General features: G+C 53.5%; 4 protein-coding genes across 4 annotated transcripts in view; all 4 read right to left on the bottom strand.

The window, feature by feature from the left end:
- The window catches only part of LOC149994371 (speedy protein E4-like), a 4,687-nt gene extending 3,831 nt beyond the window's left edge, over window positions 1-856 (bottom strand). Inside the window, exons 1-2 of the mRNA XM_090259057.1 lie at window positions 748-856; window positions 1-212 (exon numbers count right to left, since the gene is read on the bottom strand). The exon at window positions 1-212 is cut by the window's left edge and continues 1 nt beyond it. Of these exons, the coding sequence (XP_090115183.1) occupies window positions 1-212; window positions 748-856 (321 nt within the window). The remainder of the gene's footprint in view (window positions 213-747) is intronic.
- A 16,286-nt stretch (window positions 857-17,142) lies between these two features.
- LOC149994370 (speedy protein E4-like) lies at window positions 17,143-21,829 on the bottom strand. Its single transcript, XM_090259056.1, has 7 exons — window positions 21,721-21,829; window positions 20,973-21,185; window positions 20,264-20,322; window positions 19,813-19,898; window positions 18,084-18,255; window positions 17,826-17,900; window positions 17,143-17,172 (listed from the first exon to the last, which is right to left on the bottom strand). Exons 1-7 carry the CDS (start codon window positions 21,827-21,829, stop codon window positions 17,143-17,145), a joined length of 744 nt encoding a protein of 247 aa, XP_090115182.1.
- Window positions 21,830-38,110: 16,281 nt separating this feature from the next.
- LOC149994369 (speedy protein E4-like) lies at window positions 38,111-42,797 on the bottom strand. The gene is made up of 7 exons (XM_090259054.1): window positions 42,689-42,797; window positions 41,941-42,153; window positions 41,232-41,290; window positions 40,781-40,866; window positions 39,052-39,223; window positions 38,794-38,868; window positions 38,111-38,140 (listed from the first exon to the last, which is right to left on the bottom strand). The coding sequence occupies exons 1-7, from the start codon at window positions 42,795-42,797 to the stop codon at window positions 38,111-38,113; spliced, it is 744 nt and encodes a 247-aa protein (XP_090115180.1).
- A 16,286-nt stretch (window positions 42,798-59,083) lies between these two features.
- Window positions 59,084-63,770, bottom strand: LOC149994368 (speedy protein E4-like). Its single transcript, XM_090259053.1, has 7 exons — window positions 63,662-63,770; window positions 62,914-63,126; window positions 62,205-62,263; window positions 61,754-61,839; window positions 60,025-60,196; window positions 59,767-59,841; window positions 59,084-59,113 (listed from the first exon to the last, which is right to left on the bottom strand). The coding sequence occupies exons 1-7, from the start codon at window positions 63,768-63,770 to the stop codon at window positions 59,084-59,086; spliced, it is 744 nt and encodes a 247-aa protein (XP_090115179.1).
- Between the last annotated feature and the right edge of the window lie 4,365 nt (window positions 63,771-68,135).

Below are 68,135 nucleotides of genomic sequence, written 5' to 3'. Positions count from 1 at the left end.
GAGAAGCCTGGCAAAGGCCTCCTGGTGTTCTCTCTGGACCGTTGTACCGCGCTTCCTTTTCAGGGTCATTTTGAGACCGTCCCGGTCCTCCACGAGCCAGGTGTTGTTAGGCGTGGGGACGGTCTCCTCCTGTGCCTCCCGCCTCTCTGCTCGCCCCCTCTTCCGCTTTGCTGCGGTTGTCCGAGCAGCGGTGGTGGATTCCACACAGGCGCCTGAGTTAAGAACCCAGGGTACGTTATAAGGCTTTTGCCTTTGAAATTCAGCTATTGGTCACCAAAACCCGACCTCGTTTCCACCCCACCTCTCCCCCCGTCCCTAGAAACCAACCCCTCCATTCTTTCTTGTCTCATAGGCTACCGGCCTTCTCCCCTGCCATCTTTTCATCTTCCTCCTTTGGTGAATCCAATACTCCGCCCCTCCACCGCCCCCCATGTTCACCTTGCCGTTATTCTTCTGTGTCCTCAAAGGTCTTCCTCGTTTGAGAGGATTTCTCCCATTGAAGGGGGACAAAAGGACCGTCCTTGTTTCTTCCCTTCCCTTCTCTCATCTTTGAATCTCATCTCCTATCCCTCCTTGCTTGCCTCCCAGGCTGTCCTTTCATGGGGATCTCCTGGTCCCCAGCTCCTGTCATCTCCTGTAATCCGGTGGTGCTCTGAATCTCTCCTTTCTTTCACACACAGCCTGCTCAGGGCCCCCTTCCTCCTTAATGTCAACCGTGCCAAATCCCGCCGCCCCCCGTTTCCTCACCTGATTGTCCTGCGTTCCCCCGAGTAACTCTGAGCTCCATCGGGCTCCCTGAGGTGCTCGGCTCTGGGCCAAGGTGGTCACAGTTGGCACTTGAGTCAGTGTCAGCCATGGCTCCTTGTTCTCCTTCCGTAAATGTGGGCGATCACAGAAGTAGTTGCCCACCTGGGCTGCCTAGCGCCACGGAATGGATCCTCCCAATCAGGAGGTTCGGAAGCCTCTGATGTCATCGGTTATTCCCACCCGGCCACCAGTTTGAAAGACTCAAACACACATATGTACTTGCCATACATAGAATCCATGTAAGTGCCACGCATGCACTTACTTCTCCTGACGGTCAGGGTAAACAGTGTCTCCTGCTGCTGACCCTACAAGCTCAGACCAGCCTCCAGAGCTGTCCTCCAGTGTCAGCATCGCTCTTTACCTCGTCCCCAGCCAGTGCGCTGTTGTCTCCATTCTGAGCCTGAACTGGGTTGGCAGGTCTTCTCTCCCATTTCCATTTCAGAGTGTTGCCTGGCGGGAGAGGGAGGTAAAGCAGAAATACTAAGACCTTTCAAGAGCAGGGTAAAAGTGTAAAAAAGTTCCTGGGTCCGTGGCCCTGCCAAGTGACAATTTAGTTTCAAACGGCGAATTTGGTGCGCTGACCTGCGTGGCTCGTTGCACTGAGCATTGATCCTGCAAGCGACAGTTTCACCCGTGTGATTCCCGGTCAGGGCACCTGCCTGGGTCGCAGGCTGGTCCCCGTCTGGGGCCCTGTGCAAGCGGTCTTTGCCTCTCTCACACATCGGTTTCTCTCCCTGTCTTCCTCTCTTTCTCTCTTCCCAGCTCTTCCCTTGTACAATATTGAATGAGTTGATCTTATTAAAATAATCAGTTGAGCGCGGTACAGGCACTTTGGAAAACGACAAGCACAGCACCAGCAAGCACAGGTTTTGGCGACGCTCGATGTCTCAGGAAACGATGTTCAGGATTTGGAAGCAGGGGAAACGCATCCTCAACCCTCAGGCAGCTTTCATTCCAAGAGACGTTGTGAGAACCTAAAATCCTAGAAAGCCGCACATGCGCTCACATGCTTCAGACGGTGTCTGCGATTTGAGGGAGTCCATGAAGCACCCAAAGCCTGCCCCTCAAGTCCAGGGAAGGAACTCTCGTCCACATATCCACGTTTTCAGCCTGTGTTTCACTCTTGAGTCAGACATTTCACTACCGCTCAGGTACCCTATGAATGAAATGTCACCCACACAGGAAGACTTAAGTGGAAAGGTCTCCAGTTGAAGACAGAACAGAATGTTCCCTGTGCAGGTGGGGAGGGCAGATGCAGAAAAGGTACCGACCAACCCGTTACGCCGCAGGGTCAGCGGATGCTGTTTCTGAACCACCTGCCAGCCTCACAGCTCTCCTGTTTTCCTGGGCACGGAACCCTTTACTTCCTTTTGTTTATCCTCCCTCCCTCCCTCCCTTGCTTTCTTATTGTGGTGAAATAACATACTCAGTTTACCGTTTTAACCACAACAGAGGTTAAATTCGCGGGTATCGAACGCATGCACCTTGTGCTACAGTCACCGCCGTCCGTCCGCAGAACTTTGTCGTCTTCCCAAACTGAGACTCTGCACCCAACAAAGATGAACTTTTATCCGTCTCCCCCTGGTCCTGGTAGCCAGCCACCCTTGCGCCTCCTGTCCGTAGGAGCTTGACTACTGTAGGGAACCCGTATCGGTGGAATCCTATAGTGTCTGTACATTTATTTCAGGCTTATTTTGTCAGCGTAAGGTTTCAAGGTTCATGCATGTTGTTGCATGCGCCAGAATTTCCTTCTTTTTATAGGATGGATGATATCGATTATAGAAACCGTATCTTGTTGCTGCATCCATGGGCTGATGGACACTCGGGTTGTTTCCACCCTTGGGCCGTGAGTCGTGCTTCTGATCCATCATTTGAACACTTGGATGAGACAGTCAGGATGTACCCGAAGTTGTATTTTTTATTTGTTCACGTCCATGTTTCTAATCTGCTTGTACCAACCCTGAGTGAAGTCCCATCAGTTCTTCCAGAAAACGGTATGGCAGCTCCTCAACATTCTATGACGTAGCAATTCCAGGTCTGGGAATTTCTTGGAAGGAAATGAAAGGAGAACTTGGAAGAGCTATGTGCACCTCCCGGTTTGTTGCAGCATTATTCAGCAGAGCCGAGGTGTGGAAAGAACCTGGGTCCGTCAGTGGATGAGCGGGTACAGAAGACGTGAGATGTCCTTTTCAAGTGGCACGTTACTCAAGTAGGAGAAGGAACGGAATGCAGCCATCTGGGACAGTGGGGATAGAGGCCTCGAGGGGGTTACGTGAAGTGAAAGAAACCAGACAGAGGAAGCAAATTCTCTGCCTTCTAGCAGTTTGTTTCCTTTTCGTTCTGATTTCTTTGCTGTGTTGCTTAGCAAATGTTTCTTTTTCCAGAGCGTGGTTTTTGTGAAAAGTTGTAGAAGCTGGAGATCATTGGTCTGTCTTGTCAAGACATCTTTGCAAAGCCTAAATTAATATGATCCATGATTAACTTTGTTCTAAGTCCAGACAGCATGAGCATCAACGATGGATAATGAAGTAATTTGTCCCCAAATTCAGTGTAATTTTTAGACACCTTAATCTTAATGTTATGATTGATGTTTTAAAGCCAGCACTGGTAGTTACAGTGCCCAAACTGGGTGGGTGGCTCTCTTCTCGCTTTTCTAGGCGTGTCTGTACCCTTACTTTTCATCCCGTCAGAGGATATTAGGTATCCACTTCTTTAGATGTGAGAAACTTGTCTGCCCTAAGAAGAAGCTCTGGGGTGCTTGCAGGGGTCCGTTCTTTTGGTTTCTGGGCCGACAGCCTGACTGGATGCGCGGATGGCGGATAGGAAGTGAGAAATGCATCCGTGAGCCTCCCGCTGAGGCCCTCAGCTAACGGGGCTGCCTGTGGGCCCGCTCCCCACTCCAGCCCAGCATCCGGCTCCAGCCCTGTGGTGGTCTTTCCTTCAGTTTTCTCTCCATGTGTTGCCCCTCTCCCAGCCTCCCAGTCCCCCAGCCCGCCATTTCTGTCCTTTGCTCTGTTACTTTGTAGAGTCGTGAGCAACGCTCCGTGAGTGCACCAAGTGTCCCGAGCCCCAAATGCCTCCCCAGCCAGCCTTTCCTCTGTGCCCCTTTGGAGGGGGCTGCGAAGGCTCCTGTTAAGGCTGATGTCGCCCAGGAGCAGCGGGGTCACAGGGAGCAGCCTGCTCACTCACCCCCTTGTTGGGTGTGGCGTGCATCATTAGCACCCAGGACTGGGGATGAAAGAACAGAGTAAGAAAGTCGTGGCGACCCCGTTCTCTTGGGCCCGAAGTTGACCTGTTCACCTCTCTGAAAAGGACCATCGTTCCCCTTAAGCCCGTCTCGGAAGATTGTGGTTATTACTTGCTTTAGCGCTTCCTACCCTGTTGTCAATTGAAAGCGGAGCAGGTGATGTCCTCTTACCAAGTACCTCCCCCAGGAACTGAGGGCCGCGCTCCTCCATGGAAACATGTGTGGTTGGGGACGGAGAAGTAGGCAGGCAGGGCGGTGGGGCTTCGCTGTGGGCCAGGCTGGTGACTGGGCGCTGAAGCACTCCGGCTTTCTTCCCGGTCTGGGGGCTAGTTGGTGCCTTTATGTATTCAGTCATTTCCGTGGGTCTGTTCCTCTGAGACTCCCCTTGTGAGGTGCCCCTCCTTCACGTGGCTGCGCCACCAGCACAGGTAGAGCGTGGCGTTCCTGCAGAGCAGCTGACTGTGTGGGGAGATACGTTCAGTCCCTATAGCTGGGCCGATTTCATTGTCTTGTTGCCTCCGCATCGCACCAGAGACTCTCCACGCTGTGATCACATGGCCATTTTGGAGTGCTGTATTGGCTAGTGTTTCTGGGTTGGGATTTGGTGACATTTGGGGCGATTTCCTGTCAAACGACTGTAAGTTCTTCATGGGCCTTCCACGTCCATGCGCCATTCTGGGTGGCTCAGCTGTGCGCTCCAAGCTCTTGCCCCCTCCTGTCTGCCTCAGGGAACCTCAGGCTGTTGTCGGGACCCGTCTGCCCTGCCACATTTCCTCTGCAGTTCTTCCAGCTCCTAGCATCCCCTCCCCCTGCTCCTGTGGTCCTTGGGCTTCACCCTTGCCCTCAGAATGATTCTCATGCTGGCTGCTGCCTCCGGCGCGGCTGTCCCCCCTGACTGCGGGTCCCACCGCAAGGCCGATCTGCTCAGGATCTTCCGATCCTCCTGCCTTGTGCACGTCCAGACTTTAGTTTCTTGTCTTGCCCCTGCTTCACATCTCACCAACCCAGGAGACGTGTGTCCCTCCAGAGGAAGTGTGTTGGGGAGGCCCGAGTGGTCATCTCTCCTGGAAATGTAACCCTTGCTGTCCTCTCGTCTCATGGGCGAGAACAACGCTTCTGTGATTCCTCTAAAGCCCAGAATTTCAGGGGCAGGAAGCTGGTGCTCCGCCGGTGCCCTCCCCGCCTTTATCCTGTGGGAGCCCGCGTGGTCCTGGCTGTACCCTCAGTTCCTCTGTTATTTGTCCATAGCTCAGTGTGTTAAATCTCTTTAGAGTTAGAACCAAGCTCGCTACACCAGTCCCTGTGTACACACACTCAAGAAAAGTTGTGTGACTCTTAGGGACGACCAGCTGGCTTTTATGAGTAATATGACCAGTTCTTCTCTTTGATAACTGCTTTTTGAGTGTTGTGAGGCTATTTGATGATGTCATCTTAGAGCAGCATGGAGATGGTTGTCATCCGTGGCCGGTGTGGCTCAATGGATTGAACATCGGCCTGCAAACTGAAGGGTCGCCAGTGCGATTCCCAGCCAGAGCACATGCGTGTGTTGCAGGCCAGGTCCCCAGTTGGGGGCATGTGAGAGGCAACCAATCAATGTTTCTCTCTCACATCCCTGTCTCCCTCCTTCCCCTCCCTCTGAAAGTAAATAAATAAAATCTTCAAAAAGGCAAAAAGAGTGCGAGCACTCCAAATAGCATCGTAGAGGGAGGCAGGTGCTCACGTGTCCCAGGCATTACAGGCTGTGACCCCCAGAGGACAGCATACGTGGTCAATAAGGCCCCTGCAGAGCACGTCTTGGCTGTGAGTGTAGGGGGTCGGGCAGGTAGCTGGTGTTTGTGCACGCAGACCCAGGGAAAAGCCGTGAGATAGGAAAATCTACCTCTGTAAGGGAGAGCAGGGAGCAGACTGAAGCAGAGGCTGGCCAAACTTACATATGAGGTACGTCTGGGGCAGCTGAAGAATGAAATGGATCCCCACACCACTTGGCAAGCACCAAAGAATGACATAGGAAAGAGGGGTGAAAGTCACAGGTACTAGTACATGAGTGCAGCCAGGTATAGGTAATTACATGTTTGGCCCGGGTGGGACAAGCACCTGTTCTGGGAACCAGTACACAGCAGGAGACTATGGAGGATGCCGATTTAAATCTAAATGAAGATCATTTCTGATCAACCAGTCTCTGAGAGGTGTTTGCAGAAATGAGCCTCCATTCTGGCTCAGGTCCAACCTGTGGGACAGACACAGTCACGTCAAAGAACAATCTTCTCCGTAGGTGGGTAGGGACTTCTGGGGAGCAGGAACTGGTGTGGTCAGGGGTAGGTCAGGATGTGAGCAACAGACTGGGGACAAGGGCCATGACGAGGTGAACACACACACGTGCGTGCGGGGATGTGGGCAGACAAAGGAGGCTATCTGGAGGTTTCTTTTGACTGGTTATTCTTGACCCCTTGAAAACGGTTGGGAAATTCAGAGAATAATTTATATTATCTTCATTTGGTATCCTAAAGTGTTTAATCTGCCCCCAACGAAAGCAGGTTTCACAATGCAGGAGCATATTTTTGTGAGTTTGCTTTTGAAGGCAACTCACCCTTATTCCCTGGCATAGGTGGGAGCGTGAGCCAGCCTTGATTCAGAAGCGAAGGGTCTGAGTTAGGAGCTGGCAGACATCCTCCATACTCAACAGCAGAACGAGCACAAGCAGAGGAAAACACTAGGCATACATTATACAAGCTGGATATCTTAGTCGGGGCACAAGGGTTCCCAAAAGAGCCACTCTAAATGCCCACAGGCTGCGCCCTCTGCTGTGAGCTCCATGGATCCATGACAGGGACAGGAAGAGAGTGTCCCAAGATTGCCCTCCCTCATGAGTTTCTGGTGTGAATCTGTTGATTAAAATGAAGATCTAGCACATTTTCTTCCCAGCCAGGCCTCTCATTTTTGACAAGTGCTTGCCTCCCAAGGTACCAGGGATTGAGTGCGATGGCAGAGAGGGAAAGGGTGTTGAGTCATATGAAAACTATTTATACCATCGTGAAAGTGGAACCATCCTTAGCCCTTTCCCTGCTGTGTCTGTTCAGGTGTAAACCCTCGCGTGAGGTCAGGACGTTTCGTGAAAATTCCTCCCGGTTACGAGCACATGAGGTACAGAGATGCGTACACCTGCCGTATGTACCTCCTGCTGCTTTGGCTTTGGCAGGGCAGCATGGTGAGAAGCTGCATGGGGAGGGACCTCTGACTCACGGCACGCGGACGCTTTGGTCCTAAGAGCCAGCTGCCCTTGGCTTGTGCTGTCTTTTCACCTTTCCGCTCTGTTCCCTGTGGGGTGGCCGTAACCAGCGTCGTACCTGAGCGGTGGGCTGGGCCGGGCCAGGTTTCTGCAGCATCTTTTGTGTTTTGGGGTAGTACCAGCACGATCGCTCTGATGCATACCTTAGCACCTATTATTTATTAAGGCCGAGCGGAGAGAGCAGGGTCGAAGCCCTAAAGCCCTTGTATTCCAAAAGGTAGTGTAAGTGGTTTGTCCTAGGCTTCAGTAGTCACTTGCGTTTAGACAGCATATGTGAATCTGAAGAAATTGCGTACCTGTACCCACATGCACGTGAGACAAAACGCCGTAGAAAGAGTTAATTATTTAGAACCGGATTCCTCTTGATGGACATTACTTGGGCTCTGGAACTTTTCCTAAGCCATATTCCATGGTGATTAAGGCTATCTCCAGTTTTTATTAGGTTGAGCTGAGATGCAGAGTGTGAATTTCAGTTGTCAAGAAAGATGTTAAAAATATCTGCTTGCAGGGACCCGCTGCTGCTTATTACCTCAGCCCCGCTGAGTGGGCCCCGTGTCGGCATCGCCTGTGTGGACGAGACCCACTTCTGAGTCTTATAAGGGCACGGTTTCTAATAAAACCTACTCGGAACACAAGGAATAGAGTCATCTGTGGCGTTTCTCCTAAGCCCTGCCAGGCTCTGGACGTGCGGCTGACGAGCTCGCTTGTCCCATTTTACTTACAGCGGGGAACCCCCCAGGAGTCAGTGTGGAGACGCCAGGACTGGTGGGCGTGCTGGGGGCAGTGTCTGAGCGCTGTGCACAGCCCACAGTGCTTGTGTCGTCGGGCCCAGAGCTGAGCTGCCTGAGTGAAGACCAGTGGCGAGGGGGCTCGTCAGGAGTGTGTATAAGCGGTCAGGAGGAGCCGGGCCACAAGGGGGTGAGGTGGGCCAAATCTGAAGGCATGAATTGTGTTCTCCTCCAAAACCTGTTGGAAGCAGCCTCTCTAGAACATTCTGTCTTAGACGGCCCCGCTCTCGCTCTGCTTGGCAGTCAGTGAGCCACGGTGCCTTCTCCAGGCCCGTGGCAGAGAATATGACGTAGCACTTCTTAATGAGAGTTGTCGATCAATCGCCATGGCTGTGCTGACGGGAACAGCCTGGCACGGGCTTTTAAATGCAGTGGACAAGCACTTAGAGGGTCATTATGTCATACATTTGCCACGGGATTCTTCTAGAACAACAGTGTCTCTGGAACTGATAGCCAAGACCGAGAATGGAATTGTGACCCACGTGTGGGAGGGAGGCTCGGGGGCTGGGAGCTAGGAAGTGCCTGGAGTTGTGTTGGGCGTGTGTTGTGGTCGGACGTTTTCTGTAGCTTGTAAGAATGTATCGTGAGTCCAGACTTTTCACCACGCCTTCCAGGGCCTCTGGACTTTAGCCACGTGTTATGATGTCCCCCAGCTGCTGATAGCCAACAGCTTAGAAGGCACCGTTCTAACTGGAGATTGCTGTCCTCTCTAAGCTTTGGGTGTAGTTATAAAAATGGAGTAGTCATTGTGTTGTAGGAAATTAGGAAGATCCAGAAAACATAATGAAAATACGATGTGGGTAAGCATTGGCTGCATTTCTCTGTGGACATATTTAAACTGAGTGGTCTCTTGCCTCCATGAGTATGAGGAAAAAATATATAATGTGTGAAAAGAGAGCCATGGCTGGCACGGCTCAGTGGATTGAGCGCTGGCCTGTGGACCAGAGGGTGGCCCGTTCAATTTCCAGTGAGGGCACAGGCCTGGGTTGCGAGGCAGGTCCCCATCGGGCGTGCATGAGAGGCAAGCACAGATGGATGTTTCTCTCCCTCTCTTTCTCCCTCCCTTCCCCTCTCTCTAAAAATAAATAAATAAAGTATTTGAGGGGAAAAAACAGTCATTTCAATCCTAATTTCAAACCTCTCTACGCCCCAGTATCCCAGTGCTCCTAAAATGTTCTGATGCAGTGCAGCTTCGAATTTCTTCTCTGTTGTTACCCAGACGTTCCAGAGAAGCGCTGTGACGATTGGTTTGCGAGGTGCCTGGGACCTTGCACTGTTTCCTCCTCCTCCGTTCGCTCCGTCCCTGGAGCTACTGAGGGCCCGTGTCCCCCTGGTCTTCTAGAAGCCTCTAGGCCGTGTTCTGCTGGACCAGAAAGGATCCACAGTCTTGACCGAGTGCACGACGCTGTCCTAGAGAGAAGCAAGTCAGCATCACCTGAGGCTGCAGATTGGGACTGTCAGGAGCTTTGTGGCCTCAGATTAGTGGCTTTTGCAGTATCACTTGTGTTTCTTTTTCTCCATATCAGGCCATGTGTTATCTTACTAATCTGTGTGTGTAAGAAGGTGGAAGCATCATGGGGCGATGTGCTGTCCTTATGACATACCTACCACGTGTCCCTGTGTGCAAATTGATGGTGACTGTTGAAGTGCATTTTGAACTTGAAAATAACGACCTGTAGGGCTCTGGCTTTGAGGTTCTAACCTAGAATCCTGGCAGTGCTCCAAATTGCTCTAGTAGATAGAAGGAGTTTGGTATACAGTGAGGCTGGACAGGCCACTTTCAGCCAGTGTGCACCTCAAGGCTGTCAGGCAGGAGGAGGAAATCCCCCCTCATTCACAGGAGGGTTATTATCTTGTTGTAGTTAGAGAAGCCATGTCTCAGCTCTTGCAGCCAGGCAGGAGGGGTTCCCTCTTACTGGTGGGAGATCAGCCTTGCACTCAGGTCTCCACCTGACTGGACGAGGCCCACCCCAGTGGGGAGAGCGGTCGGCTTTACTCAGTCCGCCGGTATAAGTGTTAACCTCAGCCAGAAGCACCTTCCCAGGCGCATGTGCAATCATGTTTGGCCAAGTGTCTAGGCACCCTGTGGTCCAGTCCAGTTGGTACACGACGTTACCTACCACACAGTGCCTGCACAGAGACCCCAGACCCTACGCCTGGCAGTCAGGGCTTTACGTGAGTTGGTTGCCCATTAATTCAGTCAGCTTTCACCGAACAAGTACGTGTGCAAAGGCAGAGGAAAACTGAAGTGAAGGACATTTTCCAAAAGGTTTACTGCAGCTGGTCCTCTCTCTAGTGAGATTTCAGGTTGGCACTGGGTTTCCTTCTCTCCAGTCGTCTTCAGTGAATACGGTTGCCTTGCTTTTGAAATCAGGTGGGGAAGTGCGATGTTTTTAAAAAAAGAGAGAAGACCCAACTTAATTCTTAATGTACAGTCCCATGACATTGTGGGCTCTGCCGCCACCTCTTAAGGACTCCCGTGCCCCCTCAGCTGTGTAAACGGACGCGAGGCTCGTCATTTCACAAAGGCGCTCAGCTCAGTCCATGTCTTGCAAGACAGCAGTTCCCTGTCATTGGAGCTGCTCACACTGAGGCTGGGTTTCCAAAGGACTCCGTTGTCTGTTTTACTATGCTTTTCAAAGACGTTTTCATTCTTAGAATTCTTTAGGAAGTTTTGTAGGTAAGCTTTGCTGAATTCCTTGTGTGCAAGGCTGTTACAAGCCTTTGTAATTTCTTCATAGTCCTGTCTTCCCCCTCCTGCCCTGTCCCCTGATGCACTGTCAAGTGAAGACTGGCTGGCTCTAAAATGAAGACCCGCTTTGTCTCTTCCTGTAGTGCTCCACCGATACAGACACATCTCGGGGTTGTGGCAGCCGGATATCGGGCCCTGTGGAGGACTGCTGAATGTGGTGGTGAGTCCGAGAGCCTCGCGTGTGAATTCTTTTCTTTTCTTTTCTTTTCTTTTCTTTTCTTTTCTCTTCATGTGTGGTTTCTTGTGAAGTCAGGACTGCTGCCCCATGTGGATGGAACTTAGTGCCTTTTCTACCCGAGGGGCAAGTCAGCTGCTTGCTATATGTCATTGGAGCAATCACAAGGAACCTCTCATCAGTTATTTTTCGCGGCCCTAGGTGGTTCTCTGTAGAGCAGCTTCTCCCCCACCGTGAGGTGTGCATGTGCCCTGAACAGGGCCTCCTGAACAGAAATCCTAGGGCCAGGCATGTGCGGTTAATACTTTGCCAACTCCGGGCAGGCGCCTGGGCCCAGGTGTTGCTGTAGCTGATGTCCCAGTGGAAACAGTCGGGTGCCCCGGGGAGCGCTGGTGTTCTGCCCCTGCTTCCCTTCTCGCTGGCTCAGGCCAGAAGCCCGGTCCGGGAGACCGGCTGCTCGCCATGTAACAGTGGTGGGTCTGCCTCTCAGCGGCCCCGGACAGCCTCAGTGTGGCTCTTCCGAGCGTGGTCCAGACGGGCCACCTGGGGACTCTGGTTGCTCACCGAGTGGGGTTTGCACGGGGATAAGTATGGCTTTATATTCTTTGGTGGGAGCGTTCGTTAAGAAACACACTTTACATATGTTACGTTTGATATCACTGGGCAAAAGCCTTGCTATTAAAGCATTTTCTCAGGGACAACCCAACAGCTCCCAGCGTGGGCGTATGTTTTTCTTTTTAGTCGTGGGGTGGGTGGGGGGTGGGGGTGAGAATTGTTTTTCATACTGGCAGTGAGTCATAAAAATGAATAAAAAGAAGCTTCTCAAAGCAGGGGAAATGGATGCCATGACTGAATAACAGCAACTGGCTCTCGTCTCAGACAGGCAGCCACAGGAGTGAGTAAGTTCTCTCCTCCCGTGGCTAGAGCTAGAAGCTGTAGATCTGGGCTCTTCCTGGGCAGGCAGGAGCGACTACGGGGTCCTCCCGACCGGGCTGTCCGTGTCCCTGCACTGAGAATGTGGGTGCATTTGTGCTGAGCGTGTGTGTGGGGACTGCGTGTCCTTTGATCTGAGTTCTGTCCCTTTCTATCTGTCACTGGTTCAAACACACAAGAATAGCGGGAATGGTAGCATGAACTGCCAATGCCTGCCACCGGGATTCAGCAGTTACTGGTAGTGCGCCAAGTTTGTGGCCTCTGTCTCTGCCCCTTGCCGTTCTGTTCTTAGGAGGTTTCAAGCAAATCCCAGGCCTGTGTTGCTTCATGTGTTCATCCTTCAATGTGGATCTCTACAAATGTGGGTATTTCCCTACATATGCACCACGTTCTTATCACATCTTGCAAAAGTAGCGGTAATTCCTTGACATTACCTGAGACCCTGTGCATATGTAAGGTTCCCCGATAGTCTCAAAACTGCCTTTGACAGCGGGTTCGTTCCAATCGGGACCCAAAGCAGGCCCGCACGCTGTAGTTGTGTGTTTTGCTCGTGATGTCCTGTTGAAATCAGCACCCCGTTTTTTTCTCAGGTCAGTTGCCCTATTTATTGGGCATCACTTAGGAGATTATTCCGCTTCTTCCTCGTGTCGTTTAGCTGCCTCCCCTTTCTAAAAGGCTTTCTTGGATTCAGGTCTAACTGCTTTTTTTGCATTTAAAGAGTTCATTTTTCAGCTGTATTGAGATATAATTGACAAAAATGTAAGATTTCTAAGGCACACTGCATGGTCCCACCATCTAGCTACCGGTAGTTAACGTATCCATCATCTCACGTTGAAGTTGTCTTCTCAGTAAATTTCAGTGATCAAATACACTGTTATTAAGTATAGTCTCATTGACTTTTAGAAATATTTATTTATTTTTAGAGAGAAGGGAAGGGAGGGAGAAGGAGAGGGAGAGAAACATCAATGTGTGGTTGCCTTTCACACGCTCCCACCTGAGGACCTGTCCCCCAACCCAGGCCTATGCCCTGACTGCGAATGGAACCGGTGACCCTTTGGTTTGCAGTCGGGCACTCAATCCACTGAGCCACAGTAGCCAGGGCTCACGTTGTTTTTCATTAGATAACGACTCTGTCATGAACAAGCACTTGATGGGCAGGGCCATGCTTGTCCCATTGTGATAGATCAGGGGTATCTTGATGTGTGTTGGCCCTGAGGTGCTCCGTGGGCCTGGAGCATGCAGACGTGGGTGGTCACTGTGAAGAGCTGCGGGTGAGGAACCTCTGCCTTGGTGCCTCAGGTAACCCTCCTGTGGACGTGCGCCCTTGTCCTTCCTACAGGTGGGACGGCTCGTTCATTATCGGTTGGATGTACCTGCCTCCCCATGGCCCTGATGTGGATGACCCCATGCGATTCAAGCCCTGGTTTAGAATTCACCTGACGGAGAAGAAATCGACCCACGGCGGAGTGCATGTATGGCCACAGCGGGCCGCACAACGGCCACATCCAGGTGAGTGTGTGCTCGGGCTCCCTTAGGTACGGCAGCCGTGTGCGGGCAAGGGGCCAGGCCTCCTCTCTCTTCCCGGTCTTGGTGCCAGCGAGTTTGCCATGGTGTCTGTAGCTACAAGCCCGTGTCCGTACAGAGCAGGAGAAATGGGAGGAAACAGGGCTCTACCCCCACTACTTCTGTGTGTTGTTTAGGCTGTGGTGCTGTATGTCACTCCCCAAAGAGTCACTAGTTGGACCTCTCCACTGGTTCTGCATCCAATTAAAAGCATTTGTTCTTTCCAACCACACCATTCCTCACTGTTGTTTTTTCAATACCCCTGAGACTACTAAATGATAGCCCCTTTTTCCTGCTCTAAGAATCGCCTTGGACAAGTGCTTGTTATCATTGTAGCGCAGTGTTTCTTCAGATTGTAATCATCGGTTTTATATTATGCCACATATTATACTTCAAAAGCCATATTGAAGGAAAGAGTTTTTTTTCTAAAATAATTGTTGTCACAAAATAATTTTAATGCAGTAAACTTTTTGCTAAATGGTGTCAAAGGACACGGCTTACAAAAGAAGGGGGTATTTACTACATGTCGTGAAATTTTCAGCCCATGAATAATGCTCTTATAGACATTTTCCATCAACTGCATTTCTGAGCAAAATAACATGGCATTTCTCCTACAAACTTTAACAGTGACGCATGGCGCTCAAAGGGTTAAGCCTCATTGGAATCAGAGAAGGTGTGAGGGTGCTGTGCACCTGTGGGTGGGGTGAGCATGGCTCGGGAACATGGGGTGCCCCTGCTCCCTACGGATGTGGCATCCTAGGTCAGCCACACGGCCTGGGCCCCGCGGTGGGGCGGGGAGGTGCGGGCTCTGCACCGCTGCAGCCCCGTGCGGCTCTGCCACGCTCTCCCGTCACCCTCCCCGCAGCAACGGCCTGACCTGCCGCCGCATCTACCTCCCGCCCAGCCACCCGGAGGACCTCATCAGGCCGGGCCTCTTCAAAGGCACCTACGGCAGCCACGGCCTGGAGAGTGTCGTGCTCAGCTTCCATGGGAAGCATGCCAGGGCCACGAAGATCACGGTAAGTCCTCGGGCCACCGGGCGGGTTCAGCCCTGCGCGGATTTGTCAGGCGGGCCTTGGAGTTGCACGACTTGGGCGGCAGGCACCCTGGCTCCTTGGTAGGGCCCAGACCACAGCACCGCTTCCCCAGGATGTGTTTGGGAATCCAGGTCCTCAGGCCTGACCCAGACGCACCCAAGCTGGGTCTCAGGAGATTGTAAGCAGTTCGTCTTTCCCACACAGAGAAAACACTGATGCCCTTGCTCCACCCTGCGGATTCTCACGTAATGGGTAGCGGGCTGGGTACGGCTTCCGCAGGCTCCCCGGGTGACCCCAAGGGCTGTGACATTGGAGATCCCTGCGGTGGCGCCAGGAAATGTCCCCCTCCAAAGTCCCCCTCTGGAAATGTCCTTTATCCTGGCTCCTTTCCTTCCCTGTCTCACTTCCGCCCTCCCTTACCAGCCCGCCTGGATTACTCCCACTAAAACCCTGGTCCTCGGCCCTTGCCTCAGGCTCTGGGATGAGGAACCATCGATAAGATAAGGCACGCTGACTGGGTCTTGAGGGTGAGGGAATGTTCCGAGGGGCAGGGCCATCTGAGCTGAGACTTGAAGATGAGTCTCATTTTCCACCAGTGAAGGGTGAGAACAGAATGTCTGGGCAGAGGCACACCGTGTGGAGGCCGCCAGGTGACAGTGCGGGGTGTGCAAGCCACGTAGGAGACTCATGCTTGGGAGGGGACGGCGATAGAAGATGGAGCTGGGGCGAGACAGTGGGGGGTTTTTAGAAGATCACAAGTGCGTCACACTTGTGTTTGGGAAAAGGCATTATGGCCGAATCGATGGCCTGGGATGCAAGGTGCGAGTGGACAAGGGAGACCCCCTCAGAGGCTACGGCAGACAACGTGGCAGGGGAGGTGCTGTGGAGAACGTGGCGCTTGGGCCTCAGTGGCGGCAGTGGTGATTTTGTTCCAGGTATGGGGGAGGGTTTGGTCCCATCGTTCAGAAATCGGTCCAGATGTGCTCCAGGGCAGTGACAGCCACCTGTCCTTAATGCAGTGGCAGCTTTGCTGCAGTGACCCCACCCATCAGGGTGCTGTGTAGTTTATGAGACCTGAGCCCCAGCATTCCCTGCCTGTGTGTGTTTTCTTGAAGCTGGCGCGAGGAGCCACAAGAGGGCGCTGTCTGCAAGCCTTTGGTCTGGCACTTCCTCAGAGGCCAGGACTGGAAGCTGCTGCTCCATGGCCCAGCTTGGCCTCGACTTTACCTGCTGTCTGCTGTGGCTGCGGACTGCTGTCTCCAGGTAACGCCCTGACCTCTGAGACCTTCTGGGCAGAATGTGTTCCAAACAGTTGTGAAGGGGTTTTGGGAAAGTTGTTCCCGTGATCCGTGGCACCTCGGTCTCCAGTCTGGTAGCACAAAGCAACATCTACCCCCCTCTTCTCTTTTTTCCTGCTACTCTCTTTATCCCTTCTCTGTGCCTTACTATTTACTGAGCGAGTACCGTGTAATACAGCTCCATCCGGGAAAACTTTCTACAGTGGCATATTCTAGATCAGTACCTTTCAGTAGAGGAGCCAAAAGGCACATGTGGCTATTGAGCACATGAAATGTGGTCACTGCACTTGAGGTTCTGAATTTTGATATTTGTACCCTTGATTTTAACTGTGAACGGCCATGTGCGTGCCCTGGCTGAGAGGCTCAGTTGCTTAGAGTGGCGTTCCTGTGTGCCTAAGTTGTGGGTCCGATCCCCCATCAGGGCGCATCCAAGAAGCAGCCGGTGAATACATAAATAGGTGGAACAACGATCCACGTTGATATCACTCATTCTCTCCCCAAGGTTAATAAAAAGAAAACTTTATTTTAATGAAATAAACAGATACCCAGCCGTGTGCGCTGAGCCGCTAACACACCGGGCAGCGAAACCACAGCCCTGTGGCTGCTGCTCTTGACCCGCCCTCCCTGCTGGCTCACATGACAGCACCATGGGACCCAAGCGAGGCCTCAGGACCCTGGTCACAGTAGTAGCTCGAGACATGCTCATCAGCTTCTTGCCTTTGAAGGCTTTTTAGTGTGAGCGCGCGGACAATGGCTTCCGTGTCTGCCTCATCTTCAGCTTGAGCTCTCAGTAGGTGCCAGGTACCCTGCAGGCTCACAAGTGCTCCCCAGGTGGGGTGGCCACTCATGCGAGTGCAGGGTGGAGACCCAGGCCCCAGGAGTGTGGCAACCTGTCCGCCTCCCTTCCCACAGAGCCAGGCCAGCTCCCAGGGAGCACAGTGAGCTCGAGGCCACTCCCTGCAGGCCTTGCCTCTCCTCTGGGAAACAACGTGTCTGGTTTCCTGAGAAGAGGAGGCTGTCTGGTGGCTGTTCAGGGACCGGAGACAAGACATCATTGGAGGAAAACCATCCTTTGGAAAGATCATGCTGGAGAACGTGAGCCGAGCTGCTGCCGCGGGTGAAAGCAGCCTCAGTGAATGAACCGCGAATGTGACTGAGAAGCACCCGGAGGAATGCCTGCTGCACCGAGCCGGAGACTCTGCTGTGAGAGAATGTCAAAGAGACCGTCCAATGCACCGAGGACTGCGTGAGCCACCTCACCGAGAAGTGGTAGTGGCGTGGCGCCCCTTAGGGGATGTTGGGAGAAGGCCGGTGAAATGAGATAGGCTCCCAAGAGGCCGCCCACTTCTCAGATGGGAAGAATCCCAGCTCTGCCCAGCAGAGGGTCGGTGCATTCTGAACCAAGGCCAGGGATGGGCAGTGCTGGCCCAGAGGGGCTGGTTCCCGTGGTTTCTCCCCAGCCTGGGGTCTGAGACACCAACCTGGTGCCGAGGACAGTGTGCTCGAAGGATGTCCCAGTCAGGCCAGCGCAGGCCAGGGGCAGGCGGCCTTCCTGCTCTCCAGGCTGTCGCCTTCCTGCCACAGCAGCGGAAAGTTTGAAGACAAGAGAAAGAGAGTGGAGCCGGGAGTGGGGAGCGGCCCTGCCACACCAGGAGTGCGTTTCATGCCCTGTTTCATAAAGAACTCTATTCCGCAAAGCTATCGTTTAGAATGGAAGGGCAGGGGAAGTGCTTTTGGGACAAGGTAAAGCTAAAGGAGTTCCGGCACATGCCTGGCTGTGTGCCTGGTGGGTGTGCTTCAGACGTGTGGCAGGGTGACGGAGAGGGATGGGGTCGACGATCATGGGCGGTGCAGTTAAATGTGTCGGGTTTCCTCCAGGGTCCACAGATGATTCCGTCTGCACCCGTGGGGACACAGCCCTCCCTCCGTTCACACCTACCTTAGCCTTCGGGGTCTGAGAAAGGAGGGCACGGTCTCGCCGCCACACCCAGAGCTGGGGATCGAAGGCCTGGATCTGGAAAGACAAAGAGTCCCTGAAAAGGTGAGGGCTCTCCAGGTGGACCCACGACCCTCCCCTTGTCCGCCCCTTCCCCCCACCCCCGTCTCTCTCACCCCCCCAGTCCCAGCTGTGAGGCCCAGGACCCTTTCCCTCCGCAGCCCGGCACCGCCCTCCACCAGAGCCCCGCCGCCCACCTACCTCTTCACACTCCTCCTTGGTGACCCATGCCCTGTAGCCCATGGAGCGGAAGAATTCAAACCGCTGCTTCTGGAACATGGGACGCCAGGCGCGGTTGTTGTTCCCGTAGAGGAAGAAAATGATGGCCTCTTTAGGGGCGCAGCGGTCCTCTTCCATGTCAATGGCGAGGTAGCTGAGGAAAGCCATCAGGGTGTCAGCTGAGAGCAGACGGAGAGGGGCCCTGCCTGCAGTCAGCTTCCCAGAGAGGACGCAGGCAGGACGGCCTTCACACAGGACCCGCAGGAGCCCCATGCAGGGTCGCAGAGCGCCTCCCAGGCACAAGAAGCCCCTGCTGAGCAGGCAGCTGAAGGGCCCCTCTCCTACCTTGACGATGCAGATACAGTGAACTGAGTGGGGAAGCCCACCCCCTTCGTTGACCCTGCCGTGCGCGCGCACACCCGTCTCCCTGTCGTGTGAGCCCCTGGACAGCTCCTGCGGGCAGGAGCCGACTGGCCCATCTCAGTCCTCACGGTTTCCTACCAAGTGACTGAGGCAGGACTGGGTTCCTTGGCGCATTCCCTCAGGGGCCCTTCTGAATGCTCCCATCCTCACACTCCCTGGCCCTGGAGGTGCACTTTGTAAGGTTTCATAGGACGAATGACCGAACGCTTTGTGTCCTCGTCAAGTGCAAAACTGATGCCCTCAGAGACTCAATGTCATACAGATTGTGCGACATGAAGAGGAGGGTGCCGAGTGTTTTAAGAACCCGTTGATATATATGTGCTTTTTGTTTGTTTGTTTATTTAAATTAGCAATGCTTTTCCTTGGCTACCGGGGTGCAGAAGTGAGGAGGTCCGAAGGTTTTGGCGTTTGAGTTAGTTTCAGAGGAGATTGTGTCTTTCAGTTACATGCGTGTAAAAGTACCGCGACAGAAAGCACAATATACAGTCAGGGAAGGGTGTTGGGAAGAGCAGCGAAACGAAGAGGGGAGTGTCCGGGTGGTCACCGGGTTTGATGGAGGGTGCAGAGAGAGCTGATTTCACAGCGAGAACTCTGGCCTCGGTTGAGAACAACATGAGCCAGTGGACTTGTTGGGTGGGGGGGTGGGGAAGTGGTTAGAGCTGTGTTTCGAAGTCCATTCAGGGAGATTGGTAAGAAAGAGCCCTGGGTCTTACTGTTTGTTCTCCTCCCCCGAGGAGATGTGCATTGATTCAGAGAGAGGGAGAGACATTGACGTGAGCGAGAAACCCGGATCGGTCGCCTCCTTCAGGAGCCCTGACCGCGACCGAACCCGCAACACTTCGGTGGACCGCACGGCACTCGAAACAGCCGAACAGGCCGGCCCGGGACCCGGGGCGAGTATTCACAATCGATCTGTGGTATGTGACGGGGGCCTGCACTGAGGAGAAGGACCGTGACATGTGGTGTCGTCGAGAGGTGTGGCGGGATGTGGGGGAGAAGACTTAGGAACGGTTCGTCTCAAGCCTGTTTACTCAGGGGAAGGGTGGTGTGAAATGTTTGTGAGGACCTGATGTTTTCTTGTGGTTTCTTCAGTCTTGTAACGGACATTGGTGTTGTTGGGTCTTCCTAAGAACAGTGTAAGACACGCTGTAGTCCAGTCCTATCAAGTTCATCCCCAGTGTACACGGTAGAAATGGGGTGGAAAGCAGGTGAGAGGTCGGAGACCCGCTCGTGTCCCCGCGCTCCCCAGAGGATGAAAGTGACTGATGGGGTTCAGCACGGTACTCACAGGGCCAGGAAGAAGTGGATGCGCCGGTACTGCCAGGAGAACAGGACGGCGCGGCTCAAATAGGCCAGGACCATTGAGAGCAGGTACTGGTGGGAAGAGGAGGAAGACACACACGAGGACTCACATTGTGAAAGAGGAAGAAGAGCGGGACAAGGGAAAGGCTGATGCTCCCGGCATGGCAGGCGCCTAGGGTCTCAGAGATGCTCTGTGTTTGGGCCGGCCGGCATCGGGAGGGTCTCTGAGAAGCTGCAGCGAGGGGGAGTCCCCAAGAGCTGAGAGAAGAGGGACAAGCCTTGGGCTCAGGTCCCAGAAGAGCCGGGGCAGAGGCAGGGTTGCCGTCCGCACTGCGAGACACGCCTAGGTCCCCGAAGGCAGGTTGGGGGGGGGACTGCGGGCTCAGGAAACTGCCGCCTGATCCGAGGGTCGATGGTAGAGCAGGAACCCCTCTCACCTTATCTGAGATTCTCAGCTGCGCGTCCCACTCAAGGAAACGTTTGATGACAGGGTCCTCTGTGAAGAGAGGGCAAGTGTGAGCCTGATGACAGCAACGGAGTTTCCGTGGGAGCGTACCGGGCTCAAGAGGGGAAGCGTGCCGCTCTGGGGGAAGGTTGAGGAGCGGGGCGAAGGGTGAGGCTGCCAGGAAGAGGGATAGAGGAGATCGTTCCCTGGGAAAGGAGGCAGGTGTGTCACCACCCTCACCCACCCAGTCCCGGGGGACCGAGCGACACGTAGGGTGGCAGCAGCTTATCTGCGTGACTGAGATCTTAGCGACTCAGTGCTGCTCCCCCATCACGCATGAATGCAGCCCTGCTCATTCATGCCAGAGCCATTCCGTCCTTTGTCTTGTTGACAGTCACATCAAGGCGTGAAGTTGGCCTCCTTCTCTCCCCTTACACACGTGAAGGTATTTAGATTCAAAAGGCCAGTGAGAGCTCAGAAGTCTCCGAGGGTGCAATACTCACAGGCCACGTGATTCCCAGTGCAAACCCTCCTCAAGTCTAGCCTAATCTAAGGGTCCCCACTGAGACTCGATAGGGAGCCCACCTAGGAAGGAGAGCCCACCAACCAGCAGGGAGTTCTTTTCTGTTGGAAAAGTATAGTTGTTCAAAGTTGTGACTTAAGAGTAGGCTAGGAGGGGGCTCTCCAGGGTATCTGCTTACTGAGAAGCCTGGCAAAGGCCTCCTGGTGTTCTCTCTGGACCGTTGTACCGCGCTTCCTTTTCAGGGTCATTTTGAGACCGTCCCGGTCCTCCACGAGCCAGGTGTTGTTAGGCGTGGGGACGGTCTCCTCCTGTGCCTCCCGCCTCTCTGCTCGCCCCCTCTTCCGCTTTGCTGCGGTTGTCCGAGCAGCGGTGGTGGATTCCACACAGGCGCCTGAGTTAAGAACCCAGGGTACGTTATAAGGCTTTTGCCTTTGAAATTCAGCTATTGGTCACCAAAACCCGACCTCGTTTCCACCCCACCTCTCCCCCCGTCCCTAGAAACCAACCCCTCCATTCTTTCTTGTCTCATAGGCTACCGGCCTTCTCCCCTGCCATCTTTTCATCTTCCTCCTTTGGTGAATCCAATACTCCGCCCCTCCACCGCCCCCCATGTTCACCTTGCCGTTATTCTTCTGTGTCCTCAAAGGTCTTCCTCGTTTGAGAGGATTTCTCCCATTGAAGGGGGACAAAAGGACCGTCCTTGTTTCTTCCCTTCCCTTCTCTCATCTTTGAATCTCATCTCCTATCCCTCCTTGCTTGCCTCCCAGGCTGTCCTTTCATGGGGATCTCCTGGTCCCCAGCTCCTGTCATCTCCTGTAATCCGGTGGTGCTCTGAATCTCTCCTTTCTTTCACACACAGCCTGCTCAGGGCCCCCTTCCTCCTTAATGTCAACCGTGCCAAATCCCGCCGCCCCCCGTTTCCTCACCTGATTGTCCTGCGTTCCCCCGAGTAACTCTGAGCTCCATCGGGCTCCCTGAGGTGCTCGGCTCTGGGCCAAGGTGGTCACAGTTGGCACTTGAGTCAGTGTCAGCCATGGCTCCTTGTTCTCCTTCCGTAAATGTGGGCGATCACAGAAGTAGTTGCCCACCTGGGCTGCCTAGCGCCACGGAATGGATCCTCCCAATCAGGAGGTTCGGAAGCCTCTGATGTCATCGGTTATTCCCACCCGGCCACCAGTTTGAAAGACTCAAACACACATATGTACTTGCCATACATAGAATCCATGTAAGTGCCACGCATGCACTTACTTCTCCTGACGGTCAGGGTAAACAGTGTCTCCTGCTGCTGACCCTACAAGCTCAGACCAGCCTCCAGAGCTGTCCTCCAGTGTCAGCATCGCTCTTTACCTCGTCCCCAGCCAGTGCGCTGTTGTCTCCATTCTGAGCCTGAACTGGGTTGGCAGGTCTTCTCTCCCATTTCCATTTCAGAGTGTTGCCTGGCGGGAGAGGGAGGTAAAGCAGAAATACTAAGACCTTTCAAGAGCAGGGTAAAAGTGTAAAAAAGTTCCTGGGTCCGTGGCCCTGCCAAGTGACAATTTAGTTTCAAACGGCGAATTTGGTGCGCTGACCTGCGTGGCTCGTTGCACTGAGCATTGATCCTGCAAGCGACAGTTTCACCCGTGTGATTCCCGGTCAGGGCACCTGCCTGGGTCGCAGGCTGGTCCCCGTCTGGGGCCCTGTGCAAGCGGTCTTTGCCTCTCTCACACATCGGTTTCTCTCCCTGTCTTCCTCTCTTTCTCTCTTCCCAGCTCTTCCCTTGTACAATATTGAATGAGTTGATCTTATTAAAATAATCAGTTGAGCGCGGTACAGGCACTTTGGAAAACGACAAGCACAGCACCAGCAAGCACAGGTTTTGGCGACGCTCGATGTCTCAGGAAACGATGTTCAGGATTTGGAAGCAGGGGAAACGCATCCTCAACCCTCAGGCAGCTTTCATTCCAAGAGACGTTGTGAGAACCTAAAATCCTAGAAAGCCGCACATGCGCTCACATGCTTCAGACGGTGTCTGCGATTTGAGGGAGTCCATGAAGCACCCAAAGCCTGCCCCTCAAGTCCAGGGAAGGAACTCTCATCCACATATCCACGTTTTCAGCCTGTGTTTCACTCTTGAGTCAGACATTTCACTACCGCTCAGGTACCCTATGAATGAAATGTCACCCACACAGGAAGACTTAAGTGGAAAGGTCTCCAGTTGAAGACAGAACAGAATGTTCCCTGTGCAGGTGGGGAGGGCAGATGCAGAAAAGGTACCGACCAACCCGTTACGCCGCAGGGTCAGCGGATGCTGTTTCTGAACCACCTGCCAGCCTCACAGCTCTCCTGTTTTCCTGGGCACGGAACCCTTTACTTCCTTTTGTTTATCCTCCCTCCCTCCCTCCCTTGCTTTCTTATTGTGGTGAAATAACATACTCAGTTTACCGTTTTAACCACAACAGAGGTTAAATTCGCGGGTATCGAACGCATGCACCTTGTGCTACAGTCACCGCCGTCCGTCCGCAGAACTTTGTCGTCTTCCCAAACTGAGACTCTGCACCCAACAAAGATGAACTTTTATCCGTCTCCCCCTGGTCCTGGTAGCCAGCCACCCTTGCGCCTCCTGTCCGTAGGAGCTTGACTACTGTAGGGAACCCGTATCGGTGGAATCCTATAGTGTCTGTACATTTATTTCAGGCTTATTTTGTCAGCGTAAGGTTTCAAGGTTCATGCATGTTGTTGCATGCGCCAGAATTTCCTTCTTTTTATAGGATGGATGATATCGATTATAGAAACCGTATCTTGTTGCTGCATCCATGGGCTGATGGACACTCGGGTTGTTTCCACCCTTGGGCCGTGAGTCATGCTTCTGATCCATCATTTGAACACTTGGATGAGACAGTCAGGATGTACCCGAAGTTGTATTTTTTATTTGTTCACGTCCATGTTTCTAATCTGCTTGTACCAACCCTGAGTGAAGTCCCATCAGTTCTTCCAGAAAACGGTATGGCAGCTCCTCAACATTCTATGACGTAGCAATTCCAGGTCTGGGAATTTCTTGGAAGGAAATGAAAGGAGAACTTGGAAGAGCTATGTGCACCTCCCGGTTTGTTGCAGCATTATTCAGCAGAGCCGAGGTGTGGAAAGAACCTGGGTCCGTCAGTGGATGAGCGGGTACAGAAGACGTGAGATGTCCTTTTCAAGTGGCACGTTACTCAAGTAGGAGAAGGAACGGAATGCAGCCATCTGGGACAGTGGGGATAGAGGCCTCGAGGGGGTTACGTGAAGTGAAAGAAACCAGACAGAGGAAGCAAATTCTCTGCCTTCTAGCAGTTTGTTTCCTTTTCGTTCTGATTTCTTTGCTGTGTTGCTTAGCAGATGTTTCTTTTTCCAGAACGTGGTTTTTGTGAAAAGTTGTAGAAGCTGGAGATCATTGGTCTGTCTTGTCAAGACATCTTTGCAAAGCCTAAATTAATATGATCCATGATTAACTTTGTTCTAAGTCCAGACAGCATGAGCATCAACGATGGATAATGAAGTAATTTGTCCCCAAATTCAGTGTAATTTTTAGACACCTTAATCTTAATGTTATGATTGATGTTTTAAAGCCAGCACTGGTAGTTACAGTGCCCAAACTGGGTGGGTGGCTCTCTTCTCGCTTTTCTAGGCGTGTCTGTACCCTTACTTTTCATCCCGTCAGAGGATATTAGGTATCCACTTCTTTAGATGTGAGAAACTTGTCTGCCCTAGGAAGAAGCTCTGGGGTGCTTGCAGGGGTCCGTTCTTTTGGTTTCTGGGCCGACAGCCTGACTGGATGCGCGGATGGCGGATAGGAAGTGAGAAATGCATCCGTGAGCCTCCCGCTGAGGCCCTCAGCTAACGGGGCTGCCTGTGGGCCCGCTCCCCACTCCAGCCCAGCATCCGGCTCCAGCCCTGTGGTGGTCTTTCCTTCAGTTTTCTCTCCATGTGTTGCCCCTCTCCCAGCCTCCCAGTCCCCCAGCCCGCCATTTCTGTCCTTTGCTCTGTTACTTTGTAGAGTCGTGAGCAACGCTCCGTGAGTGCACCAAGTGTCCCGAGCCCCAAATGCCTCCCCAGCCAGCCTTTCCTCTGTGCCCCTTTGGAGGGGGCTGCGAAGGCTCCTGTTAAGGCTGATGTCGCCCAGGAGCAGCGGGGTCACAGGGAGCAGCCTGCTCACTCACCCCCTTGTTGGGTGTGGCGTGCATCATTAGCACCCAGGACTGGGGATGAAAGAACAGAGTAAGAAAGTCGTGGCGACCCCGTTCTCTTGGGCCCGAAGTTGACCTGTTCACCTCTCTGAAAAGGACCATCGTTCCCCTTAAGCCCGTCTCGGAAGATTGTGGTTATTACTTGCTTTAGCGCTTCCTACCCTGTTGTCAATTGAAAGCGGAGCAGGTGATGTCCTCTTACCAAGTACCTCCCCCAGGAACTGAGGGCCGCGCTCCTCCATGGAAACATGTGTGGTTGGGGACGGAGAAGTAGGCAGGCAGGGCGGTGGGGCTTCGCTGTGGGCCAGGCTGGTGACTGGGCGCTGAAGCACTCCGGCTTTCTTCCCGGTCTGGGGGCTAGTTGGTGCCTTTATGTATTCAGTCATTTCCGTGGGTCTGTTCCTCTGAGACTCCCCTTGTGAGGTGCCCCTCCTTCACGTGGCTGCGCCACCAGCACAGGTAGAGCGTGGCGTTCCTGCAGAGCAGCTGACTGTGTGGGGAGATACGTTCAGTCCCTATAGCTGGGCCGATTTCATTGTCTTGTTGCCTCCGCATCGCACCAGAGACTCTCCACGCTGTGATCACATGGCCATTTTGGAGTGCTGTATTGGCTAGTGTTTCTGGGTTGGGATTTGGTGACATTTGGGGCGATTTCCTGTCAAACGACTGTAAGTTCTTCATGGGCCTTCCACGTCCATGCGCCATTCTGGGTGGCTCAGCTGTGCGCTCCAAGCTCTTGCCCCCTCCTGTCTGCCTCAGGGAACCTCAGGCTGTTGTCGGGACCCGTCTGCCCTGCCACATTTCCTCTGCAGTTCTTCCAGCTCCTAGCATCCCCTCCCCCTGCTCCTGTGGTCCTTGGGCTTCACCCTTGCCCTCAGAATGATTCTCATGCTGGCTGCTGCCTCCGGCGCGGCTGTCCCCCCTGACTGCGGGTCCCACCGCAAGGCCGATCTGCTCAGGATCTTCCGATCCTCCTGCCTTGTGCACGTCCAGACTTTAGTTTCTTGTCTTGCCCCTGCTTCACATCTCACCAACCCAGGAGACGTGTGTCCCTCCAGAGGAAGTGTGTTGGGGAGGCCCGAGTGGTCATCTCTCCTGGAAATGTAACCCTTGCTGTCCTCTCGTCTCATGGGCGAGAACAACGCTTCTGTGATTCCTCTAAAGCCCAGAATTTCAGGGGCAGGAAGCTGGTGCTCCGCCGGTGCCCTCCCCGCCTTTATCCTGTGGGAGCCCGCGTGGTCCTGGCTGTACCCTCAGTTCCTCTGTTATTTGTCCATAGCTCAGTGTGTTAAATCTCTTTAGAGTTAGAACCAAGCTCGCTACACCAGTCCCTGTGTACACACACTCAAGAAAAGTTGTGTGACTCTTAGGGACGACCAGCTGGCTTTTATGAGTAATATGACCAGTTCTTCTCTTTGATAACTGCTTTTTGAGTGTTGTGAGGCTATTTGATGATGTCATCTTAGAGCAGCATGGAGATGGTTGTCATCCGTGGCCGGTGTGGCTCAATGGATTGAACATCGGCCTGCAAACTGAAGGGTCGCCAGTGCGATTCCCAGCCAGAGCACATGCGTGTGTTGCAGGCCAGGTCCCCAGTTGGGGGCATGTGAGAGGCAACCAATCAATGTTTCTCTCTCACATCCCTGTCTCCCTCCTTCCCCTCCCTCTGAAAGTAAATAAATAAAATCTTCAAAAAGGCAAAAAGAGTGCGAGCACTCCAAATAGCATCGTAGAGGGAGGCAGGTGCTCACGTGTCCCAGGCATTACAGGCTGTGACCCCCAGAGGACAGCATACGTGGTCAATAAGGCCCCTGCAGAGCACGTCTTGGCTGTGAGTGTAGGGGGTCGGGCAGGTAGCTGGTGTTTGTGCACGCAGACCCAGGGAAAAGCCGTGAGATAGGAAAATCTACCTCTGTAAGGGAGAGCAGGGAGCAGACTGAAGCAGAGGCTGGCCAAACTTACATATGAGGTACGTCTGGGGCAGCTGAAGAATGAAATGGATCCCCACACCACTTGGCAAGCACCAAAGAATGACATAGGAAAGAGGGGTGAAAGTCACAGGTACTAGTACATGAGTGCAGCCAGGTATAGGTAATTACATGTTTGGCCCGGGTGGGACAAGCACCTGTTCTGGGAACCAGTACACAGCAGGAGACTATGGAGGATGCCGATTTAAATCTAAATGAAGATCATTTCTGATCAACCAGTCTCTGAGAGGTGTTTGCAGAAATGAGCCTCCATTCTGGCTCAGGTCCAACCTGTGGGACAGACACAGTCACGTCAAAGAACAATCTTCTCCGTAGGTGGGTAGGGACTTCTGGGGAGCAGGAACTGGTGTGGTCAGGGGTAGGTCAGGATGTGAGCAACAGACTGGGGACAAGGGCCATGACGAGGTGAACACACACACGTGCGTGCGGGGATGTGGGCAGACAAAGGAGGCTATCTGGAGGTTTCTTTTGACTGGTTATTCTTGACCCCTTGAAAACGGTTGGGAAATTCAGAGAATAATTTATATTATCTTCATTTGGTATCCTAAAGTGTTTAATCTGCCCCCAACGAAAGCAGGTTTCACAATGCAGGAGCATATTTTTGTGAGTTTGCTTTTGAAGGCAACTCACCCTTATTCCCTGGCATAGGTGGGAGCGTGAGCCAGCCTTGATTCAGAAGCGAAGGGTCTGAGTTAGGAGCTGGCAGACATCCTCCATACTCAACAGCAGAACGAGCACAAGCAGAGGAAAACACTAGGCATACATTATACAAGCTGGATATCTTAGTCGGGGCACAAGGGTTCCCAAAAGAGCCACTCTAAATGCCCACAGGCTGCGCCCTCTGCTGTGAGCTCCATGGATCCATGACAGGGACAGGAAGAGAGTGTCCCAAGATTGCCCTCCCTCATGAGTTTCTGGTGTGAATCTGTTGATTAAAATGAAGATCTAGCACATTTTCTTCCCAGCCAGGCCTCTCATTTTTGACAAGTGCTTGCCTCCCAAGGTACCAGGGATTGAGTGCGATGGCAGAGAGGGAAAGGGTGTTGAGTCATATGAAAACTATTTATACCATCGTGAAAGTGGAACCATCCTTAGCCCTTTCCCTGCTGTGTCTGTTCAGGTGTAAACCCTCGCGTGAGGTCAGGACGTTTCGTGAAAATTCCTCCCGGTTACGAGCACATGAGGTACAGAGATGCGTACACCTGCCGTATGTACCTCCTGCTGCTTTGGCTTTGGCAGGGCAGCATGGTGAGAAGCTGCATGGGGAGGGACCTCTGACTCACGGCACGCGGACGCTTTGGTCCTAAGAGCCAGCTGCCCTTGGCTTGTGCTGTCTTTTCACCTTTCCGCTCTGTTCCCTGTGGGGTGGCCGTAACCAGCGTCGTACCTGAGCGGTGGGCTGGGCCGGGCCAGGTTTCTGCAGCATCTTTTGTGTTTTGGGGTAGTACCAGCACGATCGCTCTGATGCATACCTTAGCACCTATTATTTATTAAGGCCGAGCGGAGAGAGCAGGGTCGAAGCCCTAAAGCCCTTGTATTCCAAAAGGTAGTGTAAGTGGTTTGTCCTAGGCTTCAGTAGTCACTTGCGTTTAGACAGCATATGTGAATCTGAAGAAATTGCGTACCTGTACCCACATGCACGTGAGACAAAACGCCGTAGAAAGAGTTAATTATTTAGAACCGGATTCCTCTTGATGGACATTACTTGGGCTCTGGAACTTTTCCTAAGCCATATTCCATGGTGATTAAGGCTATCTCCAGTTTTTATTAGGTTGAGCTGAGATGCAGAGTGTGAATTTCAGTTGTCAAGAAAGATGTTAAAAATATCTGCTTGCAGGGACCCGCTGCTGCTTATTACCTCAGCCCCGCTGAGTGGGCCCTGTGTCGGCATCGCCTGTGTGGACGAGACCCACTTCTGAGTCTTATAAGGGCACGGTTTCTAATAAAACCTACTCGGAACACAAGGAATAGAGTCATCTGTGGCGTTTCTCCTAAGCCCTGCCAGGCTCTGGACGTGCGGCTGACGAGCTCGCTTGTCCCATTTTACTTACAGCGGGGAACCCCCCAGGAGTCAGTGTGGAGACGCCAGGACTGGTGGGCGTGCTGGGGGCAGTGTCTGAGCGCTGTGCACAGCCCACAGTGCTTGTGTCGTCGGGCCCAGAGCTGAGCTGCCTGAGTGAAGACCAGTGGCGAGGGGGCTCGTCAGGAGTGTGTATAAGCGGTCAGGAGGAGCCGGGCCACAAGGGGGTGAGGTGGGCCAAATCTGAAGGCATGAATTGTGTTCTCCTCCAAAACCTGTTGGAAGCAGCCTCTCTAGAACATTCTGTCTTAGACGGCCCCGCTCTCGCTCTGCTTGGCAGTCAGTGAGCCACGGTGCCTTCTCCAGGCCCGTGGAAGAGAATATGACGTAGCACTTCTTAATGAGAGTTGTCGATCAATCGCCATGGCTGTGCTGACGGGAACAGCCTGGCACGGGCTTTTAAATGCAGTGGACAAGCACTTAGAGGGTCATTATGTCATACATTTGCCACGGGATTCTTCTAGAACAACAGTGTCTCTGGAACTGATAGCCAAGACCGAGAATGGAATTGTGACCCACGTGTGGGAGGGAGGCTCGGGGGCTGGGAGCTAGGAAGTGCCTGGAGTTGTGTTGGGCGTGTGTTGTGGTCGGACGTTTTCTGTAGCTTGTAAGAATGTATCGTGAGTCCAGACTTTTCACCACGCCTTCCAGGGCCTCTGGACTTTAGCCACGTGTTATGATGTCCCCCAGCTGCTGATAGCCAACAGCTTAGAAGGCACCGTTCTAACTGGAGATTGCTGTCCTCTCTAAGCTTTGGGTGTAGTTATAAAAATGGAGTAGTCATTGTGTTGTAGGAAATTAGGAAGATCCAGAAAACATAATGAAAATACGATGTGGGTAAGCATTGGCTGCATTTCTCTGTGGACATATTTAAACTGAGTGGTCTCTTGCCTCCATGAGTATGAGGAAAAAATATATAATGTGTGAAAAGAGAGCCATGGCTGGCACGGCTCAGTGGATTGAGCGCTGGCCTGTGGACCAGAGGGTGGCCCGTTCAATTTCCAGTGAGGGCACAGGCCTGGGTTGCGAGGCAGGTCCCCATCGGGCGTGCATGAGAGGCAAGCACAGATGGATGTTTCTCTCCCTCTCTTTCTCCCTCCCTTCCCCTCTCTCTAAAAATAAATAAATAAAGTATTTGAGGGGAAAAAACAGTCATTTCAATCCTAATTTCAAACCTCTCTACGCCCCAGTATCCCAGTGCTCCTAAAATGTTCTGATGCAGTGCAGCTTCGAATTTCTTCTCTGTTGTTACCCAGACGTTCCAGAGAAGCGCTGTGACGATTGGTTTGCGAGGTGCCTGGGACCTTGCACTGTTTCCTCCTCCTCCGTTCGCTCCGTCCCTGGAGCTACTGAGGGCCCGTGTCCCCCTGGTCTTCTAGAAGCCTCTAGGCCGTGTTCTGCTGGACCAGAAAGGATCCACAGTCTTGACCGAGTGCACGACGCTGTCCTAGAGAGAAGCAAGTCAGCATCACCTGAGGCTGCAGATTGGGACTGTCAGGAGCTTTGTGGCCTCAGATTAGTGGCTTTTGCAGTATCACTTGTGTTTCTTTTTCTCCATATCAGGCCATGTGTTATCTTACTAATCTGTGTGTGTAAGAAGGTGGAAGCATCATGGGGCGATGTGCTGTCCTTATGACATACCTACCACGTGTCCCTGTGTGCAAATTGATGGTGACTGTTGAAGTGCATTTTGAACTTGAAAATAACGACCTGTAGGGCTCTGGCTTTGAGGTTCTAACCTAGAATCCTGGCAGTGCTCCAAATTGCTCTAGTAGATAGAAGGAGTTTGGTATACAGTGAGGCTGGACAGGCCACTTTCAGCCAGTGTGCACCTCAAGGCTGTCAGGCAGGAGGAGGAAATCCCCCCTCATTCACAGGAGGGTTATTATCTTGTTGTAGTTAGAGAAGCCATGTCTCAGCTCTTGCAGCCAGGCAGGAGGGGTTCCCTCTTACTGGTGGGAGATCAGCCTTGCACTCAGGTCTCCACCTGACTGGACGAGGCCCACCCCAGTGGGGAGAGCGGTCGGCTTTACTCAGTCCGCCGGTATAAGTGTTAACCTCAGCCAGAAGCACCTTCCCAGGCGCATGTGCAATCATGTTTGGCCAAGTGTCTAGGCACCCTGTGGTCCAGTCCAGTTGGTACACGACGTTACCTACCACACAGTGCCTGCACAGAGACCCCAGACCCTACGCCTGGCAGTCAGGGCTTTACGTGAGTTGGTTGCCCATTAATTCAGTCAGCTTTCACCGAACAAGTACGTGTGCAAAGGCAGAGGAAAACTGAAGTGAAGGACATTTTCCAAAAGGTTTACTGCAGCTGGTCCTCTCTCTAGTGAGATTTCAGGTTGGCACTGGGTTTCCTTCTCTCCAGTCGTCTTCAGTGAATACGGTTGCCTTGCTTTTGAAATCAGGTGGGGAAGTGCGATGTTTTTAAAAAAAGAGAGAAGACCCAACTTAATTCTTAATGTACAGTCCCATGACATTGTGGGCTCTGCCGCCACCTCTTAAGGACTCCCGTGCCCCCTCAGCTGTGTAAACGGACGCGAGGCTCGTCATTTCACAAAGGCGCTCAGCTCAGTCCATGTCTTGCAAGACAGCAGTTCCCTGTCATTGGAGCTGCTCACACTGAGGCTGGGTTTCCAAAGGACTCCGTTGTCTGTTTTACTATGCTTTTCAAAGACGTTTTCATTCTTAGAATTCTTTAGGAAGTTTTGTAGGTAAGCTTTGCTGAATTCCTTGTGTGCAAGGCTGTTACAAGCCTTTGTAATTTCTTCATAGTCCTGTCTTCCCCCTCCTGCCCTGTCCCCTGATGCACTGTCAAGTGAAGACTGGCTGGCTCTAAAATGAAGACCCGCTTTGTCTCTTCCTGTAGTGCTCCACCGATACAGACACATCTCGGGGTTGTGGCAGCCGGATATCGGGCCCTGTGGAGGACTGCTGAATGTGGTGGTGAGTCCGAGAGCCTCGCGTGTGAATTCTTTTCTTTTCTTTTCTTTTCTTTTCTTTTCTCTTCATGTGTGGTTTCTTGTGAAGTCAGGACTGCTGCCCCATGTGGATGGAACTTAGTGCCTTTTCTACCCGAGGGGCAAGTCAGCTGCTTGCTATATGTCATTGGAGCAATCATAAGGAACCTCTCATCAGTTATTTTTCGCGGCCCTAGGTGGTTCTCTGTAGAGCAGCTTCTCCCCCACCGTGAGGTGTGCATGTGCCCTGAACAGGGCCTCCTGAACAGAAATCCTAGGGCCAGGCATGTGCGGTTAATACTTTGCCAACTCCGGGCAGGCGCCTGGGCCCAGGTGTTGCTGTAGCTGATGTCCCAGTGGAAACAGTCGGGTGCCCCGGGGAGCGCTGGTGTTCTGCCCCTGCTTCCCTTCTCGCTGGCTCAGGCCAGAAGCCCGGTCCGGGAGACCGGCTGCTCGCCATGTAACAGTGGTGGGTCTGCCTCTCAGCGGCCCCGGACAGCCTCAGTGTGGCTCTTCCGAGCGTGGTCCAGACGGGCCACCTGGGGACTCTGGTTGCTCACCGAGTGGGGTTTGCACGGGGATAAGTATGGCTTTATATTCTTTGGTGGGAGCGTTCGTTAAGAAACACACTTTACATATGTTACGTTTGATATCACTGGGCAAAAGCCTTGCTATTAAAGCATTTTCTCAGGGACAACCCAACAGCTCCCAGCGTGGGCGTATGTTTTTCTTTTTAGTCGTGGGGTGGGTGGGGGGTGGGGGTGAGAATTGTTTTTCATACTGGCAGTGAGTCATAAAAATGAATAAAAAGAAGCTTCTCAAAGCAGGGGAAATGGATGCCATGACTGAATAACAGCAACTGGCTCTCGTCTCAGACAGGCAGCCACAGGAGTGAGTAAGTTCTCTCCTCCCGTGGCTAGAGCTAGAAGCTGTAGATCTGGGCTCTTCCTGGGCAGGCAGGAGCGACTACGGGGTCCTCCCGACCGGGCTGTCCGTGTCCCTGCACTGAGAATGTGGGTGCATTTGTGCTGAGCGTGTGTGTGGGGACTGCGTGTCCTTTGATCTGAGTTCTGTCCCTTTCTATCTGTCACTGGTTCAAACACACAAGAATAGCGGGAATGGTAGCATGAACTGCCAATGCCTGCCACCGGGATTCAGCAGTTACTGGTAGTGCGCCAAGTTTGTGGCCTCTGTCTCTGCCCCTTGCCGTTCTGTTCTTAGGAGGTTTCAAGCAAATCCCAGGCCTGTGTTGCTTCATGTGTTCATCCTTCAATGTGGATCTCTACAAATGTGGGTATTTCCCTACATATGCACCACGTTCTTATCACATCTTGCAAAAGTAGCGGTAATTCCTTGACATTACCTGAGACCCTGTGCATATGTAAGGTTCCCCGATAGTCTCAAAACTGCCTTTGACAGCTGGTTCGTTCCAATCGGGACCCAAAGCAGGCCCGCACGCTGTAGTTGTGTGTTTTGCTCGTGATGTCCTGTTGAAATCAGCACCCCGTTTTTTTCTCAGGTCAGTTGCCCTATTTATTGGGCATCACTTAGGAGATTATTCCGCTTCTTCCTCGTGTCGTTTAGCTGCCTCCCCTTTCTAAAAGGCTTTCTTGGATTCAGGTCTAACTGCTTTTTTTGCATTTAAAGAGTTCATTTTTCAGCTGTATTGAGATATAATTGACAAAAATGTAAGATTTCTAAGGCACACTGCATGGTCCCACCATCTAGCTACCGGTAGTTAACGTATCCATCATCTCACGTTGAAGTTGTCTTCTCAGTAAATTTCAGTGATCAAATACACTGTTATTAAGTATAGTCTCATTGACTTTTAGAAATATTTATTTATTTTTAGAGAGAAGGGAAGGGAGGGAGAAGGAGAGGGAGAGAAACATCAATGTGTGGTTGCCTTTCACACGCTCCCACCTGAGGACCTGTCCCCCAACCCAGGCCTATGCCCTGACTGCGAATGGAACCGGTGACCCTTTGGTTTGCAGTCGGGCACTCAATCCACTGAGCCACAGTAGCCAGGGCTCACGTTGTTTTTCATTAGATAACGACTCTGTCATGAACAAGCACTTGATGGGCAGGGCCATGCTTGTCCCATTGTGATAGATCAGGGGTATCTTGATGTGTGTTGGCCCTGAGGTGCTCCGTGGGCCTGGAGCATGCAGACGTGGGTGGTCACTGTGAAGAGCTGCGGGTGAGGAACCTCTGCCTTGGTGCCTCAGGTAACCCTCCTGTGGACGTGCGCCCTTGTCCTTCCTACAGGTGGGACGGCTCGTTCATTATCGGTTGGATGTACCTGCCTCCCCATGGCCCTGATGTGGATGACCCCATGCGATTCAAGCCCTGGTTTAGAATTCACCTGACGGAGAAGAAATCGACCCACGGCGGAGTGCATGTATGGCCACAGCGGGCCGCACAACGGCCACATCCAGGTGAGTGTGTGCTCGGGCTCCCTTAGGTACGGCAGCCGTGTGCGGGCAAGGGGCCAGGCCTCCTCTCTCTTCCCGGTCTTGGTGCCAGCGAGTTTGCCATGGTGTCTGTAGCTACAAGCCCGTGTCCGTACAGAGCAGGAGAAATGGGAGGAAACAGGGCTCTACCCCCACTACTTCTGTGTGTTGTTTAGGCTGTGGTGCTGTATGTCACTCCCCAAAGAGTCACTAGTTGGACCTCTCCACTGGTTCTGCATCCAATTAAAAGCATTTGTTCTTTCCAACCACACCATTCCTCACTGTTGTTTTTTCAATACCCCTGAGACTACTAAATGATAGCCCCTTTTTCCTGCTCTAAGAATCGCCTTGGACAAGTGCTTGTTATCATTGTAGCGCAGTGTTTCTTCAGATTGTAATCATCGGTTTTATATTATGCCACATATTATACTTCAAAAGCCATATTGAAGGAAAGAGTTTTTTTTCTAAAATAATTGTTGTCACAAAATAATTTTAATGCAGTAAACTTTTTGCTAAATGGTGTCAAAGGACACGGCTTACAAAAGAAGGGGGTATTTACTACATGTCGTGAAATTTTCAGCCCATGAATAATGCTCTTATAGACATTTTCCATCAACTGCATTTCTGAGCAAAATAACATGGCATTTCTCCTACAAACTTTAACAGTGACGCATGGCGCTCAAAGGGTTAAGCCTCATTGGAATCAGAGAAGGTGTGAGGGTGCTGTGCACCTGTGGGTGGGGTGAGCATGGCTCGGGAACATGGGGTGCCCCTGCTCCCTACGGATGTGGCATCCTAGGTCAGCCACACGGCCTGGGCCCCGCGGTGGGGCGGGGAGGTGCGGGCTCTGCACCGCTGCAGCCCCGTGCGGCTCTGCCACGCTCTCCCGTCACCCTCCCCGCAGCAACGGCCTGACCTGCCGCCGCATCTACCTCCCGCCCAGCCACCCGGAGGACCTCATCAGGCCGGGCCTCTTCAAAGGCACCTACGGCAGCCACGGCCTGGAGAGTGTCGTGCTCAGCTTCCATGGGAAGCATGCCAGGGCCACGAAGATCACGGTAAGTCCTCGGGCCACCGGGCGGGTTCAGCCCTGCGCGGATTTGTCAGGCGGGCCTTGGAGTTGCACGACTTGGGCGGCAGGCACCCTGGCTCCTTGGTAGGGCCCAGACCACAGCACCGCTTCCCCAGGATGTGTTTGGGAATCCAGGTCCTCAGGCCTGACCCAGACGCACCCAAGCTGGGTCTCAGGAGATTGTAAGCAGTTCGTCTTTCCCACACAGAGAAAACACTGATGCCCTTGCTCCACCCTGCGGATTCTCACGTAATGGGTAGCGGGCTGGGTACGGCTTCCGCAGGCTCCCCGGGTGACCCCAAGGGCTGTGACATTGGAGATCCCTGCGGTGGCGCCAGGAAATGTCCCCCTCCAAAGTCCCCCTCTGGAAATGTCCTTTATCCTGGCTCCTTTCCTTCCCTGTCTCACTTCCGCCCTCCCTTACCAGCCCGCCTGGATTACTCCCACTAAAACCCTGGTCCTCGGCCCTTGCCTCAGGCTCTGGGATGAGGAACCATCGATAAGATAAGGCACGCTGACTGGGTCTTGAGGGTGAGGGAATGTTCCGAGGGGCAGGGCCATCTGAGCTGAGACTTGAAGATGAGTCTCATTTTCCACCAGTGAAGGGTGAGAACAGAATGTCTGGGCAGAGGCACACCGTGTGGAGGCCGCCAGGTGACAGTGCGGGGTGTGCAAGCCACGTAGGAGACTCATGCTTGGGAGGGGACGGCGATAGAAGATGGAGCTGGGGCGAGACAGTGGGGGGTTTTTAGAAGATCACAAGTGCGTCACACTTGTGTTTGGGAAAAGGCATTATGGCCGAATCGATGGCCTGGGATGCAAGGTGCGAGTGGACAAGGGAGACCCCCTCAGAGGCTACGGCAGACAACGTGGCAGGGGAGGTGCTGTGGAGAACGTGGCGCTTGGGCCTCAGTGGCGGCAGTGGTGATTTTGTTCCAGGTATGGGGGAGGGTTTGGTCCCATCGTTCAGAAATCGGTCCAGATGTGCTCCAGGGCAGTGACAGCCACCTGTCCTTAATGCAGTGGCAGCTTTGCTGCAGTGACCCCACCCATCAGGGTGCTGTGTAGTTTATGAGACCTGAGCCCCAGCATTCCCTGCCTGTGTGTGTTTTCTTGAAGCTGGCGCGAGGAGCCACAAGAGGGCGCTGTCTGCAAGCCTTTGGTCTGGCACTTCCTCAGAGGCCAGGACTGGAAGCTGCTGCTCCATGGCCCAGCTTGGCCTCGACTTTACCTGCTGTCTGCTGTGGCTGCGGACTGCTGTCTCCAGGTAACGCCCTGACCTCTGAGACCTTCTGGGCAGAATGTGTTCCAAACAGTTGTGAAGGGGTTTTGGGAAAGTTGTTCCCGTGATCCGTGGCACCTCGGTCTCCAGTCTGGTAGCACAAAGCAACATCTACCCCCCTCTTCTCTTTTTTCCTGCTACTCTCTTTATCCCTTCTCTGTGCCTTACTATTTACTGAGCGAGTACCGTGTAATACAGCTCCATCCGGGAAAACTTTCTACAGTGGCATATTCTAGATCAGTACCTTTCAGTAGAGGAGCCAAAAGGCACATGTGGCTATTGAGCACATGAAATGTGGTCACTGCACTTGAGGTTCTGAATTTTGATATTTGTACCCTTGATTTTAACTGTGAACGGCCATGTGCGTGCCCTGGCTGAGAGGCTCAGTTGCTTAGAGTGGCGTTCCTGTGTGCCTAAGTTGTGGGTCCGATCCCCCATCAGGGCGCATCCAAGAAGCAGCCGGTGAATACATAAATAGGTGGAACAACGATCCACGTTGATATCACTCATTCTCTCCCCAAGGTTAATAAAAAGAAAACTTTATTTTAATGAAATAAACAGATACCCAGCCGTGTGCGCTGAGCCGCTAACACACCGGGCAGCGAAACCACAGCCCTGTGGCTGCTGCTCTTGACCCGCCCTCCCTGCTGGCTCACATGACAGCACCATGGGACCCAAGCGAGGCCTCAGGACCCTGGTCACAGTAGTAGCTCGAGACATGCTCATCAGCTTCTTGCCTTTGAAGGCTTTTTAGTGTGAGCGCGCGGACAATGGCTTCCGTGTCTGCCTCATCTTCAGCTTGAGCTCTCAGTAGGTGCCAGGTACCCTGCAGGCTCACAAGTGCTCCCCAGGTGGGGTGGCCACTCATGCGAGTGCAGGGTGGAGACCCAGGCCCCAGGAGTGTGGCAACCTGTCCGCCTCCCTTCCCACAGAGCCAGGCCAGCTCCCAGGGAGCACAGTGAGCTCGAGGCCACTCCCTGCAGGCCTTGCCTCTCCTCTGGGAAACAACGTGTCTGGTTTCCTGAGAAGAGGAGGCTGTCTGGTGGCTGTTCAGGGACCGGAGACAAGACATCATTGGAGGAAAACCATCCTTTGGAAAGATCATGCTGGAGAACGTGAGCCGAGCTGCTGCCGCGGGTGAAAGCAGCCTCAGTGAATGAACCGCGAATGTGACTGAGAAGCACCCGGAGGAATGCCTGCTGCACCGAGCCGGAGACTCTGCTGTGAGAGAATGTCAAAGAGACCGTCCAATGCACCGAGGACTGCGTGAGCCACCTCACCGAGAAGTGGTAGTGGCGTGGCGCCCCTTAGGGGATGTTGGGAGAAGGCCGGTGAAATGAGATAGGCTCCCAAGAGGCCGCCCACTTCTCAGATGGGAAGAATCCCAGCTCTGCCCAGCAGAGGGTCGGTGCATTCTGAACCAAGGCCAGGGATGGGCAGTGCTGGCCCAGAGGGGCTGGTTCCCGTGGTTTCTCCCCAGCCTGGGGTCTGAGACACCAACCTGGTGCCGAGGACAGTGTGCTCGAAGGATGTCCCAGTCAGGCCAGCGCAGGCCAGGGGCAGGCGGCCTTCCTGCTCTCCAGGCTGTCGCCTTCCTGCCACAGCAGCGGAAAGTTTGAAGACAAGAGAAAGAGAGTGGAGCCGGGAGTGGGGAGCGGCCCTGCCACACCAGGAGTGCGTTTCATGCCCTGTTTCATAAAGAACTCTATTCCGCAAAGCTATCGTTTAGAATGGAGGGGCAGGGGAAGTGCTTTTGGGACAAGGTAAAGCTAAAGGAGTTCCGGCACATGCCTGGCTGTGTGCCTGGTGGGTGTGCTTCAGACGTGTGGCAGGGTGACGGAGAGGGATGGGGTCGACGATCATGGGCGGTGCAGTTAAATGTGTCGGGTTTCCTCCAGGGTCCACAGATGATTCCGTCTGCACCCGTGGGGACACAGCCCTCCCTCCGTTCACACCTACCTTAGCCTTCGGGGTCTGAGAAAGGAGGGCACGGTCTCGCCGCCACACCCAGAGCTGGGGATCGAAGGCCTGGATCTGGAAAGACAAAGAGTCCCTGAAAAGGTGAGGGCTCTCCAGGTGGACCCACGACCCTCCCCTTGTCCGCCCCTTCCCCCCACCCCCGTCTCTCTCACCCCCCCAGTCCCAGCTGTGAGGCCCAGGACCCTTTCCCTCCGCTGCCCGGCACCGCCCTCCACCAGAGCCCCGCCGCCCACCTACCTCTTCACACTCCTCCTTGGTGACCCATGCCCTGTAGCCCATGGAGCGGAAGAATTCAAACCGCTGCTTCTGGAACATGGGACGCCAGGCGCGGTTGTTGTTCCCGTAGAGGAAGAAAATGATGGCCTCTTTAGGGGCGCAGCGGTCCTCTTCCATGTCAATGGCGAGGTAGCTGAGGAAAGCCATCAGGGTGTCAGCTGAGAGCAGACGGAGAGGGGCCCTGCCTGCAGTCAGCTTCCCAGAGAGGACGCAGGCAGGACGGCCTTCACACAGGACCCGCAGGAGCCCCATGCAGGGTCGCAGAGCGCCTCCCAGGCACAAGAAGCCCCTGCTGAGCAGGCAGCTGAAGGGCCCCTCTCCTACCTTGACGATGCAGATACAGTGAACTGAGTGGGGAAGCCCACCCCCTTCGTTGACCCTGCCGTGCGCGCGCACACCCGTCTCCCTGTCGTGTGAGCCCCTGGACAGCTCCTGCGGGCAGGAGCCGACTGGCCCATCTCAGTCCTCACGGTTTCCTACCAAGTGACTGAGGCAGGACTGGGTTCCTTGGCGCATTCCCTCAGGGGCCCTTCTGAATGCTCCCATCCTCACACTCCCTGGCCCTGGAGGTGCACTTTGTAAGGTTTCATAGGACGAATGACCGAACGCTTTGTGTCCTCGTCAAGTGCAAAACTGATGCCCTCAGAGACTCAATGTCATACAGATTGTGCGACATGAAGAGGAGGGTGCCGAGTGTTTTAAGAACCCGTTGATATATATGTGCTTTTTGTTTGTTTGTTTATTTAAATTAGCAATGCTTTTCCTTGGCTACCGGGGTGCAGAAGTGAGGAGGTCCGAAGGTTTTGGCGTTTGAGTTAGTTTCAGAGGAGATTGTGTCTTTCAGTTACATGCGTGTAAAAGTACCGCGACAGAAAGCACAATATACAGTCAGGGAAGGGTGTTGGGAAGAGCAGCGAAACGAAGAGGGGAGTGTCAGGGTGGTCACCGGGTTTGATGGAGGGTGCAGAGAGAGCTGATTTCACAGCGAGAACTCTGGCCTCGGTTGAGAACAACATGAGCCAGTGGACTTGTTGGGTGGGGGGGTGGGGAAGTGGTTAGAGCTGTGTTTCGAAGTCCATTCAGGGAGATTGGTAAGAAAGAGCCCTGGGTCTTACTGTTTGTTCTCCTCCCCCGAGGAGATGTGCATTGATTCAGAGAGAGGGAGAGACATTGACGTGAGCGAGAAACCCGGATCGGTCGCCTCCTTCAGGAGCCCTGACCGCGACCGAACCCGCAACACTTCGGTGGACCGCACGGCACTCGAAACAGCCGAACAGGCCGGCCCGGGACCCGGGGCGAGTATTCACAATCGATCTGTGGTATGTGACGGGGGCCTGCACTGAGGAGAAGGACCGTGACATGTGGTGTCGTCGAGAGGTGTGGCGGGATGTGGGGGAGAAGACTTAGGAACGGTTCGTCTCAAGCCTGTTTACTCAGGGGAAGGGTGGTGTGAAATGTTTGTGAGGACCTGATGTTTTCTTGTGGTTTCTTCAGTCTTGTAACGGACATTGGTGTTGTTGGGTCTTCCTAAGAACAGTGTAAGACACGCTGTAGTCCAGTCCTATCAAGTTCATCCCCAGTGTACACGGTAGAAATGGGGTGGAAAGCAGGTGAGAGGTCGGAGACCCGCTCGTGTCCCCGCGCTCCCCAGAGGATGAAAGTGACTGATGGGGTTCAGCACGGTACTCACAGGGCCAGGAAGAAGTGGATGCGCCGGTACTGCCAGGAGAACAGGACGGCGCGGCTCAAATAGGCCAGGACCATTGAGAGCAGGTACTGGTGGGAAGAGGAGGAAGACACACACGAGGACTCACATTGTGAAAGAGGAGGAAGAGCGGGACAAGGGAAAGGCTGATGCTCCCGGCATGGCAGGCGCCTAGGGTGTCAGAGATGCTCTGTGTTTGGGCCGGCCGGCATCGGGAGGGTCTCTGAGAAGCTGGAGCGAGGGGGAGTCCCCAAGAGCTGAGAGAAGAGGGACAAGCCTTGGGCTCAGGTCCCAGAAGAGCCGGGGCAGAGGCAGGGTTGCCGTCCGCACTGCGAGACACGCCTAGGTCCCCGAAGGCAGGTTGGGGGGGGGACTGCGGGCTCAGGAAACTGCCGCCTGATCCGAGGGTCGATGGTAGAGCAGGAACCCCTCTCACCTTATCTGAGATTCTCAGCTGCGCGTCCCACTCAAGGAAACGTTTGATGACAGGGTCCTCTGTGAAGAGAGGGCAAGTGTGAGCCTGATGACAGCAACGGAGTTTCCGTGGGAGCGTACCGGGCTCAAGAGGGGAAGCGTGCCGCTCTGGGGGAAGGTTGAGGAGCGGGGCGAAGGGTGAGGCTGCCAGGAAGAGGGATAGAGGAGATCGTTCCCTGGGAAAGGAGGCAGGTGTGTCACCACCCTCACCCACCCAGTCCCGGGGGACCGAGCGACACGTAGGGTGGCAGCAGCTTATCTGCGTGACTGAGATCTTAGCGACTCAGTGCTGCTCCCCCATCACGCATGAATGCAGCCCTGCTCATTCATGCCAGAGCCATTCCGTCCTTTGTCTTGTTGACAGTCACATCAAGGCGTGAAGTTGGCCTCCTTCTCTCCCCTTACACACGTGAAGGTATTTAGATTCAAAAGGCCAGTGAGAGCTCAGAAGTCTCCGAGGGTGCAATACTCACAGGCCACGTGATTCCCAGTGCAAACCCTCCTCAAGTCTAGCCTAATCTAAGGGTCCCCACTGAGACTCGATAGGGAGCCCACCTAGGAAGGAGAGCCCACCAACCAGCAGGGAGTTCTTTTCTGTTGGAAAAGTATAGTTGTTCAAAGTTGTGACTTAAGAGTAGGCTAGGAGGGGGCTCTCCAGGGTATCTGCTTACTGAGAAGCCTGGCAAAGGCCTCCTGGTGTTCTCTCTGGACCGTTGTACCGCGCTTCCTTTTCAGGGTCATTTTGAGACCGTCCCGGTCCTCCACGAGCCAGGTGTTGTTAGGCGTGGGGACGGTCTCCTCCTGTGCCTCCCGCCTCTCTGCTCGCCCCCTCTTCCGCTTTGCTGCGGTTGTCCGAGCAGCGGTGGTGGATTCCACACAGGCGCCTGAGTTAAGAACCCAGGGTACGTTATAAGGCTTTTGCCTTTGAAATTCAGCTATTGGTCACCAAAACCCGACCTCGTTTCCACCCCACCTCTCCCCCCGTCCCTAGAAACCAACCCCTCCATTCTTTCTTGTCTCATAGGCTACCGGCCTTCTCCCCTGCCATCTTTTCATCTTCCTCCTTTGGTGAATCCAATACTCCGCCCCTCCACCGCCCCCCATGTTCACCTTGCCGTTATTCTTCTGTGTCCTCAAAGGTCTTCCTCGTTTGAGAGGATTTCTCCCATTGAAGGGGGACAAAAGGACCGTCCTTGTTTCTTCCCTTCCCTTCTCTCATCTTTGAATCTCATCTCCTATCCCTCCTTGCTTGCCTCCCAGGCTGTCCTTTCATGGGGATCTCCTGGTCCCCAGCTCCTGTCATCTCCTGTAATCCGGTGGTGCTCTGAATCTCTCCTTTCTTTCACACACAGCCTGCTCAGGGCCCCCTTCCTCCTTAATGTCAACCGTGCCAAATCCCGCCGCCCCCCGTTTCCTCACCTGATTGTCCTGCGTTCCCCCGAGTAACTCTGAGCTCCATCGGGCTCCCTGAGGTGCTCGGCTCTGGGCCAAGGTGGTCACAGTTGGCACTTGAGTCAGTGTCAGCCATGGCTCCTTGTTCTCCTTCCGTAAATGTGGGCGATCACAGAAGTAGTTGCCCACCTGGGCTGCCTAGCGCCACGGAATGGATCCTCCCAATCAGGAGGTTCGGAAGCCTCTGATGTCATCGGTTATTCCCACCCGGCCACCAGTTTGAAAGACTCAAACACACATATGTACTTGCCATACATAGAATCCATGTAAGTGCCACGCATGCACTTACTTCTCCTGACGGTCAGGGTAAACAGTGTCTCCTGCTGCTGACCCTACAAGCTCAGACCAGCCTCCAGAGCTGTCCTCCAGTGTCAGCATCGCTCTTTACCTCGTCCCCAGCCAGTGCGCTGTTGTCTCCATTCTGAGCCTGAACTGGGTTGGCAGGTCTTCTCTCCCATTTCCATTTCAGAGTGTTGCCTGGCGGGAGAGGGAGGTAAAGCAGAAATACTAAGACCTTTCAAGAGCAGGGTAAAAGTGTAAAAAAGTTCCTGGGTCCGTGGCCCTGCCAAGTGACAATTTAGTTTCAAACGGCGAATTTGGTGCGCTGACCTGCGTGGCTCGTTGCACTGAGCATTGATCCTGCAAGCGACAGTTTCACCCGTGTGATTCCCGGTCAGGGCACCTGCCTGGGTCGCAGGCTGGTCCCCGTCTGGGGCCCTGTGCAAGCGGTCTTTGCCTCTCTCACACATCGGTTTCTCTCCCTGTCTTCCTCTCTTTCTCTCTTCCCAGCTCTTCCCTTGTACAATATTGAATGAGTTGATCTTATTAAAATAATCAGTTGAGCGCGGTACAGGCACTTTGGAAAACGACAAGCACAGCACCAGCAAGCACAGGTTTTGGCGACGCTCGATGTCTCAGGAAACGATGTTCAGGATTTGGAAGCAGGGGAAACGCATCCTCAACCCTCAGGCAGCTTTCATTCCAAGAGACGTTGTGAGAACCTAAAATCCTAGAAAGCCGCACATGCGCTCACATGCTTCAGACGGTGTCTGCGATTTGAGGGAGTCCATGAAGCACCCAAAGCCTGCCCCTCAAGTCCAGGGAAGGAACTCTCATCCACATATCCACGTTTTCAGCCTGTGTTTCACTCTTGAGTCAGACATTTCACTACCGCTCAGGTACCCTATGAATGAAATGTCACCCACACAGGAAGACTTAAGTGGAAAGGTCTCCAGTTGAAGACAGAACAGAATGTTCCCTGTGCAGGTGGGGAGGGCAGATGCAGAAAAGGTACCGACCAACCCGTTACGCCGCAGGGTCAGCGGATGCTGTTTCTGAACCACCTGCCAGCCTCACAGCTCTCCTGTTTTCCTGGGCACGGAACCCTTTACTTCCTTTTGTTTATCCTCCCTCCCTCCCTCCCTTGCTTTCTTATTGTGGTGAAATAACATACTCAGTTTACCGTTTTAACCACAACAGAGGTTAAATTCGCGGGTATCGAACGCATGCACCTTGTGCTACAGTCACCGCCGTCCGTCCGCAGAACTTTGTCGTCTTCCCAAACTGAGACTCTGCACCCAACAAAGATGAACTTTTATCCGTCTCCCCCTGGTCCTGGTAGCCAGCCACCCTTGCGCCTCCTGTCCGTAGGAGCTTGACTACTGTAGGGAACCCGTATCGGTGGAATCCTATAGTGTCTGTACATTTATTTCAGGCTTATTTTGTCAGCGTAAGGTTTCAAGGTTCATGCATGTTGTTGCATGCGCCAGAATTTCCTTCTTTTTATAGGATGGATGATATCGATTATAGAAACCGTATCTTGTTGCTGCATCCATGGGCTGATGGACACTCGGGTTGTTTCCACCCTTGGGCCGTGAGTCGTGCTTCTGATCCATCATTTGAACACTTGGATGAGACAGTCAGGATGTACCCGAAGTTGTATTTTTTATTTGTTCACGTCCATGTTTCTAATCTGCTTGTACCAACCCTGAGTGAAGTCCCATCAGTTCTTCCAGAAAACGGTATGGCAGCTCCTCAACATTCTATGACGTAGCAATTCCAGGTCTGGGAATTTCTTGGAAGGAAATGAAAGGAGAACTTGGAAGAGCTATGTGCACCTCCCGGTTTGTTGCAGCATTATTCAGCAGAGCCGAGGTGTGGAAAGAACCTGGGTCCGTCAGTGGATGAGCGGGTACAGAAGACGTGAGATGTCCTTTTCAAGTGGCACGTTACTCAAGTAGGAGAAGGAACGGAATGCAGCCATCTGGGACAGTGGGGATAGAGGCCTCGAGGGGGTTACGTGAAGTGAAAGAAACCAGACAGAGGAAGCAAATTCTCTGCCTTCTAGCAGTTTGTTTCCTTTTCGTTCTGATTTCTTTGCTGTGTTGCTTAGCAGATGTTTCTTTTTCCAGAACGTGGTTTTTGTGAAAAGTTGTAGAAGCTGGAGATCATTGGTCTGTCTTGTCAAGACATCTTTGCAAAGCCTAAATTAATATGATCCATGATTAACTTTGTTCTAAGTCCAGACAGCATGAGCATCAACGATGGATAATGAAGTAATTTGTCCCCAAATTCAGTGTAATTTTTAGACACCTTAATCTTAATGTTATGATTGATGTTTTAAAGCCAGCACTGGTAGTTACAGTGCCCAAACTGGGTGGGTGGCTCTCTTCTCGCTTTTCTAGGCGTGTCTGTACCCTTACTTTTCATCCCGTCAGAGGATATTAGGTATCCACTGCTTTAGATGTGAGAAACTTGTCTGCCCTAGGAAGAAGCTCTGGGGTGCTTGCAGGGGTCCGTTCTTTTGGTTTCTGGGCCGACAGCCTGACTGGATGCGCGGATGGCGGATAGGAAGTGAGAAATGCATCCGTGAGCCTCCCGCTGAGGCCCTCAGCTAACGGGGCTGCCTGTGGGCCCGCTCCCCACTCCAGCCCAGCATCCGGCTCCAGCCCTGTGGTGGTCTTTCCTTCAGTTTTCTCTCCATGTGTTGCCCCTCTCCCAGCCTCCCAGTCCCCCAGCCCGCCATTTCTGTCCTTTGCTCTGTTACTTTGTAGAGTCGTGAGCAACGCTCCGTGAGTGCACCAAGTGTCCCGAGCCCCAAATGCCTCCCCAGCCAGCCTTTCCTCTGTGCCCCTTTGGAGGGGGCTGCGAAGGCTCCTGTTAAGGCTGATGTCGCCCAGGAGCAGCGGGGTCACAGGGAGCAGCCTGCTCACTCACCCCCTTGTTGGGTGTGGCGTGCATCATTAGCACCCAGGACTGGGGATGAAAGAACAGAGTAAGAAAGTCGTGGCGACCCCGTTCTCTTGGGCCCGAAGTTGACCTGTTCACCTCTCTGAAAAGGACCATCGTTCCCCTTAAGCCCGTCTCGGAAGATTGTGGTTATTACTTGCTTTAGCGCTTCCTACCCTGTTGTCAATTGAAAGCGGAGCAGGTGATGTCCTCTTACCAAGTACCTCCCCCAGGAACTGAGGGCCGCGCTCCTCCATGGAAACATGTGTGGTTGGGGACGGAGAAGTAGGCAGGCAGGGCGGTGGGGCTTCGCTGTGGGCCAGGCTGGTGACTGGGCGCTGAAGCACTCCGGCTTTCTTCCCGGTCTGGGGGCTAGTTGGTGCCTTTATGTATTCAGTCATTTCCGTGGGTCTGTTCCTCTGAGACTCCCCTTGTGAGGTGCCCCTCCTTCACGTGGCTGCGCCACCAGCACAGGTAGAGCGTGGCGTTCCTGCAGAGCAGCTGACTGTGTGGGGAGATACGTTCAGTCCCTATAGCTGGGCCGATTTCATTGTCTTGTTGCCTCCGCATCGCACCAGAGACTCTCCACGCTGTGATCACATGGCCATTTTGGAGTGCTGTATTGGCTAGTGTTTCTGGGTTGGGATTTGGTGACATTTGGGGCGATTTCCTGTCAAACGACTGTAAGTTCTTCATGGGCCTTCCACGTCCATGCGCCATTCTGGGTGGCTCAGCTGTGCGCTCCAAGCTCTTGCCCCCTCCTGTCTGCCTCAGGGAACCTCAGGCTGTTGTCGGGACCCGTCTGCCCTGCCACATTTCCTCTGCAGTTCTTCCAGCTCCTAGCATCCCCTCCCCCTGCTCCTGTGGTCCTTGGGCTTCACCCTTGCCCTCAGAATGATTCTCATGCTGGCTGCTGCCTCCGGCGCGGCTGTCCCCCCTGACTGCGGGTCCCACCGCAAGGCCGATCTGCTCAGGATCTTCCGATCCTCCTGCCTTGTGCACGTCCAGACTTTAGTTTCTTGTCTTGCCCCTGCTTCACATCTCACCAACCCAGGAGACGTGTGTCCCTCCAGAGGAAGTGTGTTGGGGAGGCCCGAGTGGTCATCTCTCCTGGAAATGTAACCCTTGCTGTCCTCTCGTCTCATGGGCGAGAACAACGCTTCTGTGATTCCTCTAAAGCCCAGAATTTCAGGGGCAGGAAGCTGGTGCTCCGCCGGTGCCCTCCCCGCCTTTATCCTGTGGGAGCCCGCGTGGTCCTGGCTGTACCCTCAGTTCCTCTGTTATTTGTCCATAGCTCAGTGTGTTAAATCTCTTTAGAGTTAGAACCAAGCTCGCTACACCAGTCCCTGTGTACACACACTCAAGAAAAGTTGTGTGACTCTTAGGGACGACCAGCTGGCTTTTATGAGTAATATGACCAGTTCTTCTCTTTGATAACTGCTTTTTGAGTGTTGTGAGGCTATTTGATGATGTCATCTTAGAGCAGCATGGAGATGGTTGTCATCCGTGGCCGGTGTGGCTCAATGGATTGAACATCGGCCTGCAAACTGAAGGGTCGCCAGTGCGATTCCCAGCCAGAGCACATGCGTGTGTTGCAGGCCAGGTCCCCAGTTGGGGGCATGTGAGAGGCAACCAATCAATGTTTCTCTCTCACATCCCTGTCTCCCTCCTTCCCCTCCCTCTGAAAGTAAATAAATAAAATCTTCAAAAAGGCAAAAAGAGTGCGAGCACTCCAAATAGCATCGTAGAGGGAGGCAGGTGCTCACGTGTCCCAGGCATTACAGGCTGTGACCCCCAGAGGACAGCATACGTGGTCAATAAGGCCCCTGCAGAGCACGTCTTGGCTGTGAGTGTAGGGGGTCGGGCAGGTAGCTGGTGTTTGTGCACGCAGACCCAGGGAAAAGCCGTGAGATAGGAAAATCTACCTCTGTAAGGGAGAGCAGGGAGCAGACTGAAGCAGAGGCTGGCCAAACTTACATATGAGGTACGTCTGGGGCAGCTGAAGAATGAAATGGATCCCCACACCACTTGGCAAGCACCAAAGAATGACATAGGAAAGAGGGGTGAAAGTCACAGGTACTAGTACATGAGTGCAGCCAGGTATAGGTAATTACATGTTTGGCCCGGGTGGGACAAGCACCTGTTCTGGGAACCAGTACACAGCAGGAGACTATGGAGGATGCCGATTTAAATCTAAATGAAGATCATTTCTGATCAACCAGTCTCTGAGAGGTGTTTGCAGAAATGAGCCTCCATTCTGGCTCAGGTCCAACCTGTGGGACAGACACAGTCACGTCAAAGAACAATCTTCTCCGTAGGTGGGTAGGGACTTCTGGGGAGCAGGAACTGGTGTGGTCAGGGGTAGGTCAGGATGTGAGCAACAGACTGGGGACAAGGGCCATGACGAGGTGAACACACACACGTGCGTGCGGGGATGTGGGCAGACAAAGGAGGCTATCTGGAGGTTTCTTTTGACTGGTTATTCTTGACCCCTTGAAAACGGTTGGGAAATTCAGAGAATAATTTATATTATCTTCATTTGGTATCCTAAAGTGTTTAATCTGCCCCCAACGAAAGCAGGTTTCACAATGCAGGAGCATATTTTTGTGAGTTTGCTTTTGAAGGCAACTCACCCTTATTCCCTGGCATAGGTGGGAGCGTGAGCCAGCCTTGATTCAGAAGCGAAGGGTCTGAGTTAGGAGCTGGCAGACATCCTCCATACTCAACAGCAGAACGAGCACAAGCAGAGGAAAACACTAGGCATACATTATACAAGCTGGATATCTTAGTCGGGGCACAAGGGTTCCCAAAAGAGCCACTCTAAATGCCCACAGGCTGCGCCCTCTGCTGTGAGCTCCATGGATCCATGACAGGGACAGGAAGAGAGTGTCCCAAGATTGCCCTCCCTCATGAGTTTCTGGTGTGAATCTGTTGATTAAAATGAAGATCTAGCACATTTTCTTCCCAGCCAGGCCTCTCATTTTTGACAAGTGCTTGCCTCCCAAGGTACCAGGGATTGAGTGCGATGGCAGAGAGGGAAAGGGTGTTGAGTCATATGAAAACTATTTATACCATCGTGAAAGTGGAACCATCCTTAGCCCTTTCCCTGCTGTGTCTGTTCAGGTGTAAACCCTCGCGTGAGGTCAGGACGTTTCGTGAAAATTCCTCCCGGTTACGAGCACATGAGGTACAGAGATGCGTACACCTGCCGTATGTACCTCCTGCTGCTTTGGCTTTGGCAGGGCAGCATGGTGAGAAGCTGCATGGGGAGGGACCTCTGACTCACGGCACGCGGACGCTTTGGTCCTAAGAGCCAGCTGCCCTTGGCTTGTGCTGTCTTTTCACCTTTCCGCTCTGTTCCCTGTGGGGTGGCCGTAACCAGCGTCGTACCTGAGCGGTGGGCTGGGCCGGGCCAGGTTTCTGCAGCATCTTTTGTGTTTTGGGGTAGTACCAGCACGATCGCTCTGATGCATACCTTAGCACCTATTATTTATTAAGGCCGAGCGGAGAGAGCAGGGTCGAAGCCCTAAAGCCCTTGTATTCCAAAAGGTAGTGTAAGTGGTTTGTCCTAGGCTTCAGTAGTCACTTGCGTTTAGACAGCATATGTGAATCTGAAGAAATTGCGTACCTGTACCCACATGCACGTGAGACAAAACGCCGTAGAAAGAGTTAATTATTTAGAACCGGATTCCTCTTGATGGACATTACTTGGGCTCTGGAACTTTTCCTAAGCCATATTCCATGGTGATTAAGGCTATCTCCAGTTTTTATTAGGTTGAGCTGAGATGCAGAGTGTGAATTTCAGTTGTCAAGAAAGATGTTAAAAATATCTGCTTGCAGGGACCCGCTGCTGCTTATTACCTCAGCCCCGCTGAGTGGGCCCCGTGTCGGCATCGCCTGTGTGGACGAGACCCACTTCTGAGTCTTATAAGGGCACGGTTTCTAATAAAACCTACTCGGAACACAAGGAATAGAGTCATCTGTGGCGTTTCTCCTAAGCCCTGCCAGGCTCTGGACGTGCGGCTGACGAGCTCGCTTGTCCCATTTTACTTACAGCGGGGAACCCCCCAGGAGTCAGTGTGGAGACGCCAGGACTGGTGGGCGTGCTGGGGGCAGTGTCTGAGCGCTGTGCACAGCCCACAGTGCTTGTGTCGTCGGGCCCAGAGCTGAGCTGCCTGAGTGAAGACCAGTGGCGAGGGGGCTCGTCAGGAGTGTGTATAAGCGGTCAGGAGGAGCCGGGCCACAAGGGGGTGAGGTGGGCCAAATCTGAAGGCATGAATTGTGTTCTCCTCCAAAACCTGTTGGAAGCAGCCTCTCTAGAACATTCTGTCTTAGACGGCCCCGCTCTCGCTCTGCTTGGCAGTCAGTGAGCCACGGTGCCTTCTCCAGGCCCGTGGAAGAGAATATGACGTAGCACTTCTTAATGAGAGTTGTCGATCAATCGCCATGGCTGTGCTGACGGGAACAGCCTGGCACGGGCTTTTAAATGCAGTGGACAAGCACTTAGAGGGTCATTATGTCATACATTTGCCACGGGATTCTTCTAGAACAACAGTGTCTCTGGAACTGATAGCCAAGACCGAGAATGGAATTGTGACCCACGTGTGGGAGGGAGGCTCGGGGGCTGGGAGCTAGGAAGTGCCTGGAGTTGTGTTGGGCGTGTGTTGTGGTCGGACGTTTTCTGTAGCTTGTAAGAATGTATCGTGAGTCCAGACTTTTCACCACGCCTTCCAGGGCCTCTGGACTTTAGCCACGTGTTATGATGTCCCCCAGCTGCTGATAGCCAACAGCTTAGAAGGCACCGTTCTAACTGGAGATTGCTGTCCTCTCTAAGCTTTGGGTGTAGTTATAAAAATGGAGTAGTCATTGTGTTGTAGGAAATTAGGAAGATCCAGAAAACATAATGAAAATACGATGTGGGTAAGCATTGGCTGCATTTCTCTGTGGACATATTTAAACTGAGTGGTCTCTTGCCTCCATGAGTATGAGGAAAAAATATATAATGTGTGAAAAGAGAGCCATGGCTGGCACGGCTCAGTGGATTGAGCGCTGGCCTGTGGACCAGAGGGTGGCCCGTTCAATTTCCAGTGAGGGCACAGGCCTGGGTTGCGAGGCAGGTCCCCATCGGGCGTGCATGAGAGGCAAGCACAGATGGATGTTTCTCTCCCTCTCTTACTCCCTCCCTTCCCCTCTCTCTAAAAATAAATAAATAAAGTATTTGAGGGGAAAAAACAGTCATTTCAATCCTAATTTCAAACCTCTCTACGCCCCAGTATCCCAGTGCTCCTAAAATGTTCTGATGCAGTGCAGCTTCGAATTTCTTCTCTGTTGTTACCCAGACGTTCCAGAGAAGCGCTGTGACGATTGGTTTGCGAGGTGCCTGGGACCTTGCACTGTTTCCTCCTCCTCCGTTCGCTCCGTCCCTGGAGCTACTGAGGGCCCGTGTCCCCCTGGTCTTCTAGAAGCCTCTAGGCCGTGTTCTGCTGGACCAGAAAGGATCCACAGTCTTGACCGAGTGCACGACGCTGTCCTAGAGAGAAGCAAGTCAGCATCACCTGAGGCTGCAGATTGGGACTGTCAGGAGCTTTGTGGCCTCAGATTAGTGGCTTTTGCAGTATCACTTGTGTTTCTTTTTCTCCATATCAGGCCATGTGTTATCTTACTAATCTGTGTGTGTAAGAAGGTGGAAGCATCATGGGGCGATGTGCTGTCCTTATGACATACCTACCACGTGTCCCTGTGTGCAAATTGATGGTGACTGTTGAAGTGCATTTTGAACTTGAAAATAACGACCTGTAGGGCTCTGGCTTTGAGGTTCTAACCTAGAATCCTGGCAGTGCTCCAAATTGCTCTAGTAGATAGAAGGAGTTTGGTATACAGTGAGGCTGGACAGGCCACTTTCAGCCAGTGTGCACCTCAAGGCTGTCAGGCAGGAGGAGGAAATCCCCCCTCATTCACAGGAGGGTTATTATCTTGTTGTAGTTAGAGAAGCCATGTCTCAGCTCTTGCAGCCAGGCAGGAGGGGTTCCCTCTTACTGGTGGGAGATCAGCCTTGCACTCAGGTCTCCACCTGACTGGACGAGGCCCACCCCAGTGGGGAGAGCGGTCGGCTTTACTCAGTCCGCCGGTATAAGTGTTAACCTCAGCCAGAAGCACCTTCCCAGGCGCATGTGCAATCATGTTTGGCCAAGTGTCTAGGCACCCTGTGGTCCAGTCCAGTTGGTACACGACGTTACCTACCACACAGTGCCTGCACAGAGACCCCAGACCCTACGCCTGGCAGTCAGGGCTTTACGTGAGTTGGTTGCCCATTAATTCAGTCAGCTTTCACCGAACAAGTACGTGTGCAAAGGCAGAGGAAAACTGAAGTGAAGGACATTTTCCAAAAGGTTTACTGCAGCTGGTCCTCTCTCTAGTGAGATTTCAGGTTGGCACTGGGTTTCCTTCTCTCCAGTCGTCTTCAGTGAATACGGTTGCCTTGCTTTTGAAATCAGGTGGGGAAGTGCGATGTTTTTAAAAAAAGAGAGAAGACCCAACTTAATTCTTAATGTACAGTCCCATGACATTGTGGGCTCTGCCGCCACCTCTTAAGGACTCCCGTGCCCCCTCAGCTGTGTAAACGGACGCGAGGCTCGTCATTTCACAAAGGCGCTCAGCTCAGTCCATGTCTTGCAAGACAGCAGTTCCCTGTCATTGGAGCTGCTCACACTGAGGCTGGGTTTCCAAAGGACTCCGTTGTCTGTTTTACTATGCTTTTCAAAGACGTTTTCATTCTTAGAATTCTTTAGGAAGTTTTGTAGGTAAGCTTTGCTGAATTCCTTGTGTGCAAGGCTGTTACAAGCCTTTGTAATTTCTTCATAGTCCTGTCTTCCCCCTCCTGCCCTGTCCCCTGATGCACTGTCAAGTGAAGACTGGCTGGCTCTAAAATGAAGACCCGCTTTGTCTCTTCCTGTAGTGCTCCACCGATACAGACACATCTCGGGGTTGTGGCAGCCGGATATCGGGCCCTGTGGAGGACTGCTGAATGTGGTGGTGAGTCCGAGAGCCTCGCGTGTGAATTCTTTTCTTTTCTTTTCTTTTCTTTTCTTTTCTTTTCTCTTCATGTGTGGTTTCTTGTGAAGTCAGGACTGCTGCCCCATGTGGATGGAACTTAGTGCCTTTTCTACCCGAGGGGCAAGTCAGCTGCTTGCTATATGTCATTGGAGCAATCACAAGGAACCTCTCATCAGTTATTTTTCGCGGCCCTAGGTGGTTCTCTGTAGAGCAGCTTCTCCCCCACCGTGAGGTGTGCATGTGCCCTGAACAGGGCCTCCTGAACAGAAATCCTAGGGCCAGGCATGTGCGGTTAATACTTTGCCAACTCCGGGCAGGCGCCTGGGCCCAGGTGTTGCTGTAGCTGATGTCCCAGTGGAAACAGTCGGGTGCCCCGGGGAGCGCTGGTGTTCTGCCCCTGCTTCCCTTCTCGCTGGCTCAGGCCAGAAGCCCGGTCCGGGAGACCGGCTGCTCGCCATGTAACAGTGGTGGGTCTGCCTCTCAGCGGCCCCGGACAGCCTCAGTGTGGCTCTTCCGAGCGTGGTCCAGACGGGCCACCTGGGGACTCTGGTTGCTCACCGAGTGGGGTTTGCACGGGGATAAGTATGGCTTTATATTCTTTGGTGGGAGCGTTCGTTAAGAAACACACTTTACATATGTTACGTTTGATATCACTGGGCAAAAGCCTTGCTATTAAAGCATTTTCTCAGGGACAACCCAACAGCTCCCAGCGTGGGCGTATGTTTTTCTTTTTAGTCGTGGGGTGGGTGGGGGGTGGGGGTGAGAATTGTTTTTCATACTGGCAGTGAGTCATAAAAATGAATAAAAAGAAGCTTCTCAAAGCAGGGGAAATGGATGCCATGACTGAATAACAGCAACTGGCTCTCGTCTCAGACAGGCAGCCACAGGAGTGAGTAAGTTCTCTCCTCCCGTGGCTAGAGCTAGAAGCTGTAGATCTGGGCTCTTCCTGGGCAGGCAGGAGCGACTACGGGGTCCTCCCGACCGGGCTGTCCGTGTCCCTGCACTGAGAATGTGGGTGCATTTGTGCTGAGCGTGTGTGTGGGGACTGCGTGTCCTTTGATCTGAGTTCTGTCCCTTTCTATCTGTCACTGGTTCAAACACACAAGAATAGCGGGAATGGTAGCATGAACTGCCAATGCCTGCCACCGGGATTCAGCAGTTACTGGTAGTGCGCCAAGTTTGTGGCCTCTGTCTCTGCCCCTTGCCGTTCTGTTCTTAGGAGGTTTCAAGCAAATCCCAGGCCTGTGTTGCTTCATGTGTTCATCCTTCAATGTGGATCTCTACAAATGTGGGTATTTCCCTACATATGCACCACGTTCTTATCACATCTTGCAAAAGTAGCGGTAATTCCTTGACATTACCTGAGACCCTGTGCATATGTAAGGTTCCCCGATAGTCTCAAAACTGCCTTTGACAGCGGGTTCGTTCCAATCGGGACCCAAAGCAGGCCCGCACGCTGTAGTTGTGTGTTTTGCTCGTGATGTCCTGTTGAAATCAGCACCCCGTTTTTTTCTCAGGTCAGTTGCCCTATTTATTGGGCATCACTTAGGAGATTATTCCGCTTCTTCCTCGTGTCGTTTAGCTGCCTCCCCTTTCTAAAAGGCTTTCTTGGATTCAGGTCTAACTGCTTTTTTTGCATTTAAAGAGTTCATTTTTCAGCTGTATTGAGATATAATTGACAAAAATGTAAGATTTCTAAGGCACACTGCATGGTCCCACCATCTAGCTACCGGTAGTTAACGTATCCATCATCTCACGTTGAAGTTGTCTTCTCAGTAAATTTCAGTGATCAAATACACTGTTATTAAGTATAGTCTCATTGACTTTTAGAAATATTTATTTATTTTTAGAGAGAAGGGAAGGGAGGGAGAAGGAGAGGGAGAGAAACATCAATGTGTGGTTGCCTTTCACACGCTCCCACCTGAGGACCTGTCCCCCAACCCAGGCCTATGCCCTGACTGCGAATGGAACCGGTGACCCTTTGGTTTGCAGTCGGGCACTCAATCCACTGAGCCACAGTAGCCAGGGCTCACGTTGTTTTTCATTAGATAACGACTCTGTCATGAACAAGCACTTGATGGGCAGGGCCATGCTTGTCCCATTGTGATAGATCAGGGGTATCTTGATGTGTGTTGGCCCTGAGGTGCTCCGTGGGCCTGGAGCATGCAGACGTGGGTGGTCACTGTGAAGAGCTGCGGGTGAGGAACCTCTGCCTTGGTGCCTCAGGTAACCCTCCTGTGGACGTGCGCCCTTGTCCTTCCTACAGGTGGGACGGCTCGTTCATTATCGGTTGGATGTACCTGCCTCCCCATGGCCCTGATGTGGATGACCCCATGCGATTCAAGCCCTGGTTTAGAATTCACCTGACGGAGAAGAAATCGACCCACGGCGGAGTGCATGTATGGCCACAGCGGGCCGCACAACGGCCACATCCAGGTGAGTGTGTGCTCGGGCTCCCTTAGGTACGGCAGCCGTGTGCGGGCAAGGGGCCAGGCCTCCTCTCTCTTCCCGGTCTTGGTGCCAGCGAGTTTGCCATGGTGTCTGTAGCTACAAGCCCGTGTCCGTACAGAGCAGGAGAAATGGGAGGAAACAGGGCTCTACCCCCACTACTTCTGTGTGTTGTTTAGGCTGTGGTGCTGTATGTCACTCCCCAAAGAGTCACTAGTTGGACCTCTCCACTGGTTCTGCATCCAATTAAAAGCATTTGTTCTTTCCAACCACACCATTCCTCACTGTTGTTTTTTCAATACCCCTGAGACTACTAAATGATAGCCCCTTTTTCCTGCTCTAAGAATCGCCTTGGACAAGTGCTTGTTATCATTGTAGCGCAGTGTTTCTTCAGATTGTAATCATCGGTTTTATATTATGCCACATATTATACTTCAAAAGCCATATTGAAGGAAAGAGTTTTTTTTCTAAAATAATTGTTGTCACAAAATAATTTTAATGCAGTAAACTTTTTGCTAAATGGTGTCAAAGGACACGGCTTACAAAAGAAGGGGGTATTTACTACATGTCGTGAAATTTTCAGCCCATGAATAATGCTCTTATAGACATTTTCCATCAACTGCATTTCTGAGCAAAATAACATGGCATTTCTCCTACAAACTTTAACAGTGACGCATGGCGCTCAAAGGGTTAAGCCTCATTGGAATCAGAGAAGGTGTGAGGGTGCTGTGCACCTGTGGGTGGGGTGAGCATGGCTCGGGAACATGGGGTGCCCCTGCTCCCTACGGATGTGGCATCCTAGGTCAGCCACACGGCCTGGGCCCCGCGGTGGGGCGGGGAGGTGCGGGCTCTGCACCGCTGCAGCCCCGTGCGGCTCTGCCACGCTCTCCCGTCACCCTCCCCGCAGCAACGGCCTGACCTGCCGCCGCATCTACCTCCCGCCCAGCCACCCGGAGGACCTCATCAGGCCGGGCCTCTTCAAAGGCACCTACGGCAGCCACGGCCTGGAGAGTGTCGTGCTCAGCTTCCATGGGAAGCATGCCAGGGCCACGAAGATCACGGTAAGTCCTCGGGCCACCGGGCGGGTTCAGCCCTGCGCGGATTTGTCAGGCGGGCCTTGGAGTTGCACGACTTGGGCGGCAGGCACCCTGGCTCCTTGGTAGGGCCCAGACCACAGCACCGCTTCCCCAGGATGTGTTTGGGAATCCAGGTCCTCAGGCCTGACCCAGACGCACCCAAGCTGGGTCTCAGGAGATTGTAAGCAGTTCGTCTTTCCCACACAGAGAAAACACTGATGCCCTTGCTCCACCCTGCGGATTCTCACGTAATGGGTAGCGGGCTGGGTACGGCTTCCGCAGGCTCCCCGGGTGACCCCAAGGGCTGTGACATTGGAGATCCCTGCGGTGGCGCCAGGAAATGTCCCCCTCCAAAGTCCCCCTCTGGAAATGTCCTTTATCCTGGCTCCTTTCCTTCCCTGTCTCACTTCCGCCCTCCCTTACCAGCCCGCCTGGATTACTCCCACTAAAACCCTGGTCCTCGGCCCTTGCCTCAGGCTCTGGGATGAGGAACCATCGATAAGATAAGGCACGCTGACTGGGTCTTGAGGGTGAGGGAATGTTCCGAGGGGCAGGGCCATCTGAGCTGAGACTTGAAGATGAGTCTCATTTTCCACCAGTGAAGGGTGAGAACAGAATGTCTGGGCAGAGGCACACCGTGTGGAGGCCGCCAGGTGACAGTGCGGGGTGTGCAAGCCACGTAGGAGACTCATGCTTGGGAGGGGACGGCGATAGAAGATGGAGCTGGGGCGAGACAGTGGGGGGTTTTTAGAAGATCACAAGTGCGTCACACTTGTGTTTGGGAAAAGGCATTATGGCCGAATCGATGGCCTGGGATGCAAGGTGCGAGTGGACAAGGGAGACCCCCTCAGAGGCTACGGCAGACAACGTGGCAGGGGAGGTGCTGTGGAGAACGTGGCGCTTGGGCCTCAGTGGCGGCAGTGGTGATTTTGTTCCAGGTATGGGGGAGGGTTTGGTCCCATCGTTCAGAAATCGGTCCAGATGTGCTCCAGGGCAGTGACAGCCACCTGTCCTTAATGCAGTGGCAGCTTTGCTGCAGTGACCCCACCCATCAGGGTGCTGTGTAGTTTATGAGACCTGAGCCCCAGCATTCCCTGCCTGTGTGTGTTTTCTTGAAGCTGGCGCGAGGAGCCACAAGAGGGCGCTGTCTGCAAGCCTTTGGTCTGGCACTTCCTCAGAGGCCAGGACTGGAAGCTGCTGCTCCATGGCCCAGCTTGGCCTCGACTTTACCTGCTGTCTGCTGTGGCTGCGGACTGCTGTCTCCAGGTAACGCCCTGACCTCTGAGACCTTCTGGGCAGAATGTGTTCCAAACAGTTGTGAAGGGGTTTTGGGAAAGTTGTTCCCGTGATCCGTGGCACCTCGGTCTCCAGTCTGGTAGCACAAAGCAACATCTACCCCCCTCTTCTCTTTTTTCCTGCTACTCTCTTTATCCCTTCTCTGTGCCTTACTATTTACTGAGCGAGTACCGTGTAATACAGCTCCATCCGGGAAAACTTTCTACAGTGGCATATTCTAGATCAGTACCTTTCAGTAGAGGAGCCAAAAGGCACATGTGGCTATTGAGCACATGAAATGTGGTCACTGCACTTGAGGTTCTGAATTTTGATATTTGTACCCTTGATTTTAACTGTGAACGGCCATGTGCGTGCCCTGGCTGAGAGGCTCAGTTGCTTAGAGTGGCGTTCCTGTGTGCCTAAGTTGTGGGTCCGATCCCCCATCAGGGCGCATCCAAGAAGCAGCCGGTGAATACATAAATAGGTGGAACAACGATCCACGTTGATATCACTCATTCTCTCCCCAAGGTTAATAAAAAGAAAACTTTATTTTAATGAAATAAACAGATACCCAGCCGTGTGCGCTGAGCCGCTAACACACCGGGCAGCGAAACCACAGCCCTGTGGCTGCTGCTCTTGACCCGCCCTCCCTGCTGGCTCACATGACAGCACCATGGGACCCAAGCGAGGCCTCAGGACCCTGGTCACAGTAGTAGCTCGAGACATGCTCATCAGCTTCTTGCCTTTGAAGGCTTTTTAGTGTGAGCGCGCGGACAATGGCTTCCGTGTCTGCCTCATCTTCAGCTTGAGCTCTCAGTAGGTGCCAGGTACCCTGCAGGCTCACAAGTGCTCCCCAGGTGGGGTGGCCACTCATGCGAGTGCAGGGTGGAGACCCAGGCCCCAGGAGTGTGGCAACCTGTCCGCCTCCCTTCCCACAGAGCCAGGCCAGCTCCCAGGGAGCACAGTGAGCTCGAGGCCACTCCCTGCAGGCCTTGCCTCTCCTCTGGGAAACAACGTGTCTGGTTTCCTGAGAAGAGGAGGCTGTCTGGTGGCTGTTCAGGGACCGGAGACAAGACATCATTGGAGGAAAACCATCCTTTGGAAAGATCATGCTGGAGAACGTGAGCCGAGCTGCTGCCGCGGGTGAAAGCAGCCTCAGTGAATGAACCGCGAATGTGACTGAGAAGCACCCGGAGGAATGCCTGCTGCACCGAGCCGGAGACTCTGCTGTGAGAGAATGTCAAAGAGACCGTCCAATGCACCGAGGACTGCGTGAGCCACCTCACCGAGAAGTGGTAGTGGCGTGGCGCCCCTTAGGGGATGTTGGGAGAAGGCCGGTGAAATGAGATAGGCTCCCAAGAGGCCGCCCACTTCTCAGATGGGAAGAATCCCAGCTCTGCCCAGCAGAGGGTCGGTGCATTCTGAACCAAGGCCAGGGATGGGCAGTGCTGGCCCAGAGGGGCTGGTTCCCGTGGTTTCTCCCCAGCCTGGGGTCTGAGACACCAACCTGGTGCCGAGGACAGTGTGCTCGAAGGATGTCCCAGTCAGGCCAGCGCAGGCCAGGGGCAGGCGGCCTTCCTGCTCTCCAGGCTGTCGCCTTCCTGCCACAGCAGCGGAAAGTTTGAAGACAAGAGAAAGAGAGTGGAGCCGGGAGTGGGGAGCGGCCCTGCCACACCAGGAGTGCGTTTCATGCCCTGTTTCATAAAGAACTCTATTCCGCAAAGCTATCGTTTAGAATGGAGGGGCAGGGGAAGTGCTTTTGGGACAAGGTAAAGCTAAAGGAGTTCCGGCACATGCCTGGCTGTGTGCCTGGTGGGTGTGCTTCAGACGTGTGGCAGGGTGACGGAGAGGGATGGGGTCGACGATCATGGGCGGTGCAGTTAAATGTGTCGGGTTTCCTCCAGGGTCCACAGATGATTCCGTCTGCACCCGTGGGGACACAGCCCTCCCTCCGTTCACACCTACCTTAGCCTTCGGGGTCTGAGAAAGGAGGGCACGGTCTCGCCGCCACACCCAGAGCTGGGGATCGAAGGCCTGGATCTGGAAAGACAAAGAGTCCCTGAAAAGGTGAGGGCTCTCCAGGTGGACCCACGACCCTCCCCTTGTCCGCCCCTTCCCCCCACCCCCGTCTCTCTCACCCCCCCAGTCCCAGCTGTGAGGCCCAGGACCCTTTCCCTCCGCTGCCCGGCACCGCCCTCCACCAGAGCCCCGCCGCCCACCTACCTCTTCACACTCCTCCTTGGTGACCCATGCCCTGTAGCCCATGGAGCGGAAGAATTCAAACCGCTGCTTCTGGAACATGGGACGCCAGGCGCGGTTGTTGTTCCCGTAGAGGAAGAAAATGATGGCCTCTTTAGGGGCGCAGCGGTCCTCTTCCATGTCAATGGCGAGGTAGCTGAGGAAAGCCATCAGGGTGTCAGCTGAGAGCAGACGGAGAGGGGCCCTGCCTGCAGTCAGCTTCCCAGAGAGGACGCAGGCAGGACGGCCTTCACACAGGACCCGCAGGAGCCCCATGCAGGGTCGCAGAGCGCCTCCCAGGCACAAGAAGCCCCTGCTGAGCAGGCAGCTGAAGGGCCCCTCTCCTACCTTGACGATGCAGATACAGTGAACTGAGTGGGGAAGCCCACCCCCTTCGTTGACCCTGCCGTGCGCGCGCACACCCGTCTCCCTGTCGTGTGAGCCCCTGGACAGCTCCTGCGGGCAGGAGCCGACTGGCCCATCTCAGTCCTCACGGTTTCCTACCAAGTGACTGAGGCAGGACTGGGTTCCTTGGCGCATTCCCTCAGGGGCCCTTCTGAATGCTCCCATCCTCACACTCCCTGGCCCTGGAGGTGCACTTTGTAAGGTTTCATAGGACGAATGACCGAACGCTTTGTGTCCTCGTCAAGTGCAAAACTGATGCCCTCAGAGACTCAATGTCATACAGATTGTGCGACATGAAGAGGAGGGTGCCGAGTGTTTTAAGAACCCGTTGATATATATGTGCTTTTTGTTTGTTTGTTTATTTAAATTAGCAATGCTTTTCCTTGGCTACCGGGGTGCAGAAGTGAGGAGGTCCGAAGGTTTTGGCGTTTGAGTTAGTTTCAGAGGAGATTGTGTCTTTCAGTTACATGCGTGTAAAAGTACCGCGACAGAAAGCACAATATACAGTCAGGGAAGGGTGTTGGGAAGAGCAGCGAAACGAAGAGGGGAGTGTCAGGGTGGTCACCGGGTTTGATGGAGGGTGCAGAGAGAGCTGATTTCACAGCGAGAACTCTGGCCTCGGTTGAGAACAACATGAGCCAGTGGACTTGTTGGGTGGGGGGGTGGGGAAGTGGTTAGAGCTGTGTTTCGAAGTCCATTCAGGGAGATTGGTAAGAAAGAGCCCTGGGTCTTACTGTTTGTTCTCCTCCCCCGAGGAGATGTGCATTGATTCAGAGAGAGGGAGAGACATTGACGTGAGCGAGAAACCCGGATCGGTCGCCTCCTTCAGGAGCCCTGACCGCGACCGAACCCGCAACACTTCGGTGGACCGCACGGCACTCGAAACAGCCGAACAGGCCGGCCCGGGACCCGGGGCGAGTATTCACAATCGATCTGTGGTATGTGACGGGGGCCTGCACTGAGGAGAAGGACCGTGACATGTGGTGTCGTCGAGAGGTGTGGCGGGATGTGGGGGAGAAGACTTAGGAACGGTTCGTCTCAAGCCTGTTTACTCAGGGGAAGGGTGGTGTGAAATGTTTGTGAGGACCTGATGTTTTCTTGTGGTTTCTTCAGTCTTGTAACGGACATTGGTGTTGTTGGGTCTTCCTAAGAACAGTGTAAGACACGCTGTAGTCCAGTCCTATCAAGTTCATCCCCAGTGTACACGGTAGAAATGGGGTGGAAAGCAGGTGAGAGGTCGGAGACCCGCTCGTGTCCCCGCGCTCCCCAGAGGATGAAAGTGACTGATGGGGTTCAGCACGGTACTCACAGGGCCAGGAAGAAGTGGATGCGCCGGTACTGCCAGGAGAACAGGACGGCGCGGCTCAAATAGGCCAGGACCATTGAGAGCAGGTACTGGTGGGAAGAGGAGGAAGACACACACGAGGACTCACATTGTGAAAGAGGAAGAAGAGCGGGACAAGGGAAAGGCTGATGCTCCCGGCATGGCAGGCGCCTAGGGTCTCAGAGATGCTCTGTGTTTGGGCCGGCCGGCATCGGGAGGGTCTCTGAGAAGCTGGAGCGAGGGGGAGTCCCCAAGAGCTGAGAGAAGAGGGACAAGCCTTGGGCTCAGGTCCCAGAAGAGCCGGGGCAGAGGCAGGGTTGCCGTCCGCACTGCGAGACACGCCTAGGTCCCCGAAGGCAGGTTGGGGGGGGGACTGCGGGCTCAGGAAACTGCCGCCTGATCCGAGGGTCGATGGTAGAGCAGGAACCCCTCTCACCTTATCTGAGATTCTCAGCTGCGCGTCCCACTCAAGGAAACGTTTGATGACAGGGTCCTCTGTGAAGAGAGGGCAAGTGTGAGCCTGATGACAGCAACGGAGTTTCCGTGGGAGCGTACCGGGCTCAAGAGGGGAAGCGTGCCGCTCTGGGGGAAGGTTGAGGAGCGGGGCGAAGGGTGAGGCTGCCAGGAAGAGGGATAGAGGAGATCGTTCCCTGGGAAAGGAGGCAGGTGTGTCACCACCCTCACCCACCCAGTCCCGGGGGACCGAGCGACACGTAGGGTGGCAGCAGCTTATCTGCGTGACTGAGATCTTAGCGACTCAGTGCTGCTCCCCCATCACGCATGAATGCAGCCCTGCTCATTCATGCCAGAGCCATTCCGTCCTTTGTCTTGTTGACAGTCACATCAAGGCGTGAAGTTGGCCTCCTTCTCTCCCCTTACACACGTGAAGGTATTTAGATTCAAAAGGCCAGTGAGAGCTCAGAAGTCTCCGAGGGTGCAATACTCACAGGCCACGTGATTCCCAGTGCAAACCCTCCTCAAGTCTAGCCTAATCTAAGGGTCCCCACTGAGACTCGATAGGGAGCCCACCTAGGAAGGAGAGCCCACCAACCAGCAGGGAGTTCTTTTCTGTTGGAAAAGTATAGTTGTTCAAAGTTGTGACTTAAGAGTAGGCTAGGAGGGGGCTCTCCAGGGTATCTGCTTACTGAGAAGCCTGGCAAAGGCCTCCTGGTGTTCTCTCTGGACCGTTGTACCGCGCTTCCTTTTCAGGGTCATTTTGAGACCGTCCCGGTCCTCCACGAGCCAGGTGTTGTTAGGCGTGGGGACGGTCTCCTCCTGTGCCTCCCGCCTCTCTGCTCGCCCCCTCTTCCGCTTTGCTGCGGTTGTCCGAGCAGCGGTGGTGGATTCCACACAGGCGCCTGAGTTAAGAACCCAGGGTACGTTATAAGGCTTTTGCCTTTGAAATTCAGCTATTGGTCACCAAAACCCGACCTCGTTTCCACCCCACCTCTCCCCCCGTCCCTAGAAACCAACCCCTCCATTCTTTCTTGTCTCATAGGCTACCGGCCTTCTCCCCTGCCATCTTTTCATCTTCCTCCTTTGGTGAATCCAATACTCCGCCCCTCCACCGCCCCCCATGTTCACCTTGCCGTTATTCTTCTGTGTCCTCAAAGGTCTTCCTCGTTTGAGAGGATTTCTCCCATTGAAGGGGGACAAAAGGACCGTCCTTGTTTCTTCCCTTCCCTTCTCTCATCTTTGAATCTCATCTCCTATCCCTCCTTGCTTGCCTCCCAGGCTGTCCTTTCATGGGGATCTCCTGGTCCCCAGCTCCTGTCATCTCCTGTAATCCGGTGGTGCTCTGAATCTCTCCTTTCTTTCACACACAGCCTGCTCAGGGCCCCCTTCCTCCTTAATGTCAACCGTGCCAAATCCCGCCGCCCCCCGTTTCCTCACCTGATTGTCCTGCGTTCCCCCGAGTAACTCTGAGCTCCATCGGGCTCCCTGAGGTGCTCGGCTCTGGGCCAAGGTGGTCACAGTTGGCACTTGAGTCAGTGTCAGCCATGGCTCCTTGTTCTCCTTCCGTAAATGTGGGCGATCACAGAAGTAGTTGCCCACCTGGGCTGCCTAGCGCCACGGAATGGATCCTCCCAATCAGGAGGTTCGGAAGCCTCTGATGTCATCGGTTATTCCCACCCGGCCACCAGTTTGAAAGACTCAAACACACATATGTACTTGCCATACATAGAATCCATGTAAGTGCCACGCATGCACTTACTTCTCCTGACGGTCAGGGTAAACAGTGTCTCCTGCTGCTGACCCTACAAGCTCAGACCAGCCTCCAGAGCTGTCCTCCAGTGTCAGCATCGCTCTTTACCTCGTCCCCAGCCAGTGCGCTGTTGTCTCCATTCTGAGCCTGAACTGGGTTGGCAGGTCTTCTCTCCCATTTCCATTTCAGAGTGTTGCCTGGCGGGAGAGGGAGGTAAAGCAGAAATACTAAGACCTTTCAAGAGCAGGGTAAAAGTGTAAAAAAGTTCCTGGGTCCGTGGCCCTGCCAAGTGACAATTTAGTTTCAAACGGCGAATTTGGTGCGCTGACCTGCGTGGCTCGTTGCACTGAGCATTGATCCTGCAAGCGACAGTTTCACCCGTGTGATTCCCGGTCAGGGCACCTGCCTGGGTCGCAGGCTGGTCCCCGTCTGGGGCCCTGTGCAAGCGGTCTTTGCCTCTCTCACACATCGGTTTCTCTCCCTGTCTTCCTCTCTTTCTCTCTTCCCAGCTCTTCCCTTGTACAATATTGAATGAGTTGATCTTATTAAAATAATCAGTTGAGCGCGGTACAGGCACTTTGGAAAACGACAAGCACAGCACCAGCAAGCACAGGTTTTGGCGACGCTCGATGTCTCAGGAAACGATGTTCAGGATTTGGAAGCAGGGGAAACGCATCCTCAACCCTCAGGCAGCTTTCATTCCAAGAGACGTTGTGAGAACCTAAAATCCTAGAAAGCCGCACATGCGCTCACATGCTTCAGACGGTGTCTGCGATTTGAGGGAGTCCATGAAGCACCCAAAGCCTGCCCCTCAAGTCCAGGGAAGGAACTCTCATCCACATATCCACGTTTTCAGCCTGTGTTTCACTCTTGAGTCAGACATTTCACTACCGCTCAGGTACCCTATGAATGAAATGTCACCCACACAGGAAGACTTAAGTGGAAAGGTCTCCAGTTGAAGACAGAACAGAATGTTCCCTGTGCAGGTGGGGAGGGCAGATGCAGAAAAGGTACCGACCAACCCGTTACGCCGCAGGGTCAGCGGATGCTGTTTCTGAACCACCTGCCAGCCTCACAGCTCTCCTGTTTTCCTGGGCACGGAACCCTTTACTTCCTTTTGTTTATCCTCCCTCCCTCCCTCCCTTGCTTTCTTATTGTGGTGAAATAACATACTCAGTTTACCGTTTTAACCACAACAGAGGTTAAATTCGCGGGTATCGAACGCATGCACCTTGTGCTACAGTCACCGCCGTCCGTCCGCAGAACTTTGTCGTCTTCCCAAACTGAGACTCTGCACCCAACAAAGATGAACTTTTATCCGTCTCCCCCTGGTCCTGGTAGCCAGCCACCCTTGCGCCTCCTGTCCGTAGGAGCTTGACTACTGTAGGGAACCCGTATCGGTGGAATCCTATAGTGTCTGTACATTTATTTCAGGCTTATTTTGTCAGCGTAAGGTTTCAAGGTTCATGCATGTTGTTGCATGCGCCAGAATTTCCTTCTTTTTATAGGATGGATGATATCGATTATAGAAACCGTATCTTGTTGCTGCATCCATGGGCTGATGGACACTCGGGTTGTTTCCACCCTTGGGCCGTGAGTCGTGCTTCTGATCCATCATTTGAACACTTGGATGAGACAGTCAGGATGTACCCGAAGTTGTATTTTTTATTTGTTCACGTCCATGTTTCTAATCTGCTTGTACCAACCCTGAGTGAAGTCCCATCAGTTCTTCCAGAAAACGGTATGGCAGCTCCTCAACATTCTATGACGTAGCAATTCCAGGTCTGGGAATTTCTTGGAAGGAAATGAAAGGAGAACTTGGAAGAGCTATGTGCACCTCCCGGTTTGTTGCAGCATTATTCAGCAGAGCCGAGGTGTGGAAAGAACCTGGGTCCGTCAGTGGATGAGCGGGTACAGAAGACGTGAGATGTCCTTTTCAAGTGGCACGTTACTCAAGTAGGAGAAGGAACGGAATGCAGCCATCTGGGACAGTGGGGATAGAGGCCTCGAGGGGGTTACGTGAAGTGAAAGAAACCAGACAGAGGAAGCAAATTCTCTGCCTTCTAGCAGTTTGTTTCCTTTTCGTTCTGATTTCTTTGCTGTGTTGCTTAGCAGATGTTTCTTTTTCCAGAACGTGGTTTTTGTGAAAAGTTGTAGAAGCTGGAGATCATTGGTCTGTCTTGTCAAGACATCTTTGCAAAGCCTAAATTAATATGATCCATGATTAACTTTGTTCTAAGTCCAGACAGCATGAGCATCAACGATGGATAATGAAGTAATTTGTCCCCAAATTCAGTGTAATTTTTAGACACCTTAATCTTAATGTTATGATTGATGTTTTAAAGCCAGCACTGGTAGTTACAGTGCCCAAACTGGGTGGGTGGCTCTCTTCTCGCTTTTCTAGGCGTGTCTGTACCCTTACTTTTCATCCCGTCAGAGGATATTAGGTATCCACTGCTTTAGATGTGAGAAACTTGTCTGCCCTAGGAAGAAGCTCTGGGGTGCTTGCAGGGGTCCGTTCTTTTGGTTTCTGGGCCGACAGCCTGACTGGATGCGCGGATGGCGGATAGGAAGTGAGAAATGCATCCGTGAGCCTCCCGCTGAGGCCCTCAGCTAACGGGGCTGCCTGTGGGCCCGCTCCCCACTCCAGCCCAGCATCCGGCTCCAGCCCTGTGGTGGTCTTTCCTTCAGTTTTCTCTCCATGTGTTGCCCCTCTCCCAGCCTCCCAGTCCCCCAGCCCGCCATTTCTGTCCTTTGCTCTGTTACTTTGTAGAGTCGTGAGCAACGCTCCGTGAGTGCACCAAGTGTCCCGAGCCCCAAATGCCTCCCCAGCCAGCCTTTCCTCTGTGCCCCTTTGGAGGGGGCTGCGAAGGCTCCTGTTAAGGCTGATGTCGCCCAGGAGCAGCGGGGTCACAGGGAGCAGCCTGCTCACTCACCCCCTTGTTGGGTGTGGCGTGCATCATTAGCACCCAGGACTGGGGATGAAAGAACAGAGTAAGAAAGTCGTGGCGACCCCGTTCTCTTGGGCCCGAAGTTGACCTGTTCACCTCTCTGAAAAGGACCATCGTTCCCCTTAAGCCCGTCTCGGAAGATTGTGGTTATTACTTGCTTTAGCGCTTCCTACCCTGTTGTCAATTGAAAGCGGAGCAGGTGATGTCCTCTTACCAAGTACCTCCCCCAGGAACTGAGGGCCGCGCTCCTCCATGGAAACATGTGTGGTTGGGGACGGAGAAGTAGGCAGGCAGGGCGGTGGGGCTTCGCTGTGGGCCAGGCTGGTGACTGGGCGCTGAAGCACTCCGGCTTTCTTCCCGGTCTGGGGGCTAGTTGGTGCCTTTATGTATTCAGTCATTTCCGTGGGTCTGTTCCTCTGAGACTCCCCTTGTGAGGTGCCCCTCCTTCACGTGGCTGCGCCACCAGCACAGGTAGAGCGTGGCGTTCCTGCAGAGCAGCTGACTGTGTGGGGAGATACGTTCAGTCCCTATAGCTGGGCCGATTTCATTGTCTTGTTGCCTCCGCATCGCACCAGAGACTCTCCACGCTGTGATCACATGGCCATTTTGGAGTGCTGTATTGGCTAGTGTTTCTGGGTTGGGATTTGGTGACATTTGGGGCGATTTCCTGTCAAACGACTGTAAGTTCTTCATGGGCCTTCCACGTCCATGCGCCATTCTGGGTGGCTCAGCTGTGCGCTCCAAGCTCTTGCCCCCTCCTGTCTGCCTCAGGGAACCTCAGGCTGTTGTCGGGACCCGTCTGCCCTGCCACATTTCCTCTGCAGTTCTTCCAGCTCCTAGCATCCCCTCCCCCTGCTCCTGTGGTCCTTGGGCTTCACCCTTGCCCTCAGAATGATTCTCATGCTGGCTGCTGCCTCCGGCGCGGCTGTCCCCCCTGACTGCGGGTCCCACCGCAAGGCCGATCTGCTCAGGATCTTCCGATCCTCCTGCCTTGTGCACGTCCAGACTTTAGTTTCTTGTCTTGCCCCTGCTTCACATCTCACCAACCCAGGAGACGTGTGTCCCTCCAGAGGAAGTGTGTTGGGGAGGCCCGAGTGGTCATCTCTCCTGGAAATGTAACCCTTGCTGTCCTCTCGTCTCATGGGCGAGAACAACGCTTCTGTGATTCCTCTAAAGCCCAGAATTTCAGGGGCAGGAAGCTGGTGCTCCG

This window comes from Furipterus horrens, unplaced genomic scaffold (genome assembly GCF_987537825.1).
Source record: "Furipterus horrens unplaced genomic scaffold, mFurHor1.1.pri manual_scaffold_13, whole genome shotgun sequence".
Taxonomy (NCBI): domain Eukaryota; kingdom Metazoa; phylum Chordata; class Mammalia; order Chiroptera; family Furipteridae; genus Furipterus; species Furipterus horrens.
Note: the sequence above shows the minus strand (reverse complement) of the source record. Positions and strands in the feature narration are given on the sequence as shown.

Coding starts and splice junctions, on each gene's coding strand:
- LOC149994370 (XM_090259056.1), bottom strand. CDS start 21,829: ATGGCTGACACTGACTCAAGTGCCAACTGTGACCACCTTGGCCCAGAG. Junction 20,323..20,972: donor GGCCTTTGCCAGGCTTCTCA/GTAAGCAGATAC, acceptor CTCTCTTCACAG/AGGACCCTGTCATCAAACGT. Junction 17,173..17,825: donor CTCAGACCCCGAAGGCTAAG/GTAGGTGTGAAC, acceptor ACATCCCCTAAG/GGGCGCCACGCCACTACCAC.
- LOC149994369 (XM_090259054.1), bottom strand. CDS start 42,797: ATGGCTGACACTGACTCAAGTGCCAACTGTGACCACCTTGGCCCAGAG. Junction 41,291..41,940: donor GGCCTTTGCCAGGCTTCTCA/GTAAGCAGATAC, acceptor CTCTCTTCACAG/AGGACCCTGTCATCAAACGT. Junction 38,141..38,793: donor CTCAGACCCCGAAGGCTAAG/GTAGGTGTGAAC, acceptor ACATCCCCTAAG/GGGCGCCACGCCACTACCAC.
- LOC149994368 (XM_090259053.1), bottom strand. CDS start 63,770: ATGGCTGACACTGACTCAAGTGCCAACTGTGACCACCTTGGCCCAGAG. Junction 63,127..63,661: donor GGGGAACGCAGGACAATCAG/GTGAGGAAACGG, acceptor TTCTTAACTCAG/GCGCCTGTGTGGAATCCACC. Junction 62,264..62,913: donor GGCCTTTGCCAGGCTTCTCA/GTAAGCAGATAC, acceptor CTCTCTTCACAG/AGGACCCTGTCATCAAACGT.